The sequence below is a fragment of the Nesoenas mayeri genome, assembly GCF_963082525.1.
Source record: "Nesoenas mayeri genome assembly, chromosome: 2".
NCBI classification, from domain to species: Eukaryota; Metazoa; Chordata; class Aves; order Columbiformes; family Columbidae; genus Nesoenas; species Nesoenas mayeri.
In genome coordinates, this window is record NC_137543.1 from 73881203 (window position 1) to 73941840 (window position 60638).

The 60638-nt window shown below is 40.1% G+C and overlaps 1 protein-coding gene across 1 annotated transcript; it reads left to right on the top strand.

Moving 5' to 3' along the window:
* Positions 1-1392: 1392 nt before the first annotated feature.
* On the top strand, positions 1393-44399 carry LOC308037742 (aromatic-L-amino-acid decarboxylase-like; the record flags this gene model as incomplete). The annotated part of the gene is made up of 13 exons (XM_080339738.1): positions 1393-1855; positions 8548-8661; positions 9333-9452; positions 15704-15838; positions 19872-20015; positions 25498-25564; positions 27401-27495; positions 29008-29075; positions 32466-32542; positions 36550-36569; positions 37264-37362; positions 40039-40140; positions 44175-44399. The coding sequence occupies exons 1-13, from the start codon at positions 1655-1657 to the stop codon at positions 44397-44399; spliced, it is 1467 nt and encodes a 488-aa protein (XP_080195864.1). The 5' UTR covers positions 1393-1654.
* Positions 44400-60638: the final 16239 nt, after the last annotated feature.

A 60638-nucleotide genomic window follows, 5' to 3' on the forward strand; every position in this document is an offset into this window, starting at 1 on the left:
TGGATGAAGCTGAACTGAAAGTTCGTTAGAGGTTAACTAAAATCAGCAAATCTGCTTGCTTAAACACAGTCTTTCAAAGGGGAGAAGACACACAACGCTGCCCACCAGAACCCTCTGAGGCCCATAATGACTCTTGGTAATGTGTTTCTGGCAACTTAGCAACAACATCAGAGAAAGGCCCTAATTCCCCTTTCTGAAAGACATAGAGAGTGCCAAATAAACATCATGGTGAAATAGAGTAATATAAATCTGACAAAACAGCAACAAGAACAGCTTTTCTCTGGGAATCTAGAAGTCCCTCCTGTGTAGATCCCTGCTTTCCCAGTGGTTCCTAACCTACAGCAGCACCCTTCCTTCTTAAATAGCAGCTGCAGACACTCCACACAAATTCCAGATTCTCTATTTTGTTTGCAGCAGCAATGCCTCTAGGATGGTGTTTATCAATTATGTCTTTCTTTGGTCATGTGGCAGTACTAACTTAAATATGATGAAGCCTAGAAGGGTCTCTTTTTTTCTCGAGATGATGTCCTTAGTTAGAAATCCTTAGCACAAATAACTGATATCTAAGAAATTACTTTTTAATAACACAATATTCACACTCTGCTCAAAGCGAAGATCTGAAGGTGTGTGAACTAAGTATAGTAATTCTTTACACAAGCAGTAAGAATCCTTGTTTCACTTGTCAGTTTTCTTACTAGACCCCAGGAACAATATCACTCACTCGATCTGAGTGTATAAAAATTCTTGGATGCTTTTCAGTCACTGTGGCCTCAGCCTTGTATTCACTGAGCTCTCAAAATTCAAAGGCACATACATTAAAGAAGCTGGGAGGGCCAGGGTGGCAGGAGCAGGCACCCCAGCAATATGGATTTAAGTTTGCAAAGCACTTTTCAGGCAAAGTCCAGCTCATGTCAGCTGAGCTAAACATTGCTTGGGTGTGCTCAGTCTCTGCCGAGCTCAAAGGACACTTACAGCTCCAGTCCAGCATCTTGGAAATAGGGACAGCCCCAGACGAAGCTTCCTCACATCCTCCTGCAGAATTCGCTACAGATCAACTCTAAGTGGATTCTAATTTAAACCTCAGTAAGAAATAAGGTTTTATAAATGGTACAGCATGTGCATTTACAGAAAAAGAGTAAAGAAGCTAAATTTTGAGGCAAGAAGGGAGGCAAGAAGGAGATAAAATGACAGGGCAGCACAGTGGATCACTGTGATAGCTGTGGTTATTATAGCTTGCTATTCTTGATTCTAACAGAGACACACAGGTTGCTATTTCCTTAGACCTCTTCTTCGTAAGGCAGGAGCAGGCTGATTATGTGCCACATAACGGTGCCGCATCCTTGTGTCAAGCAGCAGCAGTAGGGATTAAACTTGTCATTTCTGAATCTTCATCAGCGCGCCTCTTCCGCTGAAAGATTCAGCCTTTCTGTATTAGTCTAATCTACATTAGGACCCAGACATCAAATATCTAACAGTGTGACTTAATTCTGTACCATGTCCAAGTAATTCTGAAGTGGAGCAGAATGCAAATACAACACTGTAGAATGCAAATGCAACACTGTATGGGCATTGGCCTTACATGCAGCACTTAAAGTGACCTTTTTTTTTTTCCCCCTTTTTTTTTTTCTTAGGGTTTTCCTATACTGGGATACCCATGGATGCTGCAGAGTTCCGCAAGAGCGGGAAGGAGATGGTGGACTATATTGCAGATTACCTGGAGAACATAGATAAAAGACAGGTCTTCCCAGATGTGGAACCAGGATATCTAAGGCCCCTCATTCCAGACTGTGCGCCCCAGGATCCTGAGAGCTTTGAGGATGTCTTTAAAGACATTGAGAAGATCATTATGCCAGGGGTAAGAAAAATATATCTGGAGTGCAATGTTCAACACTGCATTTAGGTGTTCAAAGACTTTAAGGAAAGTGTAGATTGAAGCCTGTGCAGCTGGACCTTATGAAAATAAGTGCCCACACTGACTAGCTTTGCAAAGGCAGGAGTCTGCTTTACATCCATAATTCAATATGATCTAACACTTTACAGAACTAATGTTTTCTGTTCTTGATAGAAATTATCAAATCATTCTTTTGCTTCATGCAAAGCTTGTTTTTGGAAATAATTCAATTTCTTCCCTTGAATTGTTTAATGCAAAGCTTCATAACTTTCAGTTTCATGTCGGGTTTTTTTTGTGACTTGCAAAGCACAGTAAATATTTTATAGAATGGGATTCGTATCAGTCTGATCTGCCTCATATGTTCCTTCAAGCTGATCTTTAAATGTTAAAATTCTCTTTGGAGACTTTTTATTGCAGAGCTGACTAGAAAGGATTCTTCCCAATACTTGTTCTGTTGACTTACTCTCCTAAATGTCAGCTTCTTCTAATACCTTTTAAGGCAGACAGCCACTACCAAAGATTAGTCCTTGGATAGACAGTGTTAGACAGAAAGTGTAAAACACAGTGTCTGGTATGTATCCATTTCTGAATCTTTCTTTGTTTTCCACTCATGATATACATTCTTTATTCTAAATATATGCTTGTATTCTAATGCCTGTAAACAGCTCGCAGAGGACTGGATTATTAGTAAATGTAATCTCTCCTTTGGAGAATTAAAACAATGTAGACTACATTAATGAATTATGTCTAACTCACGCAAACACTTGCATTGCTGCTCCCAAGTATGGTTGCCTTTCCTTTTTCATTGAATGAAAACACTGATCAATTTTTTTTTTTTTTGTGAAGTAGAACAGAAAACACTTTGTTTTGAACACTTGATAACATTCAATAAAATAATAACATATTAAAAAATAAGAAATGAATGATTTGCGTATAGAAAGTGAGACATTCAATTCCAGTTAAGTCATCAACATATGATGTTCTCTTTCAACTAAATTGGTTTTTCCTTGATATTTACCTGTTCTGCAAAAAATTTACTTTTACAAATTGATACAATCTGAAGAAGAAATGTTCTATCCAATCTTTTGCTCTTGTGAAATATTAGTGTTTGTGACACAAAGAGCAGAAGGACATAAATCCCTGTGTTGTTTCTGCTAAATACTGAAGACTCACATGAGCACACAACCAGAAGGTCATAGCTTAGTAGAGCTTGGATGGCATTTGTAGAGATTAATTCACCCCATGGCTCTGAGCAGAGGCAGTTACAGCAAGTTGCTCAGTACCTTGTTGAATTGGGTGTTGAATTTCTCCAAGGATGCAGTCTTCACAATCTCTCTGTTTTCCTGTTTCAAACTTTGACCACCTTCACAGTAAAAAAAAAAGCAAGCTTTTTCTTATGTTTAAGTGGGATTTTCTGTATTTCAATTTGTATACATTTCTTCTTTTCTTGTCACTGGATACCACTGAAAAGAATCTGGCTTCATCTTCATTACAGCTTCCCATTAGGTGTTTGTATACATTAAAAAGATACGCCAGGGTACTGATTCCTAGGGCATACGACTGGCCTCCAGCTGTTTGTTCTGTGTGTGTCATGCTGTAGCATACAGGTGCTTCAGAGAGGCACTCACTTGTGCTGATTTCCTGGGAAAGATATGAGAGCTTCCCTCTATAATGCTGTCCTCTCAGCACTTCCTTATTTATGTGCATACACCTGGGGTGGGTCTGCTTTAGCCCTATCTTGTTTTCAGGATCTTTCTAGTCCACATCACCCTTCACCTTTTGCTTACCAACTCAGTCTGCCTTCCTGTCTTGACTGTTGGTTTTCATTTCCTTTTCACATCATTCATAGTTTGAAGCTGTCCTTAACAGGTTAGTCAGCCTGTCTACAAATATTCTTTGTCCCAGTTGTTCAGGGGAACCTCTCTCTTCCTAGCAGTTGATCCTCAAAGAGGGTCCCACTGGTCTTAAAATCTAGATCCCTGTTGTCAACACCAGGATCAACACTTGGGTTGCTTGAGTGTTTCACAAGACACAGTGGGGCTCCCAGCCCATCTGCTACCAGGACACTGAACCTATTCTGTAGCTGCAGTTCTGAAAGTTGCAGGTGGAGCAGAAGCCTTCTTTCTAGTGCCATAGTTGCAAGGTTCGTCCTTCACTATCACAGGACTGCATTTTCCAACTGAATAAGAAGAGACTCTGATTGCCTCTCTTTTGGTATATTTCAGGGTTCAGGCTCTTGTTTCTGAGCTACCTTGTGTTAAGTCTCAGGGAAGATGTACTCAAACTCCTTGTTGTCTTCTCTGATACTACACTATCTGCTGATCTCCTTATGCTGCTCCTTTACATGGTGACACAGACCCTGAAGAGCTGCAAAGCCTCAAGAGCTTAGTCTGGGTTGAGACCTGTGATGTGCCCTGGGGAGTGTCACCATCACAGCAGAGACCACGTACACTAACCTTAGCAATGTTTCTGAACCTCTTCTGTGCATAGCGCTGCACAAACAGCTTTGTCTGTTGACCACCTATTTTAATTGTGCTTACTGAAACTGAAGTGTGAAAATGACGGTACTGCACAAACACATGGAGGCAAGGAGCATAGAAGAATGTAGCATAGAAGGACTTGTTCATGTTTGGTTGAGAGACCTTTAAAATGATTTATAGTTGGTTTTAGGTACTGTCATAGAGGCACCCCAGAGTCAGTTTTAGGCAGACAATGAGGTCCAAAACAGACTTTATTCTTGCCAAAAAAGTACAGCAAATAAGCTGACCAAAAAAGGGTTTATACAATTAGTTAGCGCTCCAGTAACATAAAATACAGGTTCATATATCAGTTGAGGAGATTATTGGGGTGCAGCAAAATAAGAATAATGGGGATCCACAGTGCGCATGCACGCACTCTCAAGAAACAAAGCCAAACCTCTCTGACTCCAGGATACTACACTCACCTGAATTAGGCAAGGACTTACACTTGCTTGTCTATCAAGGACTACACTTGCCTGTCCAGCAAGGATTACACTGGCTAGACAAGGACTTACACTTGCCTGAGTTTGGCAAGGAATTACACTTGCCTGATGTGGCAAGGACATAGATTATCACTCACCCAAACGAGGAGGTAAGGGACTTCCAGTCCCGAGAAGTTTCCTTAGACGGTGTCCCAGTCTAAGGGGAGGACTCTCGGCTTGGAAGACCCGCAGCTCCAAGAAGATCACACAAATGGAATCTTCGGCGGGAACCCCATTTTGTAGTCTGATCAGATCTGGCTGCGGGCATTCCAGAAGCTTTTTGGCTTCTCTGCACCCCCCTACTCTGATAACGACCCCGTCTAACCGACTCAGGGTCCCACAAAAGAGCCATTAACTGCCCCATTGAAGGAGAAAGGGATGTACAACTGCCACAGCAGTTCTCAGAGGGGGCAAGTGCAACTGCCATAGCAGTTCTTAGAGGGGGGAAGAGTGCAACTGCCACAGGGACTTTTGAAATTAGCTACAGGGACAACCATAAAATAGTTTGAGTTGCAAGGGATATTAAAGATTATCTAGTTCCAAACCCACTGCCATGGGCAGGGACACCTTTCACTAGACCAGGCTGCTCAAACTCCATCCATCCTGGCCTTGAACAATTCCAGGGATGGGGCATTCACAACTTTTCTTGGCAGCCTGTTCCAGTGCCTCACCACCCACATGGTGAAGAATTTCTTCCTTCTATCTGATATAAATCTACCCTCTTTCAGTTTAAAGCCATTGCCTCCGAGAATCATAGAATGTCCTGAGTTGGAAAGGACCTACAAGAATCATTGAGTTCAACTTCTGTCCCTGCAAAGCACAACCCCACAGTTCACACCATGTGTCTGAGGGTATGGTCCAGTCTTTTCTTGAACACTCTCGGGCTTGGGGCCGTGACACCTCCCTGGGGACACTGTTCCAGTGCTCCACCACTCTCCGGGGAAAGAACCTTTTCCTAATGTCCAACCTAAACCTCACCTGTCACGTCTTCCTGCCATTCCCCTGGGTTCTGTCATTGGTCACTAAAGAGAAGAGTTCTGTGCCTGACCCTCCTCCTCCCCTTGTGAGGAAGCTGTAGACTGTGATGAGGTCTCCTCTTAGTCTCATGTTCTCCAGGCTGAACAAACCAAGTGACTTTAGCAGCTCCTCATAGGGCTTCCTCACCAAACACTTCATCAACCTTGTTGCTCTCTTCTAGACACTCTGCAACAGCTTTATACCCTTTTTATCCTGTGGTGCCCAGAACTGCACACAGTGCTCCAGGTGAGGCCGCACCAGTGCAGAGCAGAGTGGGACAATCACCTCCCTCGCCCGGCTGGCAATGCTGTGCTTGATGCACCCCAGGACAGGGGTGGCTCTCTTGGCTGCCAGGGCACACTGTTGGTTCATGTTCAACTTGCCATTGACCAGAACCCCCAGACCCTTCTCTGTGGAGCTGCTTTCCAGCCTCTTGTCCCCCAGTCTGTATGTACAGTCAGGGTTGCCGTGTCCCATGTCATGTGTCCTATCGCTACACACCCTTGTAAAAGTCCCTCTCCAGCTTTCTTGTAGGCCCCCTTTGGGTACTGGAAGGCTGCTATAAGGCCTCAGCCTTCTCTTCTCCAGGCTGAACAATCCCAACTCTCTCAGCTTGTCTTCATATGAGAAGTGCTCCAGCCTCCTGATCATCTTCGTAGCCCTCCTCCGGTCTCGTTCCAACAGGTCCATGTCTTTCATATATTTGGGGCCCAAGAACAGGACTCCACTCCACAGCTGCTGAACTCTCATCACCACATTAGGAAGCCAAAATGGAAGGGATCTGCAAATAAAAATATCACCTTTCTCCATCAGACTTGCTTTGTTCTCTTGAAATAAATCTTCTCCTTTTTTAGAACCCCAAATGACCAAATTTAGTCATGACTACAAATAGCAGTACTGAAGATGCTAATTTTCCTCACATTGGATCCATTAATCTGTGACCTTTCAGCTGAAGTGCCTGTCCTTAGTGTGTGATAGACTCTTGCTTAGACTAAGCAAGACACAGAAAGACAGACATTCTTACCAGAAATCTGGGAAATAAAATGTTTCTGAGTAGCATTAGAGTGGTAATTACTGACCCCAAGACACTTGTGTACCACAGTTTGTCGGCAGAGGGTTGAAAAAACAAGCATTAATCATGTCATGTTATTTGCAATATTTGACTGTGTCTGTTCCAACATGGCAAAATAAATGAATATAAAAGAATTTTACAGCTGCTTCAAGCAAAGGGGAAGAGGAGGCAGGAGGAAGAACTGCAGCTGCACTTGCCCTAGGGCTTTTGGCTTTTTTGCTTTGTGTGAGTGGTGCAATGGGAATCTGCTGTGTTTCATCAAACAAATGGCTCCCAGGAAGTAGGCAGTTTAACTTGATTAACCCAAGATGAATGTCACAAGCCTTACAGATCACAGAGGATTAGGACTGGGGAGATGAGCAGTGGCAGGTCTGGCTCATTATGCACGTCAGTGAAAGTCTACACAATTTCTCTAAAACTTTGTTGCAGCAAAGAAAGAGATCCTGGCCAGTTACAAGAGCTACAGCTAAAAAGTTCACAGTGTCTTGTCTTCAGATACCTGATTTTAGTAGGTTTGAAGCTATTTACTGTTTAAATTGAAATCTTGAACATACTAGGTACAGGGCTAGCTTAGTGGAAAATTGTAGTGCATAGGAGCTGGTTTCATATGAGAAATCCAAAATATTGTAGATGGTATACAACAACAGAGAAAGTGATATCTGATCCATCATGTGTACAAGAGTTAAGACAGTTTCCCTTAAGCATGGAACATGTCATAGCATCATAGAATTATAGAATCATTGAATAGTTTTGGTTGGAAGGCGCCTTCGAAAGTCATTTAGTCCAACCTGCCTACAGTAAGCAGGGGAATCCTCCACTAGACCAGGTTTCTCAGAGCCCCGTCCAGCCTGGCCTTGAATATTTCCAGGGATGGGGCATCTACCACATCCCTGGGCAACCTGTTCCAGTGTTTCACCACTCTCATTGTAAAAAATGTCTTCCTCATGTCTAGCCTGAATCTCCCCTCCCTTAGTTTAAAACCATTACCCCTTGTCTTATCACATCAAGACCTGCTAAAAAGTCTGTCCCCATCTTTCTAATAGGCCCCTTTTACATACCAAAAGGCCACAATAAGGTGTTCCTGGAGTGCTGTCTTGTAGAGGCTGATTTGGCCAGACTCAGTGCCTGAATTTTAGCAAATAACTCCAGAGTGTGGCCAAGAGAGTTCCATGGACCTCAGCTGCACTGAAGACATCCTTGCTAAGTCAGTCTCATGACAGAGATGAAAGAACAAAACACCAGAGTCACTGAAAGCAGAGGTTCAAGAACAGTGCTGTGCACAGAAAGTCACGTTGCCACTGCACATGTAATTCTTGTCTTCTAGGCAGACAACTAGAGAACTCTGTTTTTGGCACTGTTGGGAGGTAGGGTGAAGAACTCTGACTAAAAGATAGATAAAAAATTGAGAATAAGCAAGGCAAGATTTTCTGAAAAATGACATCCTGTGTTACAGCCAGGGAGTATAGAACTGTTAACTGGTCCAAACCTCTAATCTCTTCTGATTTTGTAACAATTTGTTTCTGCTTCCTGCATTAGTTAAAAAAACCAATTTTTCCCTTAATACAGGTGACTCACTGGCACAGTCCCTACTTTTTTGCCTACTTCCCCTCAACCTCTTCCTTCCCAGCTCTTCTTGCAGATATGTTGTGTGGAGGAATAGGATGTGTGGGCTTCTCTTGGGTAAGTTTACTAGGGTATGTACTGCTATGTGGTAACGGTGCTTCACCATGCCAAGATTCTAAGCATGTCAGTAACATTCTTCAAATAAATTATTAATAGGTAACAGTGAAGTCACAGGACTATTTTTATAGGTAAAATTGCCTTGACTAATTAAGTGTTTTCATATAGACACCCTAAGGATTCCAGTATTAAAAGGTATCACCTCTTAGAAATTTTGCCTTTGAGAAATCACCAGCATTTAGAATTAGTGATAGCTGTGCAAACTTACTACTAATTCATTAAGCAGTATGACTTGTTGCCTGTCACCTGGTGTTTTAACTTCTCTTACCACCTGGATGAATAGAAAACTGCGTTTAAAACCCCATGTTCATATGAGATTGGCTCTTCTCAAAAGATCTTGGTACTTGATGTAAAAAAAAATACACAAGACGCAAATCCTAGCTTTGACATTTGATAGTCATGCTTCTATGTGAGGCCCAGTTCGATGGTTTTTTTAGTAACTATTAGAAACAACACGCACAAAATGGTCTTCAGGTCCCTAATGGAGCTGGTAAAAGTTAGTCAGCTAGTCTCTTCCTCTATAGTCAAAAGACAGAAAGTTCTTGCTCTTGTGGATCTTGTCTCTTCATGGTCTAGTGAGGTTACTCCCTCTGTTCTTTTTTTCAACACAGGCTGCAAGTCCAGCTTGCACAGAGCTGGAGACTGTCATGATGGATTGGCTAGGGAAGATGATTAATTTGCCTGAAGAATTTTTAACTGAGAAGGGTGGCCAAGATGGAGTCGTCATTCAGGTAAGGGGAGAAATGAAAAAAACAATACAGGATGAGTTCGTAGATTGGAGGATTCTGTAAACCCTTAATACCAAGACACTAATAGAGGAAAGGTGTTTTTTTCTGCCACATGGGTTCCTTTCAGATTTTCAGAAAGATTGATGCTCTGCGAGAGTGTTCATAGGTAGGTAGGATCATTGATGAAAGTAATGGTTTTCTTTTCAGAGCAGCTGAATTATGAAACACTCTGTGAAGAATTGTTAGTAGCCCAACTTAACAGCACAATTTGGGCTTAAAATTAAAATCTTAATGTTTAAAATGATGTAGGATGAAAACTTTCATTTGTTAAACAAATGAAGTGAGCTCATACCAACAATGTGCAGCAATGTTTCATGTCTGAAAAGAAATAAAAGCTTATTAACTAGAAATATATCTGAGGGTTTTGAGTACAGCATTCAGAATAGTGGTTACAAAGGCTTCCATGAAGCCACCTTAGACATGTTCAGTTGTTTACTTCAGTCAGTTTCTAAAACAGACTTCCTTTTCTTCAGAAAAAAAAAGTGTCAGAGATCAAGTAATGAATAAGAACATAGGAGAGAATCTTCTATTAGTAGAAGTAAGAGAATGTGATCGGGAGTCTATCAATCTTTGTCAAAGAAGTGGAAACTATTTTATGAAGTTTTTCTTCTATAACAAAATAAAATATTGGAATATTAAAATAAAATAAAGAGCTGTTTAAAATTAGGACCCAAACATTTCTATCAGTAGATAATGCAACTTTCAGACTATGGTGGAGAATCTGAAATAGAACATAGTGCCCAAACTTTGATGTTCAGTGCTTAATGAATGCCTACCATATCTGAACAGATTATCAGTAGGATAATGAATATATCATCAATGGAAAAGCTTGCATGCATAATGAAGCTATGTTTATCAACCATAGCTCCACTAGCACATGGTCTTTCTGCAGACTCTGGTCACAGCTTTTAATCTAACTACAATAGATATTTACTATGAAAAAGGCTGAATTTTAAGCAGTTGTTCTGTTCTCCTTTGGTAATCTCTGGAGTCTGGTCATAAGAGGCCAACACAAATAAGAGAGCGTGAGGCAAAGACAACATGAGCATGTGATAGTAACAGTCATTCTCTTGGTAAATACCAAGTAATTATAATGGTAAAACCGAGCCTATGAAAATTGGCTCTTAATTACATTTGAAAGCCTATGTCACTATGAAGCACATGTTGTTGTGTGCAGGATGACACTTGAAAATGGCAAAAGATGAAAGAAAATTTCAGTTCAGAGCGCTGGTGGACATGAACATCAGCTCTTGCTGCTATTTCTTCCACTTCTTGAGCCTGCTTGCCATGGCAACCTTTGTTTGCTTGCGGTAAAAGGAAAGGTATCATCATCCTTCACTTAACGTAGAATACAGCATTTAAGAGGAGAAAAAACAGCTTTTAAAAATAAGTGAGAAACCAACTTTCTTCTTGAAGCTTGTGTCTTGTTGTTCATTCTAGACAAGCTGCTGAAAAGTGTACCTCCTTCAAATATTAAACTGTTTTATTGTTCTACAAAGAAAATTATTTTAAGGATGAAACAAAATGAGACTCAGTCTATCTTGGGCCTGGCAAAAGCCATTGCTGATGCATCTTTCTTGTCAGATAGCCAAGCAGCCTTTAGGTTGTGTCCCAGCTCTGGATCAGGAGGCAACAGGCCCTTTCTTATTCATCTTTATGTCTGTGTGAGGAAATTCCTACAAGAACTGTCACATATATGAACTGTGCACCAGCCTGGGTGAACAGCCAGGATCCCAGGACATCTTGTGGCTCTCCTCAGAAGACTGAGGCTGTTCTAGGTCATTTTCCCACCCAGCCAGGCAGTCTCCAAAATAGAAGCTTAAATTTCCAGATCTCAAATTGATGCCTTAACCTTTGGTATTTCCTACAGCCATTTAATTTTCTCAATTTGCATGCATTGCTTCAATATGCATATTTCTTACATGTCCTGGAAATACTCTACCACTTTTACAGGGCCTTATCATTACAAGAAAAAAAAAAAAAAAAAAAAAGAATAACCCCATTTTCTCCATATATCTTTGAAAGATTTTATGTATCCTCTTAAAGATATATTGTAATAAAACTATTAATGAGTGTTGTTTCTCACATGTTAAATGCAAAGGTGATAGAGAAATCTTTCGTGTGAAAAAAACAGGTTTAAAAGGTTGTTTTGAGTGATTTGCCTGACACAAGATGGATTTAGATCTTGCACACAGGCTTTATTTTGCCCAACTTTATTATGAGGACATACAGCTTACCTGAAAACCTATATGAGCATCTCAATAAGTTCCAGTGGTTTGCACAAATGAAAAGTATTGTCAGCTGTTGAACTGCTGGAAAGGGGATTATTTCAGGCAACATTGTCTGAGAGTATATGGCCATTATACAGTTCTTCTGATTATGTAGAGTTCTTTAGAAGGTTATATACTGCTTGGAAAACAAAACAAAACAAAACAGGAAAAAAATCCCAGCTTCACAGAAGAGATGTTCTTTGCTGTAAAACATTCCTCACACTTGCTGGACACCCAGGACCTGAGTCATTATATTCTAGTCACTGGACTGTCAGGAAGCACAGGTAATTTTTTCACTGTTACTTAGATAATCTTGTGCTGAGCATGGTGGAAATTGTTTTACTAACATGAACATGATGAGAGAAGTTTCTTGTCAGGAAACTTACACTGTGTGAGATTCCTCTCACATTTTGTCAGATAAAGTTGCACATACAAGAAGGTACATTTAGAAGAACCATTTATCTCAGTCTAGAATATTAGCTCAAAATAGATGGAATTATTGCATTTTGGATATGCTTATCTCTCTGCACTGAATACCAAGAACCTTAAACAATTATGTAATCTCAGATATTTAACTTTTGAGATAGATACAGTGAGATGAATCAGATCTTGGAAGTTCTTTATGTGTAAGATGAATATTATTCTGTGCATATACTCTTGCATCATGAGTTTCGAGAACTACAGCCAGGCATGATTTCTCAATATTCTGATGAGTATTCTGAGTATCTGGCTACAGACCATATGCAGAATAAGATTAAAGTGGGAGACTACCAAATTATCTTTTCTGTAGTTAATGGACAGAATTTCCTTCACCCCTTGCCTCCACAAGAAAGCTCTACCTTACTCGACTCAAGAGGGATGTTTGTTTTGCTATATCATTCTATACCTCTACCATTTGCCTCAGTTGCCATAATGCTGTATGCAGCAGCAGTAGCTATAAAAAATGCACAAAACTGTCTCTAGCTTGTCTTTGTGCTCTGATGTAGACCCTGGGGTCTACAGTCCTCAAGTCCCACACCATGGGAAAGGCAGACAAAATACGTTTGTCACAGCAATGCATTTTTTTAAATGACTATCATTTTTCCTAATTACTTTGTTCATGACGCTGTTGAATTTCAGCTGCATTGAGTTCACTCACTGTTGAGACATCGACATGTGTGAGGTCAGCTTTGTCTCATATAAAAAGCTGGGGTCACTGCAGTATTAGGAGAAAATATGACTTCACTGGGATCATTCTCATGTATGAAATCTGTAGGATCAGGCCCACATGAGAGAGAAATAAGACTTGCCAAATATTTAAACGTTTGCTGTAATTAGTGAGTATATACAGGTTTTCAACAGAGGGAGGATAGCATTTTGGTATAGGAAAAGAAACATCACTCCAAATTGTCGAGACTAAGGGGAGACTTCATTGTGGTCTACAGCTTCCTCACAAGAGGAGGAGGAAGGGTAGGCACCCATCTCTTCTCTTTGGTGGCCAATAACAGTACCCAAGGGAATGGCAGGAGGAAGGGAGGTTTAGGTTGGACATTAGGAAAAGGTTCTTCTTTCCCCAGAGAGTGGTGGAGCACTGGAACAGGCTCCCCAGGGAGCTGCCACAGCCTCAAGCCTGACAGTGTTCAAGAAGAGACTGAACAACACCCTCAGACACATAGTGTGAACTGTGGGGTTGTCCTGTGCAGGGACAGGAGTTGGACTCAACAGTCCTTGTGGGTCCCTTCCAACTCAGCACATTCTATGAAATTTAGCTTGTTGATGCGGGCGATATTTCTGAGACATACTTATTAATATAAGCAACTGTTCATTGCAGTGTTATGTGCCTGGCAGAGGGAGATTCACATGACAGTTATTCAACTTTGAAAGTACCTAAAAAGTTGATCTTGTATATGAACACCCAAAACCATTGAAATTTATGAACACGTGTGTACAAATTGTTCCTTATAGTGTAAAAGAGCATCTTAGAGCATATTCCATCTGCCTTTTCTAGAGGAAAAACATAAAAAGAATTTGCAGGAACTTGTATTCTCTTGTGAAATTTACAGATCAATTGATACAAAAAATGTCTCTCTTTCTTGTCACAAAGTATCAAAGACACAATTGAAACTCATATTTTGTGAGTCAAAGTGCAATTTAGAAATAGTGTGTGACTATTCATTTCACCTGTGTGTTTTTGTTGAAGAAAACACACATAACTAAGACTCTGAAATACAGTTAGCCATATTTGATCATAGCTTTTTTGCCTTTCCAGTGTTTTGTTTTGTTTTTTTTTTCTCTTTTAGCCACAATAATTGACCTGCCCAGGGTAACTCTAAATATTAAATAAGTGTTATAATTTTGCATGTTACTTGACAGAAATGAGAGTTGACAGTCAGATTCTGATCGAAGTCAAATGTGAGGAAATCCCAAGTAACAGAAATCAACAGTTACTCTGCCATTGTTACAAAGTGATATATTGTTGGAGGAAGTTGAGCCCATGTTTCCTAGGAAAGATTTCTTTAGCCAAAACTTCATACACTCGGCTACTTAGGAAGAGAGAACACACAATCCAAAAGCCAGAACACAGAATACTTATATCTTCCCTCCCATCTATATGTAGAAGCTCAAGTACCTGCTGTGATTCTTTAATGGAATGTCCTATGCAGAGCTATATAGAGAATCCAAAAACCAGAAAGAAATTTTCTTACTCACCGATCCTACTCGTTACTCTCTGTTGTCGATATCTCTATGGCATTGCTCATTTGTGTTGCTTAGCGCACTGAGGTGGAGCTGGAACCACTGGAGTCCCCGATCAAACACCCTCGGTGTGTGCTGGAGTCCAGACAGTGTCCTGCTCCCCAGCAAACGTGTGAAGACGAACCAGGCAAGGCAGTCAGCATGTCCCTTCTGGGTTGCCAGAAAATGTCCCAAAAGCAGGGTTCTTTGCCTGGTGTGCAAGCAGCTAAATATACACAAAGAGTCGAGATATTGTTTTATTATGAGATTGCACAATGTTGTGTGCTAGGTGATAAAACCACAAAGCTAGCATACCTTCACAGAATTTACATTATTTATACTTCTGATTTTGGTTAGTACCGCCCCAGGTTTATATGGCTTTTTCCAGTACTGGTGAGTAATTTACATATGGTTACACAATCATTTTCTTCTAGTATGCATGCTCATGGGTTAGGGTCTTCACTTGGGCAGGGGTCTTTGCTCTTGTGGGTGCAAATTTTTGTATTATAGTGAGCTTATAGTGAGCAAAGGTCATCTAAATGACACTCTATCTGACAGCTTACAAGATATATGTTAAACAAACTCAACTAATTGTGCAGCTTCCAGGATGTTCAAACTGGAAGGACAGGAGCTCCTCATAAGGAGTTCTTCAAATCACTCTTATCTTTGTTAAAGGAGCAGACTGACCCAAAACTTGTCCACTGATTTACATATCCTTGGGTTAGTAATTGCTGACAGGATTTATGTATCTTTAGGTTAGCAGTTGCTGATAAGATTTATTCTTTCAATTGGTAATGCTTACAGAAATGAGAGCTGACAGTCAGATTCTGATGGAAGTTAACTGTGCGGAAATCCAGAGTAACAGAAATCAATAGTTACTCTGCCATGGTTACTGGTTAACAAATGATTAATTGCTGTCTTGAGAGCCTTTTCACACATGTTTTAGTCTGTGAGTTCAGGTTTCTGGCACTGACTGCAAAGCTGTTGCCTAAACTGAGCAAGCACAGAGATTAAAGAGAGCAGACAGAGGCATCAAGGAGACCAAGATCAAACATTCTTCCCTTGCTGTCACATGTATCCTTAAGAAACATGAGATTGCATGTTTTCTCCTATGTAGTTTCTGCTAACAACTTTGCAGGTTCATACAGAAGAAAATGTTGCCTTTCTTCTGGAATATCTTCCTTTTGAACCGTCCTTCAATTTGTCCTACAGGGAAGTGCAAGTGAGGCCACCTTGATTTCACTGCTTGCTGCAAGGACAAAAACCATCAGACGGGTGCAGTCGGAGAAGCCTGAGCTAACAGAAGCTGACATCATGGGCAGGCTGGTGGCCTATGCATCTGATCAGGTGAGTACCTCTTAAAACCATGGAGATATGGGGTCTATACTTAACCATTTCAGCCATCTCAACAGGCCGGTGAATTAAGTATAAACTCTTTGTGTTGGTAACTGATTGGTTTTGCTTGTTTAAATGTTACTATACATGATAAGTAGGCTGGAACCTCATCTGTGCTACCATAATACGAAGAACAAATATCCAGAGGTCAGTGTTATGGAAATATTGATTCTGTATAAAAAGAGCTAGTTTGAAGTAAATAAAGATACTTGAGTAAGGTTTTAAAATTCAATTGTGTTGAGTAAGTCTAGACCATCTTTTGTTACATCTAGGCTTATGTGTCTGTGTGTGCACACATTATTTTCCTCCCATATACACAGACAAACAAATAAACATACATTCTTCCTCTCTATGCATGCACACAGACAAATCTAGTGCATGAATATAAAGCCAATTGGTCACAGTACTTGAAGAAGTCCAAAACATCATTATTTTTTAAAGAAAACAACTCCTAAAAACTCCATGTTATCTATTAAGCTATCTTGTAAGAAAACAGAAAATATGGTCCTTGATTTCTGACTATGAGTAGTATTTAGCAGACTGAGTTAGGCTAAATTTTCAGCAGACCAGGACCATGAGAGGCTTTTACTGTTAATGAAAGCAAATTTTAGTTTTGTGAGATCTTTCTGACTGCCTAATCCTACTGAAGGGCCAAGCAGTGTTGCTTCTCTTGATAGCTGTGACATTTTCTTATTTAAATGTCAATGAGATAGAAGAAATTTCCTTAATCCTTGATGTTTAGCTTAAATAATATCTGATTCTGCATAATAAAACGGCCAAGTTTCAGGCTTACCTTGATTTAATACTAAACGTAAGTTAAAAAGCACTGGAGAACAAGTTGAAAGTGCACTTTTCCATTGCTGGTGCAAAGAGGGGCTACCCTTGCAGGGTAAGAAGAGTCGGAACAAGAAAATGTGAGGAAAGAGAACTGTTTTCAAAAAGCACAGAGGATATTTGTCCTTTTTGTTTTTTCTGGGACCTAAAGGTCTGTGTTGCTTCTCTTTTATATTCTTCTATTTATATTCTTTCTATTCTTCTTGTATTTCTATTCTTCTTTTTTTTTTTTTTTCCGTGTTTTTGTCCCATGTAAGTAGCTGACCTGAAATGAGGACTAACAGACCTTCCTATCCACTGAAGGTCAGACAATCTTATGTTTACAGGAGGATTTGCCTTAAGATATTGCTGACCTTTTGAAGCAGATTGTTGCAGAGCTCACCGGTCCTTCTGCATTAAGAACAGACCTGTGTGACTCATAAGCAGTAATCCACAAATGGAAGTAAGCTTAAGCCATTCTGCGGGACTGTTGCGGTTTAACCCACATTAGAAATCTAACCATGATATCTGCTCTCTCACTCACCACCCCCCATCCCAAATACATGAGAGAATCGAAAGGGAAGGGAGAAACTCATGGATTAACACAGTTTAATAAAATAACAAAATAACACTAATATATAACTACTACTACTACTTGTATATATAAAATCGAAAACAGAATATAAAATAAAAGATACTCAGTGCAATTCCTCAAGAACTCTGTCTGTGCTGGGTAGCCACTCCCAAGAGGAGAGCACCCTGGTTCTGAACAGCTGATCCTGGGGGAAGACAGAAAAAGACAAAAAGGCCCAGAGGCTTCTGCTGAACAGCAGGGTGGCAAAAGGCTGAGCTAAAGGAAAACTCCTGAATGGAACTCAGTCGCAATGGAGCAGAACCAGAACAGGTCTCTGTCTCCCTAGCCAGTATGAAGCATGACACTAATGACATGGAATATTCTTATTGATCAGTCTGGATGTCAGCCAAGCTCTGCCCTATCTATGCAGCTGCTTCCAATCTGTAGGCAGAGAGCTCAGAGACCTTGGTTCTCAGACAACAACTAAGGTAACAGTAAGCTCTTATATTCTCTTTGTTCCAACTCAAAGACACTGGAAAGTGTTCCAGGGTGTTACCTTGTTATTCTCAAACCGAATCCAAACAACAACCATGCTAGCTATGAAAAAGAAAAGTTTCTAACTGCATGAAGAAAATTAACTTGCTTTCAGTTAAACCAGTACAGGGAGAGAAAACCGTGCACTGACAGAGCACAAGACTGCAAGAATGCACTAGGAGGGAGGTAAAAAGTTGGCTGGTAATGAGACCAGAGCAGAAAACTGAACTTTAATCTCATGTATTTTGGGAGATCGTTTTAGCTTCTTGGCATTTTGGGAAAATCTTTATCCCATTGAAATGATTTTGCTGTGTGTTAATGAGCACAGAGCAGGACTGGCAACAAAGCTTTCCCCAATAACTATTTGGGCATTTGGGGACAACAGAAGAGGATCCCTGTTAGTTTTAGCACCTGGGTTATCCTGACTGAGGCTTCTCTTGCAAGGGACACTCAATATGAGCTGAGAGGAACATCCTCAGAGCTGAGAGGAACATCCAGTTACCCCTGACAGGAGACACCTGACTGTTTGGGACCAGGACAGAAGTCAGGGTAGCTTTTTGATATTCTCAAATTTTCTCAGGCCATTTCCTTTATCAGTCTTTTTTTGACATGTTTATTTGGCTACTTTAAGCAGCTACCCACTCATTTCAATGATTTCTGTTTGGTTCCTTTCTCTTCTTGAGGGTAATGGGAGATTCCTGAGTATTTTTATGAGCACCAGGAATTCTGTGCAGCATTGGGTCATGAAGATTTGTTCTAATGCGAAAGCATCTTGGCAGTTTTAACCTGAAGCATGTGAATGGCTGTAGTTACCAGAGAGCCTTAGTATGATTTTGCATTGTTTTCACTTCAAAAGCAGTTAGTTTCATTTCAGCTCTAGACTTCTATACTTTCTCAAGCTGTTGCCCAATTAGTTTGGCAAAGTACTTTCACAAAAGGCCCTGCTGAGATACAAGTTAGTAGTCAATCTGCCTTTAAAATATGCCATTCCAGGGATACGTGAAGTAGAAAGGAAGAAATTTTATCTTCATGTGGTCTTCTTCAACCTGTGTTTTGGCTTAATCTTTTCCGTGATTCTGTGCTAAGTTAGAATAGAATTAGTGCTCTTGGAGGCACTAGCACTCCATACAAGAGTAGGACAGAGATTATGAATGACAATAGTCATGATATGAAAACATGGGGAATTTTTCTCTTTCAAATTAATTATGATTAATTAAAGTGTAGGAGGTGTGGAAGGAAAAATAGCTCTTTTTTGTTTGGTTTTAGTCATGCTCTAAAGGAGATTATTTTGTGGCTATGCATACCTTTCACTGTTAATAGAGATCTTGAGTTATTATAGTGTTGTACTTCGGAATTTCATAATCATTTATTAGTGATATTTTGGTTTTTATTTACTGACACTTTATGTTATAAAAAGTATTATTAAGGACAGTTCAAGTAAGATGAGTTATAAATCAAATAACATATTGGAAATGATCCCTAATTGTCTACAAAAATGCATGAATGACTGAATCAAAATCTAAAAAAAAGGGTAACGTAAAAAAATATCTCAATGTATAATATACCATGATGTATATTTTTTTAGGGTTCAGCAATGCTGTACGCCATAAAAATATGCTAGGGAGCAAATTAATACTTGTTAGGCAAGCTGGTTGTCTGCATTGCTTTTGACTGATTTGGAGCCAAATCCTGAAGCTCTTAATCAATGCTGACTAAGTGTGAACATGTTAATTAAAGCTTTCACTAAGGGTAATTGAGCTCTTGCCTGAATGACGCCATGGCAATGGTTTCAAGAATACTTCAGGATTTCTGTTATTCTATTAGTGCATTTGTGTGAGTGTGTGTGTGTATGTATGCATATATATGTGTATATACTTGTATCTGTCTATCTGTCTATCTATATGAAAGAGGGAGGTGTACGTATCTGTTACGTATCGACAGCAGACCCAGGATCTCAAGTACTTGCTTCATTTGAAAGAAATTATGTTGTCTTTTCAAATACAAATTAACTTCTTATTTTTTAATAAAATGTATTTGTCTTAAAACCTGCAAATTTCTTTGTAGGCTCATTCATCAGTGGAAAAGGCTGCATTAATTGGTGGTGTGAAGATTAAAAAAGTTTCTTCAGATGATAAATTCAGTGTTTGTGATTCATCCCTAAAGAAAGTTTTGGATGAAGACAAAGCTTCAGGTCTTATCCCTTTCTTTGTGAGTACTGGATTTTAATTTATCAGTGGATTTATTGCTTCTGATAAGCTATTTTTGACATGAGTAGATGATCTCATCCCTAACACAAGGATCGATAGGCAGCTTAGCTGGAATGCTAGGACAGGTTCCATGAGTGTTCTTCACACACCTTTCTGTGAAGTATAAGCCACTGATTTGAGTAGCTGGTTGCACTTCTCAGCAAAAATGATTTTTAAAATTACTTAAAGTTATATTAAACAGCCGAATAAATGCATGCAAATTTTGTAGTTGTATGTAATCCTGCAATGCTATAATCTCTTATCACTTGAATTTGAAACTGCCTCTTTTACAAATATTTACTTATTCATCACATCTACTCCTCCTGTCAGTTTAAAATACCATCTTATTTTTCCACTGCTGCAACTTAAAGCCATTTCCTCTTGCTTGTTCCTTGGGAGAAGAAACCAACATTCTCCATGCTGCAATCTCCTTTCAGGTGGTTGTAGAGAGGTTGTAAGGTCTTCCCCACAGTCTCCTGTTCTTCAAGTTAAAATCCTCAGTTCCCTCAACTGCTCCCCTTAAGACTTGTGCTCCAGATGCCTCACCAGCGTTGTTGGTCTCCTTTGGACACACTTCAGCACTTTAATGCCTGTCTTTTAGTGAGGGATACAAAACTGAACACAGTATTTGAGGTGGGGCCTCAGTAATGTTGAGTACAGGGGGCCAATAACTTCCCGGGTCCTGCTGACCTCACACTTTCTGATACAAGTCTGTTGGCCTTTTTGGCCACCTGGGCACACTGCTGGCTCATATTCAGCTGGCTGTTGACCATCATCACCATATCCTTTTCTGCTGGGCAGCTTTCCAGCCACTCTTCTGCAAGCCTGTAGCATTGCATGGAGTTGTTGTGACACAAATGCAGGACCCACTACTTGGCCTTGTTAAACCTCATACAACTGGCCTCAGCTCAATGATCCAGCTGGTCCAGATTCCTTTCTACACTCGAGCAGGTCAACACTTCTACCCAATTTGGTGTAATCTGCAAACTTACTAAGGGTATACTCAATCCCCTCATCCAGATCATTGATAAACATATTAAACAGAACTGGCCCCAATACTGAATACTGGGAAACACCACTTGTGACTGGCTGTCAACTGGATTTGACTCCATTCACCACAATTCTTTGAGCCCTGCCATCCAGACAGTTTTTTACTCAGTGAAGAGTATGCCTGTCCAAGGCATGAGGCAGCCAGTTTTCTCCAGGAGAATGCTGTGGGAAACAGTGTCAAAGGCTTTACTGAAGTCTAGGTAGACAACATCCACAGCTTTTCCCTCCTCCACTAAGCAGGTCACCTTGTCATTGAAGGAGATCAGGTTGTTTCACGCAGGACCTGCCTTTAATAAACTTATGCTGACTGGGCCTGATGATTGTCTTGTATGAGCTGCATGATGTCACTCAGGATGATCTGGTCCATGACCTTCCCCAGCACTGAGGTCAGACCGATAGGCCTGTAAGTCCTCAGATCCTCCTTCTGGATCTTCTTTTAGATGGGCGTCACATTTGCCAAATTCCAGTCAACCATGACCTCCCTGGTTGGCCAGGACTGCTGATAAATAATTGCAAGTGTCTTGGTGAGCACATCTGCCAGCTCCCTCAGAACCCATGGGTGAATCCCATCAGGCCCCATAGACTTGTGTGTGTCTAAATGGTGTAGCAGGTCATTAACCATTACTCCTTGGATTATTTGGGCTTCATTTTGCTCCCCAACCCTGTCTTCCAGCTCAGGAGGCTGGTTACCTGAGCAAAACTCGTCTTACTATTAAAGACTGAAGCAAAGAAGACATTTAGGACCTCAGCCTTTCTCTCATCCTCTGTCACTATATTTTCTCCCACATCCACTAAAGGATGGAGACTGTCCTCAGCCCTCCTTTTGTTATTCATGTTTTCATAGAAACATTTTTTGTTCCCTTTGACAGCAGTAGCCAAATTAAGCTCTTGTTGGGCTTTAGTCCTTCTAATTTTCTCCCTGCATAACCTCACAACATCCTTGTAGTCCTCCTGAGTTGTGTGTTCCTCCTTCCAAAGGTCATATATTTTCCTGAGTTCAGTGAGGCTGATCTTCTTCGCCACCACAGCTCATCTTTTGGCACATATGGACAGCCTACTCCTGCATCTCAAAGATTTCCTTCTTGAAGAGCTACCACCCTTCCTGGACTCCTTTGCCTTTCAGGGCTGCCTCCCAAGGGACTCTGCCAATGAGCCTCTTAAACACATCAAAGTCTGCCCTTTGGAAGTCCAAAGTTCTGCTATCTGCCTTCCTGACTTCTCCAAGAAAACTCAGTCATTTCATGATCGATATGCCCAAGGTGGCCTCCAACCAACATATTACCCACGAGTTCCTCTGTTCACAAAAAACAGGTCTAGTGGGGCACCTTCCCTAGTTGGCTCACTGACCAGTTGTGTCCAGAAGTTGTCTTCCATACTCTCCAGGAGCCTCCTAGACTGTTTCATCTCTGCTGTGTTGTATTTCCAGTAGACATCTAGTAAGTTGAAGTCCTCCATGAGAACTAGGACTAATGATCATGAGACTTCTCCCAGGTGCCTGCAGAATATTTCAACAGGCTCTTCATTCTGTTGGGTGATCTGTAACAGACTCCCACCAGGATGTCTGCTTTATTGGCCTTCCCTCTGATGATACCATAAAAACTTGACCCTTTTGTCACCATTATTAAGCTCTAGACAGTCAAAGCACCTCCCTAACCTACAGGGCTACCCCACTTCTTCTCCTTCTTCGCCTGTCCCTTCTGAAGAGTTTAGAGCCATCCACTGCAGCACTCCAGTTGTGTGAGTCATCTCAACATGTTTCTGCGATGGCAACTATATCATAGTTTTTCTGCTGCACAGTGGCTTCCAGCTCCTCTTGTTTGTTGCCCATGGTGTGTCGGCATTGGTATAGATGCACTTCAGCCACCTTTTTTGCAGTCAGAAGCCTTGATTCCTTTATGACCTTTCTTAGGCACTTCTGTGGTTTCTAACACATCTATAATCCTTGTGTCTTTGTTATTATGCCACACAGCTCTCCATCATCTACCTCCACTGAGATAGCAGACCAAAGGACCTTGCTAGCACCCCATCCTTCAAACTTTGGCATGACATCCCCCAGTTCATCTCTGCTGTACCTGGACTTCTCCCCTTCCCCCTTCATATCTAATTTAAAGCTCCTTTAACGAGCCTCGCTAACTCCCATCCAATGATCCTTTTCCCGCTTTGAGACAGGTGCACTTCATTTGTCACCAGCAGGCCTGGTGTCATGTAGACTGACCCACAACCGAAAACCACAAAATTCTGCCTGTGACACCAGTCTTGCAGCCAGGTATTTATCTAGACCTTAATCTACTGATCTGTTGATCTATTGATCTTTATATAGACCATGATCTACATAGATCTATGAAGGGGTATAGTATTGTACCAATACTATGCTTTTACTTGTCTCTACTGAAGAAAAAAATAGAAGAAAAAACCCCTGTTTTAGAAATCAAGAATTTAGAATTGGGATTTTTTAAGAGTCTAAAATATGTCACAATTTTTTCAGAAAAGTCATGTCTGATGGACATTTATTCTTTTCTTTCACGTGGTAACATTTTGAAAAGGGCTAATGTGACTTGTATTTCTATTAACTATTTTCAGAAGAAGTAGCAGATTAAGCTTGCTTGTAGCCATGGATAAATGCCAAATAGGACAAAGAAGCTTAAGTTTTGACAAGCTCTTTTAAAAATGTAATCTCATCTCATCAATTGCTTTCCAATATAATAAGACTATGACTGAGAAACAAAACATCTCTGAGGCTGCCTAAATGAACTTTTTTCTCTGCACTGCACCTATTGAAGTGAACATGTTTCTCAAGGCTTGTTTTATTTCTCTGTTACCCGATACAAGCTCATAATATGCTAGATAAGATTCTACTTGTTTATCTTATTGTTAATTTTAAAGTACAATATATCACTATATCACATTTCCGTGCACTAAATACATATTTAATGTGGTTTTCTTCACCTTTGGTCCAATAACAAAAAAATGCAACTTGCCTCACATAAGTATTTGTTCCTTATCAGTTTTTCCATGTGTAGCAAGAAGAAATAAAAAATTCTGTTTTATGCATTCAGTGACACCTTTACAAAGGATGATTTAACTGGTTTTTTTTCTTCCTCTGTTTGCTTAGCTGTGCCTAACAGGCTTTCAAAGACAGGAGAGGCTCAGTCTGAGTGAATATGGCCTGTGCCAGGTCTTCCATTTATTTGTATACACAAAACATGTCCGCTTAGATTAAACTAGATCTTATTATCTGTATGGTGGGCCTCAGCTCAAAAGGTGTGCTAATTCTCTGTCATGCTGAGCAACAGTCCACATACTGTATTGGGGCTCCTTTTTCTGGCTTGTAGATTCCAAAAGCCTTTCCTTTTCTTCTGTTCTTGAGTACTTTGATGCTATTTTATTTTGTTCTGGTGACAGGGATATGCGCATTGCCAAGGAAACGCCTTAGGCCACTTTATTCCTTGTCTCCCTATATTCACTGATCCTTCACTAAGGGGAGCAATTCAGCATCAAAGCAGAAAGTTTAACAGGAGAAATTCTGCCAGAGGAGACAGCAGAGATATCATTCCTAATGAAGAGACCATGATTGCATCCAAACTGATGCAATTTCCCTTATCAGAAAACAAAAAATACCAAACCAAAATAAAAACCCACCACCAACAAAAAACAATGCCACATACTGTAGATGATTAAAGGTGTTGAGGCACTAAATTTTCCTCTGTTTATTGAGGAGCAGTTTCTAAGTGTGGCTGATATGCAGCCCTTCATCTGGCCACCAGCTGAGGGGGAGCTGTAACGCATATAGTGAAGTCAGGTTCATTTAATTAATACTAACTGGTGGTTAAGCACAAGCGTAAATGCTGCTCTCAGTTGGGCCCTATTTTCCTAGCTTGAAACAGGCTTCTATTGGATGGATGTTGACCTGGATTCTCAATTGTGGAGACCACTAAGCTGAGCACTGCTAAATTCAGAGGTAGGCTTTGCTGCATTCCAGCCTAGTTCACTTGAATGTATATAAGTGGCCTATGAGCTTTATGCTGTCTTTCATAAACCAACACTGATATGCTGCAGCTGGCATAGATATAGTACAATATACTTCAGCAATCCTATCCATTATAAAGCTGCTATAACATGATCACCTTGCAGGTTGAACACATAGAAAATATGTAAGAGATAGCATGAATATAATAATGTGACTATATTACATTACCTATTGGTCACTTTCATATTAACATTCAAATATATGCATCTGTCTTGTGGGAGCTTTGAAAAAGAAAATAGATTCTCAAAAGTTCCATTGAAGGATGGGTATTGGCTAAAATAACTTTATTTTCCCTATGAAATCTGTTATCTCTGTAACACTTTTTTTTTTTTTTTCCCTTTTTTTTTGGTCTCTTTGGTCTCTGCAGTTCTGTGCAACACTTGGAACCACACCTTGCTGCTCCTTTGACAAACTGTTTGACCTGGGTCCTATTTGTAATTCTTTACCGCTACTTTCTTAAAGTGCAGATACCAGTTTAAGCCGTGTTGAGCCATTTCCAAGTCATTGTGCAATGTCAGTGTCCAAAATCAATAAGGCTGCTTATAGATGAGACCTTCAATTACAGTTCTCTTTCTAACATTAGGCCAAGAAGCAAGCTTGTGAAACAGTAGAGAGCACAAAAAAACCTCAAGGGTTTTTGTTTTGTTTTGGTTTTGTTTTTTTTTTGGGGGGGGGGTCTGTTGGAAAGTTATCAGTTAGAACATATTGATTTGTAACATTTATCTTCAAGCCCATCTCCCTGACAGTACATTTAAGGCAGTGGTGAAGATCAGGAAAAAGCTGAACTCCAATGTTCCTCTGCACCAAGTGTTTCCTTTCTGTCTGGATCTAATGGCCATTAAAAGCAGGGAAATATGCTCCAAAAACCTGTGTGTAATCTCCTTAATCCTTCCTCTCCCTTCCCCAATTTCCTTCCTTGTGCAAGAAAACAGGACGGGTACGAGGGTGTTTGGTACAGTGGTCGAGCCCTGGACTCTTCATAATGTTTCTGTTCTATCTGTTGTGCCAGCTTTGATCTGCAGCAAGGCCTGGTCAAAAGAGCTCACTTGCTAGCTGGTAACAATGAAACGGAACTGCACCGTGTCTAGTCAAGTGTATGTTTAGAACAGGAAATTTATAGCTACAAGCAATTGGAAGCAGCCTCACAAGAACAGAGAACGATTTGATATTCTGTTAATTTATTCAGGTGGGGCTTAAAACATCAGGGGTTTGTGAGGTGGTGACTTGCTCTGGGAGATTTCCTGCCCTTCAGCATAAACTCCAGAGTCTCAGCTTCTCTCAGTCCTCCTTTCTAAAAAGTTTTCCAGTAGTCTGCTTAGCAGCTAGAGGTTATTCTGCTGTTCAGGTTATCCCTGTAGACCTGACCTATTAAAATACTGATACCAATACTTTTAGGAACAGCAACCAATCCTGTGTGTTTCACCACTTGCTCTCAATGATTTCCTACTAGTGAAGCAGAAACCAGCAGAAGATTTACAGACTACTCAAATCACAAGTCTCATGGTAGCTTTTTGGTGTGCAGGTGTATTTTCATCTTAATATACATGAGCAGTACTCCCATAAAATAAAGGCAGTATCTCAAACCAAGTATATCTAAAGATAAATAATTAGTTGAACTTGAAACATGTTTTCAAATAAACCTATGTCCTGGATCTTATGAATAATATTTTAGTAACTTTTTCCAGACAGTTATGCATAAAGAAAATGTAGTCCACAAGAATGCCAATTCCGGTATGAACATGGTGCCTAATTGCAGATCTGAATAGATATATCTCTGTATGTGAAAATAACCATCAGAATTATTTCGTGACCAATGTAAAAATCTTATGTGGGCTTCAATCATCAACTCAGAGACCAAAATTGTTACTGTGTGCATTAATACAGGTGACATATAGCAGAGTGTGAATACTAAAGTAGAGAGAATATATGGGAAGCTCATATGCTAAAATATTTCTGCAGAAACCATTCAGTGACTAATTAAAACTAGTGCTTTCCTAACCTTCCAAAGCTTGCTCTTGCATACGTGTCTCAGTCCTTAGTTTGCTGCAGATAGTTCAAAAGCATGTGCATGCACATCTATCAACATGTAAAACATACTGTTTAGAAACCCATATGGTAGAAACATTTAATCCCTTAATATAATTTTAAATTGGGAAAATAATAACATCAAAGAAAAACCTATCATGTAATTGGTTTCATGCAAATTAAAAGGGTTTTTTAATCAGCTGTTCAGTTTATTTCCCCTTTAATTACCTTTTTTTTTTTTTAAGGCAATAAGGAAAGTATTTGGATGCATATTGATGCAGCCTATGCTGGGAGTGCATTCATCTGCCCTGAATTCAGGCATCTTTTGAATGGAGTAGAGGTGAATGAAGTGTTTCTTCTACAGTAGCCTGCCTCTATATTCTACTATATCACTAATGTAATATATTTTTTACTTTTTTTTTTTTTCCTGGGAATATACAAGTTACCACAGAATGTAAAAGTTGTAATTCAGAATATCAAGTAGTCATGAATCAACAAAGTGTCTTACAAAATAGAAAGAGGAGTTTTTTTCTCAGATATCAAAAAAGGCATGTTTATAACTCCCTAATTCTACATTACATGGGAAAAGAAAAAAAAAAAAAGGAAAGACGAACAAGCTAATGAGCTCATTATGTCTGATATTTTGCTTTCATCCTGGAAATCATATAGGATACAGCCAGTAGCTATATCTCAAACAGACAGGGTTTAATAACCAAGAGAGCTAAATTAAATATTCCCCCAACAGCACTCCTGCTCCTCTTCCCCGCTCGCTGAGCTACTTGGCATTCAGTTGCTCAGATAAGAATGCTTCAATTTCCTGCTGCTCCCTCAGACAGTCAGATAAGTCCATGTCTTCCATGTCAGTGGAGGAAATATTGCTGTTTGGTAAAGCCAGAAGTTCAAACACAGCACTGATATGCAGTGGCTAATGAAGAAAGGGAGGGAAAACCCCCTCACAAATGAAGCATTTCTTTCTGACCCATTTTTTATCAGCAAATGAAGCTGCTTGTAATTTCCTGTGGGGGAATATTTTTAAAAACATTGTTATTGGTTCCTGAAGGAGATGAAACAGCATCCCTTGTCTGGGCCAGCATTTGTCACAAGTGTAAATAATTAATAATCATGAGTAGGTTTCCTACCTTACATAGTACAGTGAGATAGATAGACAGGCAGACAGATAATCTCACATCAAGTGTAATGGGCCTGTTACATGATTTGTATAAACATCTATTGTGAATGCTTATTCTATGTTGGTTTTTCTTTTGACTTAGGTGAAAAAATGACTTCTACTCAAGGAAAACACCCTGTCAGGAAAGTGTAAAAAAAAAAAAAAAAAAAAAGTAATTTCCTGGTCAGTTGTAGTTTTATGAATGAATGCAATATGCAGATTCTGAACTAAAGATATGATTTGTCTCTAAGCACGAGTTTTGTTTTGTGTGTATGTGCTTCATATTCCTGAAATTGAAAGCTTAGTGAGTTGTTTTTGGAAACTGGGATATGAACCACAGGTGATGATCCTGAGTATGCAGACTTCTTTTTAGTTTACACCCAGATATGTACTTTACCATAACATATGAATCTAAAAAATATAACTGTTACCTAATTCTCAATATGTTGATAATACCGATAGCCTAGCTGCACATCTAACCTGAATTCCAGCACCCAAATAAATGAAGATTTAATAACAGTAATTATTAAGCAAGGTGATGTCAGCATGAATATTATCTTTAAAGCCCCAATTCGGGAATTCATTTGTAGGTAAGGTGTACTCAGACAATTTGAGAAACTTGTATTGTTAGCTCATGGATTCTTTTCTCTTTCATAATTCTGTTTTTTATTTATTCATTCTCAGTTTGCAGAATCATTTATGTTTAATCCTCACAAATGGCTCCTAGTGAATTTTGACTGCTCTGCTATGTGGTAAGTATGACAGTAGAAGAAAACTTTACAAGAGACAAAAATCCCATGTTAAATTATTCTGCCTTCCTAGCAGTTGACATTTATTTACATTTCTCGATTGAAATGAGGAGTTCTGGATAGCTTTAACTCTTGTAATTTATGTACAAAATTCACTCTTTCATTTAATCCATGTTTCAAAAAAATAGAGGTTAAAAATAGGCCTGAGCTCTGCCTTATGTTCCAGAGAGGGGGAAATCCTGAAAAGTCTGCAGATTCATACTTGCTCCATTTGGGACATAAATAAAAAAACTTAAATCAAGGATGTTAATGCAGTGAAGAGCATGCTAGCCAGAGCCTTCTCTTCTTTTCCATAAGATTTCTTCTTGTTTGAACCTTGATTCAAAAGCCTTTCTAAAAGTGCTTGGGATTTGGCTGATGAAAAGCATGTTTTTGAAAAGGACTGTTTATGCAATTTTGTACTGAATTTCAATTTCCCCAGATTACAGTAGAGATGACCTTTTGATATAAAAAGACACCAAAGAGGATACTAGTAAACATAATTTGAAGCAAACTATCATAGCTGTAATAATAACAGTAACAACAACATCCCATAATAGATGATACGATTGTGTCCCAAACTGGAATCTCTAGAACCCAGTGTCTACCAGTGTCATAACTAATGATATTATTAGCAAAACAGCTATTCAGGAAATGCAGACTATTTATCAAAATAAAAGAAAACATTAATTTCAGTTATAATAGAACAAAACTTGCAAAAATGAAAAAAGAAGGAAAAACTGAGTGTTAAGGCTCTAAAACATTATACAGAAATAGGTCAGCTTATTTAAAAGAAGAAGAAATGTGGAACAGTGATGTCTCAGTTGCCTTTGGTTAACCTTCAACCTTTTAAAAATCCTCAGCAAAGCTGGCTCTTGCACAAATATGTATATTATTTAGATAATAAATTACATGTTTGAATTTAAGAATTTTCCCAATGTACTCCTTAGAGTAAGTGGCTTACATTTGGATCCTGATTCATCAGTAGTGGCAGTGATTAACCCAAGACTCCAGTTGATAGGTACCTCCTAACTAGCCGTTTGTACATGGAAACAGGGAGAAAATAATTGGTAGTTTCTCACTTATTTTTCTTAGCACTCCAAGACATAGTTAACAAAGTAGCTACTCAGAAATGAGAAAATACACCATCATTCTTTTTAATACTTGTAGGACAGCTAGGGCCCAGAGTCTAGTCCCTACCAGCTTAATTTCTTGGTAAGTCTGCTTTCCACTGAAACCTGTGGAACTGTGTTAAAAGTGGTTTACCTGGCTTTCCAGAAAAACAAGATATAGACAATCACACCATCTGGAAAGACTTGGGAAGGCATTTTTTGTTTCTCTCTCTCTCTCTTTTTTTTTTTTTTTTTTAGTTTTAATAAGCCATTGCAGAAATGCTGATTTTCACATGTAGGATGATTCCATTACAATGAATCTCTAGAGACCTTGCATCATGTCTCCTCACTCAAAGCAAAACTTCACAACTGTAGCCATTCAGGCTCCATTTCAGCAAGGCATTATTCACTTAATAAAGAATGAAGCATACACTTAAACTCTTTTACTTGAAGCCAAATCCATTGTCCAACTATGTCTAAGATCCATGTCCGAAATTCACCTCTATTATCAACTGTAATGCTGCCTAAAAAGGTGCAATGGAACAATAAATGATTAGGGAACCTGATGAGAAAAAGTAACTGTGAAGGATACTTAGTCCTCTTCGGATCCATGAGAAGTATTAACCATGGTATTGACACAAGACAGGAAGAGCTCAGTAGACAGTGAACTCCATTTCAGAATCACATGAAGCTGAGACCCATTGATGGACAGGCTTCTAAATCACTCAGGCTCCTCAATGCCTTCTCCAATAAACATTTCCATTTCTTTTCTGCCAGCTAATTAAGATGACGTAGCCATTAGAACTGTAATGTAATTATTTAACTACTTAGTGCAAGATGTAGCACTGATATGGTTGGGGATTTGGAGGCAATTACATTATAAAGCTTTTGTAACATATTCTCAGGCTTCTCAATGTATGGAAAAGAGCAGTCAACTTCCTATAAAAAAGCATTTTAAGATTACCGCTCTGTGAGGGTTATATTTTCCGTATTCAAATGCTAGGGTCCTTTGGAGACTGTGCCTTGACACTACCAGTCAGTTTTGCCTGACTTGTTTAACTGGTGCTCTGGAATATTATGAAAAAGGAGAAAGTGTCTTCTTTCAGAGAGAGTGAAAATAATCATCTACTTCTGTTACTCTTTTTGAGATTTAAGTGTTAAGTTTTGTTTGGGAAGGTTAGTTGTATATGGAATAAACTACTGAAACGTGAAAATACCAAAGTAGATGAATGTATCAGATAAATGACAGTAGAACAAATTAGGGTTTGTTCACAACATCTACCATAATGAAATCTGTTTTCAGATAATAGTTTCTTCCTTCTGTCCACCAGATATTTCCAACACACAAATACATTATTAATTGTTTTTATTGAGAGTATTTGGAATGATTTTACCTGTCTCTCCCTTCCTGATTTCTGTTTTTTTCTTTTTCTGCTTCTGTAAACATCATAATTTGTAGAGGTAAGTCAATCTTTCATGTGGTATCAGAGAACTGTTTTGGTTGGAAAGGACTTTAAAGATGATAAAATCTAAGTGAATCATTAAACCAGCAAAATCTTGCTATCACCCACTGGCAAAATGTAGTTTATTCCTTCTAAAAGGCTTTTGATATTCAGTCCAGTTATACCACCCAGAAGCTGGCAATAGGAAGGACACTTCAGTTTCACCTTGTGCTGTAGTATGTCAGTCAGTACTCATGTATTGGACCCAACCAAGGGCATGGTGGTACAAGAGGGGAGCCCAAGTCTGCACTGGGTGGCTTGTCCCTACCAGTGGCTGCCGCTGCCACCATAGCACAGACAGGCCGTGTTCAGCACCCCTAAAGACTCAGGACATCTGCACTCTGTGTCTACGAAGCCGCGGCTCTTCCAACACAGCTTTGTACTGCAGTAATTTCAAGGCAACTTCTGTTGACTGCAAACATGAACATTGCTTCAGCTAGTCGCACATTCTGGTGTGAGTGTCTATCACCATAAAAAGATCCTCTGTGTCTGTATCTTGTCTGTTTTTAAATATGCAGTCATGCAGCCTATTCCTGCTGAGCCTTGCACTTGACTACTTGTAAGTACAGTAATGACATGGCTGTGAAAAGGACTGAAAATGGCACAGGCTGTGCTCAGGAAATATGCCAGTTTAAACACATTCAATTTACCTTCACTTCTTGTGGAAATTTAATCCCTTAAATTTTAATTCTTAAATTTATCAATTTTATTCCTTCCCCCCTCCCCCGTTTCTTACACAGGGTGAAAAAAAGATCTGATATAACAAGTGTCTTTAAATTGGAACCTCTCTACCTGCAGCATCAACATCAGGACTCCGGTAATTTTGTAATTAAATGAGATTGTTACTATTTTGTTTGCACATTGATATTTAATGGGGAAAAAGAATTTAAGATCAAAACTGAAATTCTTAAAACTACCTAAATTGTTTAGGAATTTACTTCCATTTCCAAGTGCCCCAGGGAGTAAAGCTTATTGAAGTGCAAACACATATCTAGCAAGATTTTAGTTAGTATAAAAAAGGAATTGATGGAAAGCCATTTTATAAAGTATCATATGAACACTTTTGTATTGTGGTTTCCCCAGCTCCGGATTTACCACTGACTCTTCTTAGAAGTGTTGAGAAAATTTTTAATCATCTTTTGATAGTCATATAAACATATTGGCTGCTGTGCATGGAGTCCCTTCACCTGCCTTTGCCAACATCTCTTGCTTCAGAATGGTTTCAGGATCTGGTTTGGTTTTAGAGTTTCTGAGGTCTGTGACCTTTTTTCTTATCTATGCATGTGAGCTCTGATTCAACTTTTCAAATATCCCTGTCAAGACCAAACATTCCCTGAAGCCACACAGCAAAGGTGAGCAGTGTTTGATACCTGTGCTCTGGTTTGAATTATAGCAATCTGGGATGTTATCCTGTTGCTGCCATGATCTTACATTGATTGCAGAGGGAGCTATGTTCAGACTGCCTACCCAGTACAAAATGCTCACGAAAGCTCCTCACAAAATGCTGGCAAAGAACCAACAAATCTTAGGCCCTGCACAAAGCTCCTTAATGGATTAGTGTCACTCCATGCACATACCTGGCAACTGCAGAGCGGCATTTGCCATCCTAAAGATGGTTTTTACACATTTGGTTAATAACTGATCTACTGTGGAGAAGGTCACAGCAGCGCAGTGTCAGCATGTGGTGCAAGTTCCATCGTAACTTTCTCTAGAGGGTGAATCACAAGTGGATGCTCTTACGCTTTAGTCTTCTATCTTTCCTGGAATTGCTGGTGCTGATCTGTGTTCAGAAGTGTATCCTGAGTACTTTTCTGTCTACTATGGCTATGACCTTATTAACATTTAAATTAATACAATCCAGAATTCCACCATTTGCTAAAATGCTCTGGGAAAAATACATTCCTGCTTCTTAATTCTGAACTAGCAGATATTTTGCTTTTTATTCCTTTACTGCGTTTCCAAGAAATGCAAATATAGAGCCGTACAATAAACAGGACAATGTAGTAACTCTGGAGCTGACGTTCACCCTCCAAAGGACTAGAATTGCTAAAGAAAATATATGTACACTGCTTTTTTGTTTTATACAATGAAAAATACGAGTGATGGAAAATGTACTTAAGTCACTAGCTTTTACTTAACATGAAAAATATTCAGGAGAAAAACTTCAACCTTAAGTGAAAATATGTTCATGTGACTACTGACAGAGCTGATCTAAGAATCATAGAATCACAGAATCATAGAATTGTTTTGATTGGAAAAGACCTTTAAGATCATCAAGTCCAACTGGTAACCTAGGATTTTCAGGTCCACCTCTAACCCATGTTCCTAAGAACCTCATCTACATGTCTTATAAACACCTCCAGGGATGTTGGCTCAACCATTTCCCTGGGCAGCCTGTTCCAGTGCCTGATAACCCTTTCTGTGAAGAACATTTTCCTAATATCCAATCTACATATCTCCTTATACAACTTGAGGTCATTTCCTCTGGTCCTATCACTTGCTTCTTGGAAGAAGAGACCAACACCCTCCATACTACAACCCTCTTTCCGGGGGTTGTAGAGAGCAGTAAGGTCTCTCCTCAGCCTCCTTTTCTCCAGGATAAACAACCCCAGGTCCCTCACCTGCTCCTCATAAGATGTGCACTTCATCAGTTTCGTTGCCCTTCTTTGGATGCACTACAGCACCTCAATATCTTTCTTGCAGTGAGGGGCCCAAAACTGAACACAGGATTCGAGGTGTGGCCTTATCAGTGCTGAGTTCAGGGGCACAATCCCTTCTGTAATCCTGCTGGCCACGCTATTTCTGATGCAAGCCAGGATGCTGTTAGCCTTCTTGGCCTCCTTAGGTCTTCCCAAGGTTAAGCAACACCAGAAGAAAATCAAACCTTTCTTAAAACTAGGTGCTTTCAGTGAGGCCACCTAATTGACCTGCAATCTTTATCTCCCCGGTTGGATAACAAGTTGTTCAGCCTTTGTCTTGCCTTCAGAAGCTGTGAAAGTATTTTATACGGTCTGATCATAATGATTCCCAATAGATCAGCTGAGTACCAGCAGTTTAGTGATGCTAAATTTTTCTGCAATCTGTTCCCATTTGATATCTATTTTCCAAAGAGCTAGACTACACATTTCAAATGCAAATGTCTCTAGTTAAACTGTTAAATCAAACACACACTTATGCTTTCCCTCATAACTTTCTCTAGAGGGTGAATCACAAGTGGATGCTCTTACCCTTTAGTCTCCTATTTTTCCTGGAACTGCTGGTGCTGATCTGTGTTCAGAAGTGTATCCTGAGTACTTTTCAGTCTGTTATGGCTATGACGTCATTGACATATATATTAATACCATCCAGAATTCCACCATTCACTAAAAAGCCCTGTGAAAAGAGGATTCTCATGCCTTGGTCCTGAACTAACTGAAATTTTGCATTTTCTTCCTTTTCTATATTTCCAAGAAACACAAATATAAAACAGTGCAATACACATGGCAATGTAGTAACTCTGGAGCTGAGGTTCACCCTTCAAAGACTAGAATTGTTAACTCTGATTTTCTGCCTTTTTAATGAAAAATATAAGTCATGGAAAATATACTTATCACTATCTATTATCCATATATCTATATTCCAAAGAGCTAGACTACACTTTGCAAATGCAAATGCTTCTAGTTAAACTGTTAAATCAAATACACACTTATGCTTTCAATAAAATTAGCTAAATCTGCAAAGGTGCTAGGCTGTTACAATCCCTATTGATCCCTGGGTCATTTATGTGACATCAGCACTCCTGGAAACATGAATTGTCTCATGCAGGGTCTTATTTTCTGAGTAGGTCTCAGGTCTGAGAATTCCCATCATGGTTTACAAGGCAAATGAAGCAGCATTTTTGAATTTGCTCTTCTCTCACTCAAGAATTTAAGTGAGCAGAAAAATATCTCTATCTGTGAGCAATTACTCTTAATAACCATCTGGCAATTATGTGTGCCTCCAAGGGGAAAGTCTTTATTTTGTCATTAATTATAATTTTATGTGATTTGCACATCACACCAGGAAGATTCTACTAGCTTGCCTGGCAACTCAGGATCCAGGTCAGATTCTAGTGGCGGTGCTGGAAGAATGCAGCTTTACACTCTGTTGTGAACGCCACATACGCTCCCACAATGCAATTCCTCCCAGCTAGATACAGATGTGAGACTAAGGCCTGTAATCAAGGACTCATCATTGACTGCATTCTGCTCCACAGCTTTTGAAAGGTGTTGTTGTGGATCATTAGACACAGCCCCTTACAGGAATGTAGGTTTATTTGTCTATCACCAGTTGCTTTACTCTCTTTGCTACTAGTCCTGCAGCCACCAAATAAAAATGGCTGCTACGATGCAGAAGAATACGACTGTTATAAAATTAACTTGTTACTGAGCTGAAACAACCAGGTTCATTTCCTAAAGTACACAAATGGGAACAAATGGAATAACTGCAATTTAATCTACCACTTCTTCTCCTTACAAGAGGAAAACACAATTTTTACTCCATTGTCTACACAGGATCTGAAGTACAACAGAAAGGAAAACTGTGTTTCTTCTTGTGAAAACTGTTTAACTTGTTACTGGTATATTCTGACCAGCTAAGGAATGAAGCTCACTTACAAGCACCTCTATTTATTGTGCTGCGAGATATCCTACTAGGTGTTTAGTGCTCCTGTTGACACTGATGATGCTGAACTTGGTAGCAAACATAAAGGACAGCAAAGATATAGCTTTTTAATAGCATTAGAATGATTGTAAGTTTTGGCTGTTGTGATGAAGCAATATGAACATTTTTCTCTTTAACTTCTAGGCCTTGTAACAGATTATCGGGTAAGTACAGCATCAATGTAGTAACTCATACTATTACTTGTATGCACTGATATGTCTAGGACTTTTATTTTCTCTTACTATAATAGACCTCAAAACTTGATGTTTATTTCCAGGAAGGATGCAGCTTTCTAAATTTGTAGAATTCTGCAAGCTGAAACTGTGAATTCTATCTTTTTGAAAGGAATTGTTTAAAAGCAGAAATCATCTTGCATGTGTAACGTCTCAAGGTTTAAGGAGTAGAAGGAAATGTCCTAAAGATTTTTTTCCGTAACAGAGTGAAAAATACATTTTTTTAAAATGCATTTGTGTTTTAACATTTAACCAATAAAATCACTGTTGTTTTGAAATGGAAAATGGGCCAGTCATTGTAGATGTGAGCACCACAACTGTAAGCAACCTGAGCTTCAAGGAGAATTCAGGATGAACAAAGAAAATTTGATTTGCCTTGTAACCCTACCATTCTGACACCAACCTCCTTTTCTAATTTTCATTTGAAAAAAAAAAATATGAAGCAGTCACACAGGGAATTAACCAGGACTGGACATTTCTATTACCAATTGACCCACCTCCAGCAACTGCCTGTACGATGTGGCAATGTGAAGCATCTCAAATCATTGCAGAATGTACAATTTCTGCAGCATCACTGTAGTGGTGATTTCTAACGTGGGTGCCCTCCCTTCTCCTTGCCTTGCAGCACTGGCAAATCCCCCTGGGCAGGCGGTTCCACTCCCTGAAGCTCTGGTTTGTGCTGAGGATGTACGGGGTCAGGGGACTGCAGGAGCACATCCGCAAGGTGACTGCGATTTGCTTTCTTGGGTAACCCGCGGTGGGAGGGCAAGGGAAAACGAACTTTTTATCACTGTACTAGGCCACCATTACAGTTTCTAGTGGGTTTCTCTCTCACATCAGATTTCTGGAGACTACAATTATTTTAATATGATGCCAAGTTTTTAAGTAGCACTAAATCTCTCACTGGGAAAAGAGAAGGTTGGAAACCCCATATTAACACATGGTCTTTTATCAGGCTGATTTGCACAGGTCAGTACTTATATTCAACAAGTTCCCTCTTTCCCTGTCTCCAAGACATTTCCCCGACTATCCAGCCCAAAAGTGCTTGCTGTGCTATAATCAGAAAATCTAGGAAGATTTGTCCAGTGCTACAGACCGCTAGTCAGGCTTCTTTTGCACAAGTAGGTGTTACTTACAGAGTGATTTGAGATTTTCAACAGTGATGAGCTTCTAACAATATAGTGGGGAAAAAACACTGCATATCCTTAAGAAGCCACACTATTTGCTGTGTGATTGGCAAGCTTCTACATGGAAGACTAAAGACATCTGCGATAATCTCTTCATGAACTGTCACAAGAAAACTATTTGTCGCTTTCTTTTTTCTTTTTTTTTTTTCTCTCTCTCTTTTATTAGTATGTTTTAAGAAAAAGATGTTTGTTATGTTTGCAGCCTTAAGGTTTGCATCAAAATGACTAGACATAACCTTGCATTTACTTTTTCTCAGAAAGGCATTTAGGAACTAAAATATTCCTGGGAGACGAGAATGTGTGACTTGGATTTAGATGCAGTAACTTCTTTTGTTTTCCAAACCTTCAAGTTATGCACTCCTTTCCCACATACCACATAATTTTTACTTACCTATGGCAAAGTATAGTCTTTAAAGCAGTGGTAAAGGGAAGGACAGTCATCTCTGAAGGATGTGGGGAATGAAAAATACAGATTTTGGAGGTAAGTCCCACAACCACAGAGGAGATGTCAAAAGATGACAAAACCAACAACAACAGTCTTCTGGACTGATTACAAATGAAAGTCAGTATAAACGTGACATCCCAATGGGTTATTTGTAAATGGCCCATTCGCAAACTGCTTGACTGTGTGTCATGCCTTTGTTGGTTTAAGTGCCCTCCAAGAGCTCAGAAATAATTTGAGAAATTTAGCAGTTAATATTTTTGTATGTGATCCCCACAAGTATTCAAACTCAGACAAATCCTCCATAGGACCAGCAGAAATCAGTGTACTGCATTCTTCTTTCTTCACTGAGGATAATGAATTCCATTACAAATTAACAGCAGAGACTGAGAAACTGGAAATGTACAGAATAGCAATGCCAGAGAAAGTGATTCAACTGGGGAGTGGAACAGTCCAAGTGACTCTTGAGAAGACTCTTTTGTCAGTGTGTAGTGGGATGTGAGCTAAGTTGGGCAGAGAGGTGAAATCTATAGGAAGAAACATATGAAGTGATCAAGGCTAGGCAGGTATGCTGATTTGCATACACACATTAATGTACCCTGATGCTTCAGAGAATGTCCCCTCAATCAGAACTTATTTTAGTTTTTAAAGGCTTCGATTTGTGTTTTACTGACTATTCTCTATTTTTCATAGCTTTTATTTCTTTCAAATCCCTGAAAAAGCCTTCAGTTCAAAGAGTGAGACATAGACAAATAAATACCAGAGGTTTTGTTTGTTTGTTTGTTTGTTTTTTGTTGGTTTGTTTGTGGTTTTTTGTGTGTGTGTTTTTTTTTTTTTTTTTTTTACAAACTACAAGCAGTAAACCAAATCTCTTGTTGTTGTTGTTTTATTTAGTATTTATCCATGGAAATTAAATTCAGTTGCTGATTGCATTCAGAAGAACAGTTGTGAGATTCTCATCTTCTTGAACATGACTTTTTTTCATGGTTTTGTTTTCCAGAAGCTAGTACATGCAGTGTGAAATGTTGTGGAGCTGTATAAAAGACACAAGTTTGGTTAAGGCTATAGAACATGAGGAAGGAGGAGACAGTAAAAGATGATTATGACACATGAATATTTCACGTATTTTTTCCATATGCTTCAAAATAATTGCTCTGTCTTGGTGTCCAATGTCACTTTCCATTCCCCAGTAATTTTTAAACAGGTTGGCTGAGGTTCACTGTCCTCTTTCCTGATTATACTGCCGCCACTTTGCAACGGAACCTGAGCACCCAGGTCAGAGGAGTGAGCACATTCCATCCTTCTTCACATTTACTCTCCAATTAAGTGAACTGTTTTAAAAAGCATACCTTTCCAGCTTATTTTGTACTGGAATCATGATAATTTTCTCTATATACCTCTGTGCACCTCCCCCTTTGCCCACAAGAAGTTTTAGACTCTTCAGCCATTCTCAACCAAAACTGAGAGAGGTAGAAGGCCTAAAGAAGAGTTATAATAATTATTTACTATTAATCTGGTATCATGACAGTTATAAAACCATGCTGAAATGATTCATGAAGAAACAGACTAGTATGGCTAATATAGTAATGGATCAATATGAACTCTGAAAGTAATAAATAGGGCGTAAGTTAACATAAACAGATGGCAACGTGAAAATTACCACATAGCAGACAAGGGAACTGAGAAAGATTAGAAATGAAAACAATTTAGGACATCTTTTCTACCGATGAATCAAATCTATACAACAGAGATACTATCTTTCTCTTCTCAGCACATCAGGCTGTCACATCAGTTTGAAGATTTAGTCCTTCAGGATGAAAGATTTGAGATCTGTGCTGAGGTTATCTTGGGACTAGTCTGTTTTCGGCTAAAGGTAAGGCAGCTGAGACCTCCTATGTCTTAGTCATGTTTTATAGAAACAGAATAACCTGGAATAGAACATAGTCTTTGTAGTTAATATATTTAATTAATTTTTAAGGAAAGTAGTGGGAGTTCATGTAAATTAAAGCAGATTAAGGAAAGAAGCTTAAGAATTTTGTTAAAAATTAATCATATGCTTAAGGACAAACAAATGGTCTTAGTCTACACATTCATACACAATTACTCTTATATGTTTGATAGACTTAATGAAATGTATTATTTTAATATATTAATATTTTTCTAGACATTTGTATGTGATGTGTGTGTGTGTATTGGATGTTTCTTGTCAACTTAATTTTATGTGTGTATATTTAATGTATAATTACATGTATTTTTATATATATAATGACTACCATGGATGAAGGCTAGAATAGTAAATTTTTTAAAGTTTTCTTTCAAGAATACATTTTCATTTATAAAATCCTACGGTCAGACTGGACAAATTGGAGCACAATCTGAGTAAGAACTGGTTGCACAGGAAGGCACATTTCCAGCTGCCCTTGGCCCTGGTCTCCCTTTTTTGCTGAATATGATCCTTCAGCCCCTCTTGGCCTTTCATTCCCCAAAATCTCTGTAAGTGCCAAACTCCTTGACACAGAGACCTCCCCCAACAGGAACCAGAGAACCCGCTCCACACTCAGGGCATAAGAGCTACAGGAGCTGGGAGGGTTCACCTGTTGCATCAGACATTACAAGGGGATCAATGTGTTGTTTTGGGTAAAGAACTCATTTAACAGAAGAGCCTCTGTGAAGGGCTGGATTGTAACACTGAATCTGAACACCAAGCAATAATAATAATAATAATAATAATAACAACACTGGTTCACATGATACCTAAATCAGCTTATAGCTTTTCTGAAGGCTCACAAGTGCATCTTGGCTCCTTCTGGGTAGCGTGGTACCACTGCTTCTCACAAATTCTTTTCTCAGTCACTCAGTTGCCCCAGTTACCTGAGTTTGATGCAATTGGCTGAAGGAGTTAACGAATCTTTAGCAATAAGGTAATGGTGAATTTCTCTGGAAAATGGAAATAAATTTGCTTGAATTTATGTTGTTTAAAATAAAATAAAAATAAATGGTCTGTTGCAGGGGATCAAGTTGATTACAGAACGGGGAGATTTTCCTGTAAGTGGGAACATGAATGGAATTTCTTTCCTAACAAGAACTTTTTAAAGATTTTGAGGAATAGGTTCTCTGGCTTTTATTGCTCAAAACAAAATGTTAGTTGTCGCCTGCCCTCTCACATGGAACAAGCAAACATTAGTTTTGCAGATCCAGAGACAGCTGTTAGTCAGTGCTCTACATTTACTTTAAAGGAACAGCCTTGGTGAAATATAGCATGGAAAAACAGGAATTGTCACTTTTGATCAGACCAGTGGTTGATCTATGTCTGTTCTCCTGTCGCTGGTGATCCGTCGAAAAAAATCAGGTCTACAGGGAAAGACAATTTTTTAAAAGAGAATGCAATTGTTGGACACCTAGCTAAGAAACTTTTGAACAAGTTGTAGAATAACCAATATTGAAACAGCAGTGTTTTAATCACTTGTCTTCTCTGTCCAACAAAAAGAAAACAAAACTAACAAGCTTTTAAACGAAGAACATTTTATAGTTATTTTTTACAGCTTTATTTGCTTTTTAAAATCACTCTTTAATAAATCTTCCTGTGATTTATGTAATTCATATTAAAATGCATTTTAGAAATAGGATACTTGTAACATTTATGTAAATACAGGACTGAGGGACAGGGGACTTGAACTGTAAGGCTGCACAGTTGTAAAAGTATGAAGTATTTTTCCTTCCTTTGTTCTTGAGAAATCATTTTTCATTTATTTTGCTCATATCATAACTATTTCATCAAATGTATCATGCAAAATGGTTAGTTTTGGCCTCCTTGTCATGTCTTCAGATGAATACAAGTCAAGCTAGTCATTTATTCAGGGAGTGAGAATACTGTCTTGTTGGAGCTGACAGACTCAATCAGAGCTGGCTGCTGCTTCTCAGAGCTCTGGGAGAGGATTAGTCACTTCTAACTTCAGTTTGATGTGACACTCTTGTCACAGCAGCCCCTACGTGCAGCTGTGAGAGTAGAACAGAAGACAGATATATAAATCTTTCTCAACTCTCCCATTCACTCAAGCCAAAGTCATTAACTTAACGTCATATAACCCCTTGTATTGCCTGAAAGTTAGTGCTGTGCCTTTCATATTGAAGGCAAGGATCATCATTTGAATGATGGATTGCCTTTGATAAGAAAGTAGTATATCATTGTCACCAGAGTGACCCATGATGGCTGTGGACTTGCAAAACACCAAAGATGATCTTTTTCTTAGTTAGGAGCATTCAAATTGCATAAATATTTCCTTGAAGACTAAGGCTAAGCCATGGGTTTCAGGGTCTTGTCCAAATTCTCTGACAACTTGTGCTAAGTAGGATCAAGGTTCAGCTCGAACACTAATACAGTCAAAAACCATGAGAATAATACATTTATCTTCAATGTCAATGGGAAACTGTGTCTACCTTATGCTTTGTTTTTACATAGAAAAAGCTAAGCACAATTGTGCAGATGTGATAGAATACGTTTCCTGATATGGATATTTTCAAGAAGACCTACACTGCTACAATAACAAAGCTGCTGCTGAACAGACAGATTTGTCCAGTTATGTCTATTTTACTGCAGTCAGCATTCAGTAAGTGAACACTGTGGTAAAAGTGCAGATGCTCCTAGTACCTCTTGCAATTCTGTGTTACCAGCAGTGTAATAGAAAGAGCAAAGGTTGTATAATAGCTGAGATACTTGTCCAAAGAATAAAAATATAGAACTCAAGATCAACGTGATATGTCCAAAGCTATTATGGCAAACTACCCAGAGAAGCTGAAGCCATCACTCACTCTTCTGGGTAACAAAGACTGAAAAAGGCATGCAGCTAGCACTATATTCTGTGTTGCTAGGTGAGAAAAAATCCCAAGGTTTTTGGGATCCCTTCTTTCATTGTTTTCATTGAAAGCAATTTACTTCCGTTTTTGAAAATCTGATGACATCGCTTGTTATTTTCTCAAATAGTGATGAACTCAAACTAGGAAAAATATTGATTCAACATGAGCTGAACCTGCAAAAGGTGCAGTCCTGTTTCTTTTGGGGGTTGATACTAAATGCTTACAGCTGCTCCAAGGGAAATCCTCACATTCACTATTTGAGCACAGAGAGAATGAAGGACACAAGAAGGAGATAAAATTCAATACTGCATGAGTGTAAAGTCCCTCTGACCTTCTGTGAGTTATTTAACATTTATATCTTTGTTTCCTGGAATGCAGAAGGCTCTTTAGTTCCAGAGGGAGGGTCAGTGTACCATGTTTCTAAAACCCCCTGAAAAACTCACTCTGTAGGATTCTGTAGTGAACATTTCCTACAGAGGTGAATGTTTTTTAGGGTAAGGTGAATAGTTTTTTAGGTTTTCTACTGGTAGTATCAAGCTTACTCGTATGAGGGATACATTACCTTTATTATTTCTTTACTAAGGGTAAGATTTCCATCTTCATATTCAAAAGACCCTCTCACAGGAGCCATGCTCAAGGGAAGACTGGAGGGTTTGTCTTACAAATCTTGGTATAGTTCTTTGCAAACTTTCCTCCCATGTTAGTTTTAGTTAATCTAAGGAATGTTTAATGAAATGGATGTGACAATGAATGTTTCTACATGAAGCTACACAGCTCACATCCTTAGGTCACAAAAAAGCAGTTGGCTATCACAATTGCCCCAGAGTGAACACTGCTTCTAAACTCCAGTTAATCCATGAGTCTCTTTGTGGCTGAAAAATTTTCTCTTGCAGCATCATCTTTTCACAATCCTTTGATGACAAAGCACTGTGAGATGCAAAAGTGGTTGCATGTTACTAGAGGTACTTGGGCTTGGCTGCTTGGTGCGATTTATATATTCGAAACTTGCTTCTGGAATTTATCACCGTATCCATTGAATTACAATGATTTCAGGGCTCAAATGAACTAAATAAGGAGCTTCTTACAAGCATAAATGAGGCCAAGAAGATTCATCTGGTCCCGTGCCACCTGCGAGAGAAGTTTGTGCTACGTTTTGCTATTTGTTCCCGCGCCGTGGAATCCACCCATGTCAAGTTTGCCTGGCAGCACATCTCACAGCTGGCAACTGATCTTCTGAAAGCATGGGAGCAAAACCACCACCAGCAGCACCAGCAGTGAAGTAGCAGTGGGGAGGAGGAAATCAACTGGCTTTCTCTGTGTTACCAAGCTTTATTTTAGGGGCAGGTGGGAAAGTGAAATTATGTAGGAAAAAAATACAAAACCTGTTCTTATATAGCCCAGCTGCAGTCGCAAACCCCTTGCCAGCAAGTTGTGTTGTAGCCTTACTCATTCCTTCTCTGTGCTTCACTCTTTCTCTTGTCTGTTTCCAGGATGCACATAATCATGGGGGCTGGAGCTGTCTTCTTACCACTTTGTAATCAAGAGCATTTATTGAACCAGGCAATGGAAATTGAAGGGTTAGTGCTCTCTCAACTAACCTGTAGCACAGCCACTCCTCTCTTCACAGATGGAACTGCTGTAACCAATTAATTTAACATTACTGTGACTTCAGAAAGAATCCAAGTTGGAGGAAGTTCAGTAACTGGGTGCTAACACTGTTCAGGTCCTACCCAAACAGGCACACACAGATGTTCTCATTATTTGGGGCACTATCAAGTCACGACACACTTGCTGCAGTCATTTAATATGTGAAGTTAGGACTTCAAGACTTCCTTCGTGACATATTCATATTGAGGGGAGAAAGCACTAAATGAACTCTAGCTGGCCTTATGGCATGTTCTCTACTTTCTTCTAAAGGATTTGCTTTTAAAACAGCCATTTTGTCACATCTTGGCAAATAGTTGGGTTTCACTTTGATGGTTCCTAATGAGGCCTCTTAAAAGCTCCTTCTTAAAAGTTCTGTTAAAAGCCATGTCCTACCTGGTATTCCATATATTAGCCAAGTTATTATAAGCATTGACTACTTGAAAAAAGCCTGAAACCTAAGTTCTGTGAAACAGAGTTGTGACTTCTTTTCAGGCTACTATTCTGCTTAATTCATTGTGTAATAAATCTTTTTCAAAAGATATTAAGAACTGTGATTGAAAAAAAGTTACTATTTGTTTCTCAAATTAGCTAACAAACAAGATAACAAATTACAATAAAACCAGAAATTAAGAGAACCCCAAAATATACTGTGGTGGCCCTATCAGTGGTTTTCTTCCATTAAGAGTGAAGCATGGTATATGAAAACATTGAAAAACAATTAACCTTCAGAGGAAGTCAAATAATGTGTACTTGACACAAACCATTGATATGTCATCGTGTCAAAGGCAGGTGTAGTAATGCAAGTCAAGTGAAATGCAAATCAGGAACAGTATCTGACTTTAATAAGTACTTCTGCTATTTTGAAAACATAATTTCCCAACAGTTATTTCTCTGTGAAGAAGAACAAAATAGGTACTCCAAGAAAAAATAATCTGCAGGAACCATTTCTACATTTGCATTTATTTTCCTTTTCCCCTTTTAGGGGTCATATTAACTTCTACAGCATCTTGAACAACTTGCACAATTATTCAACTTTCTTTCTCCCTCTCTTGTAAGTATACTATCTACATTTGGAAAGTTGCATGTAGACCATGAAATATGGATCCAAATGGTGGATTTGGCACATAGTCTGCTCCTACCCACTGTCTCTCCAAAAGGGATTAAGGCAGCTGACTATGGACCAGGTGCATTTTTCTGGTGATTCCTAATCACCTGACTTCTGCAGTGCAAACTGGGGAAGAATTAGTATTAGTGTGTATCCAATTGGTACATAAGAGATGTGCACAAACCCATACACTTCTGAAAAACAGACCAAGCTCTGCATTTCCAGCAGGTCAAGCTATGTGACTAGCGGAGATGGTGGCATTCCACCCTCTGTAAGGCTAGCCAGGGGCTATGTTACCCACCCAGACGGAAAAGCTGATTACTGTTGATTTAAGGAATTGATCTCACACGTAACAGATGAGGCAAGACAAATTAATCTGGCTGTTGTGATTTAGCCCCTACTCCTCTTACACCCAGCTGGCAACTAGAACCACATGCTACTTGCTCACTCCTCCCCTGCATCTGGTGGGATGAGGAAGAGAATCAGGAAACAAAAGGCAAAAATCATGGGTTAAGAACAGTTTAACAGAATAACAAAAGGGAAAGAAAAACCCCAACAATAACAATAATAATAATAATAATGAAAGCATATACAAAGTGAGGGATACACAATGCAATCTCTAACCATGTGGCAACACTGATGTGAAGCCCATTTCTGAGAAGTTACTCCGCTGAGCAGGGATCACAAACTCCAGATCACTGTTTGCACCAAAACCTCCCCCGTCCCAGACAGCAGCATGTACTCAAAGCACAATAGCACCGATCTGCACAGTTCAGAGAGAGCTGAGACCTCCCCAGACTGATTCACTCCCCCTTGCCATACCCCTTGCCAGCCCTCAGTTTTAAATTGAGCACCACCTTATACCATATAGAATATCCCTGTGGCTAGTTTTGGGTCAGCTGTCCTGGCTGCGTCATCCCCCCAACTACCTGTGGAAATTAATCCTATCTCAGTCAACCTACCACATTCCATCCCTTATTCTATACCACTTATGTCATGCTCAGGTCTTACACTTACCAATACATTATAGTTAATTAGTACCACTTTTCCTATACACATATATGTATATGTATGCACACACATATACACACAAATATTATCCCCTAGTGTTAATTAGCTACATGACCTATGCTAAATTTGAATCTCAGTTTCTGAAAGTTTCACCACTCTTTGCTCCATGTGTAGTATTTAACAGTCCATTATACCACTTGGAGGCTGGTGCATGTAGGGGATGTCATATACCCACTCAATGCCATGCTCTTTCGCCCAGGTGTCTATGAGGTTGTTTCAGAAATGAGTCCTGTAGTCTGACTGATTATTTCTGGGGTGCCATGTTGCCATAGGACTTGCTTTTCAAGGCCCAGGATAATGTTCCGCGTAGTGGCATGGGGCACAGCCTTCACCATTGCCTTCACCATTGTAAGCACATAGTGCTTGCTGTGGTAGGTTTGTGGGAGTGTAATATAGTCCATCTGCCAGGCCTCCCCATATTTGTACTTTAGCCATTGCCCTCCATACCATACAGGCTTTAAAAGTTTGGCTTGTTTGATTGTAGCACATGTTTCACCTGTGCAAGAATGTCCATTTTCAAGTCTACCTCTCAATTGTGAGCCTATCCATATGTTGCATTCCCGCCTTGTTGACCTGAGGCATCATGGACCCACAGAGCTAGAAATAGTTAATCTTTATGTTGACAGTCCAAATCTGTTCCAGCTCCTTCAATCTTAGCAGCCCGATCTGCCTGGTGCTTGTTTTAATGTTCTTCAGTGGACCAGCTTTCAGGCACATGGGTATCTATGTGGTACACTTTTGCAGACAGGTTCTCTAGACAGGCAGCAATATCTTGCCATAATTCAGCAGTCCAGATGGGTTTACCTCTGTGCTGCCAGTTGCTTTGCTTCTCTTGCTGTAGCCACCCCCACAGGGCATTTGCTACCATCCGTGAGTCAGTGTAAAGATAAAGCACTGGCCATTTTTCTCATTTCCAGCAATGTCTAAAGCCAGCTGGATGCCTTTCACCTCTGCAAACTGATTCTATTCATGTTATCCTTCAGTGGCTTCTGCGACTCGTTGGGTGCAACTCTGCACAGCAACTTCCCACTTCCCGATGCTTTCCCGTAATACAACAGGACCCATCAGTGAACAGGGCATTTCCCTGTTTATAATACAGTGGGGCTTCTTCGGGATTTGTCACCTTCTTTTCTGGTGCTATTCTGTTAATTAGCTTTGCCCTCTGATCAGTTTGTGATCACTTCTAAGAGCCCTGGTTGATTGATGTTTCCCATTCAAGCCTGTTGTGTGATCAGTGCAACCCACTTACTCCATGTAGCATCAGTTGCATGATGTGTAGAGGGGACCTTCCCTTTGAACATCTGAGCCCAGCACTGGCAGTCGAGGTGTCAGGAGGAGCTGTGCTTTGGTACCAACCACTTCTTAAGCATCTTGAACCCCTTCATATGCTGCCAATCTCTTTTTCAGTAGAAGTATGGCTTTGGATCCTCTGTATCACTGACTCCAAAACCCAAGGGCCTGACCTCAAGTCTCCCCTGGCGTTTTCTGCCAGTGGCTCCAGGAGGGGACATCCTCCCCAGCTGCAGCGTAGAGCACATCTTCGACATCCTGTCCTGCCTAGACTGACCCAAGGACTACTGAATGGACTACGTCCCATTTCATTTGTTAAAAGGCTTGCTGTTGTTCAGGGCCCCACTTGAAATCATTCTTCTTCTGGGTTACTTGAAAGAGAAGGCTCGCAATCTGATTGTAGCTTAGAATGTGTATTCTCCAAAAACCCACAAAGCCCAAGAAAACTTGCGTTTCCTTTTTATAAGTTTGTGGAGACATAGCTGCTATTTTATTGGTCACACCCATTGGGATCTGATGACATCCACCCTGTCATTTTACTCCTAAAAATTAGATGTCTTGTATACCTCCTTTGAGCCTACTTAGTTTTGTAGCAAAACCAGCTTTCAGAAGAATTTGGATTATTCTCTCACCTTTCTCAAAAACTTCTGCTGTGTCACCCCACACAATGATGTCATCATTGTATTGCAGATGTTATGGAGCTTTGCCCTGTACCAGTGCAGTCTGTATCAGTCCATAGCAGATAGTAGGGCTGTGTTTCCACCCCTAGGGCATTCAATTCCAGGTGTACTGGATAACTCCAAGTGAAAGCAAACTGTGGCCAGTACTATGCTGCCAAACAAATTGATAAAAAAGCATCAGCAATGTCAGTTGTGGCATGTGGTTGAGCTGCCTTTGACTCCAATTGCAGCTTTAGTGTGTCTGGCATAGCAGCACTTAGCGGTAGTGTGACTTCGTTCAGGCCACAACAGTCTACTGTTAGTCTTCACTCTCCATTGGACATCTGCACTGGCCATATGGGACTGGTAAAGGGTGAGCAAGTCTTACTGATCACTCCTTTGCTCTCCATTTGATGAATCAACTTATGGATGGGAATCAAAGAGCCTTGGTTAGTGTGATATTGTCACTGATGCACTGTCATGGCAGCAATTGGTACCTGCTGTTCTTCAGTCCTCAGCAATCCTAAAACAGAACGGTCCTCTGAGAGACCCGACAAGGTAGGGAGCTGTTTAATGTCCTCTGTTTCCATGGCTGCTATGCCAAAAGCCCACTGGTACCATTTTGGGTCCTTAAAATACTCTCTCCTGAGGCAGTCTATGCCAAGGATGCACAGAGCATCTGGGCCAATCACAATGGGATGCTTTCACCAGTCCTTTCCAGTCAAACTCACTTCAGCTTCTAATACAGTCAACTGTTGGGATCCTTCAGTCACTCCAGAAATACTGATAGGCTCTGCCCCTTCATGGTTTGGTGGAATTAGCATACATTGTGCACCGGTGTCCACTAGAGCCTTGTACTCTTGTGGGTCTGATATGTCAGGCCATTGAACCCACACAGTTCAATAAACCTAGATGTCCATCTTCTCCCCCTGGCTGGAGGCGGGCCCCCTCTAGTTCTGGTCATAGTATTCATTACTTGCTTTTTGCAAAAATAAATCAGAAGCCCCTTTAAGAGGATCAGATGCAAGGTCAGCTCTTCTGTTCTTTCTGAAGAACTGCCCACTGGAAACTGGAACAGTGTTTTTCCTGGCAGAATCCTCTCTTGTGTTTTTTTTTTTTTCCCCTTGCAACACATGTACCCATGCCTCTAGGGCTGAGGTAGGTTTTCCATCCCACATCCTCTTGTCTTCTCCATGGTCACACAGAAAAAATCACAGGGTGCCCCATTTTGTATACCTTTTATATTCTCTCAATCTTGATTCATCCACCATTTGTTCTTCACCTTCTTTCCAGGACATTACTGCCAATGAGCTGGCATATGACAATGATGCACTCTGTAGAAACTTCTGCCACATGGGTTGTGTACATTGAACTTCATCTGGATCTGTGGGTAAATCCTCGTTATTTGGATCATGATGAATCACCTCCAGCGTGCTAATTCCCTCAGGTACTGGATACCTCTCTCCACGGTGGTCCACTTTACTGGGTGACAGGTAATATCTTCCTTGAAGGGATACTTTTCCTTCACACCTGGCAGAAGTTGCCTCCCGAGACTGAGACCTTTTGTCTTTTTCCCAATCACGTTTTCAATGCCCTCTTCCCTGGACAGGGATCCCAGCTGCTTGGCTTCCCTGCCCTCTACTTCCAAGCTACTGGCCCCATTGTCCTGGCATTTGAGCAGCCAGGCAACAATGTCCTCACCAGGATGGCAGATCAAATATTTTCACATATCTCGCATCTCACTCAGGGACAGGGATGAGGTGATTATCTCTCATTCTGCCTTCTCCTCTCGTTCTTGTGATGACACTAGTTCATCAAACATCCCTCGCCAAGTGCACTATATTTTTTTTTTGCATGTTTCTTTTTGTGTATACATGCAACTGGTTGGTTCTCTGATTCATCTGCAGTGCCTGTCATGTGCGTTTGAGTAGCTGCCTTGTTTGGCACGATGTTGGAAGTATCCACAGTGCCTGTCTGTCTGTTATCCCTCTATTTCCCATGAGGGTGCTGTGTGGTGTTGAGCAGTGTTTGATAGACAATGGACAGGGCCCAGCACGATGCACCATGTTGTGTGTCTTTGGAATAGCCAGGGCATTTTCATTTTAAATATTCTGTCACTGCATCAGGGTCCAGTAGTTGTTCGTGAGTGAAACTCCAGACCACTGGAGGAGAGAAATTCTCTAGACACCTGACCATATTCTCCCATATGCTATGCCACCCATGAACATCCTGCCTCAAGAGAAATCTCCGGAAAATCTTTTTGTATTCTGTGATTTGCAACACATTCAGGAGACACAGCAATAAGAGTATGCTAGATTGAATATCCCTAGGGTGTTTGAAATTCTCAAAAACGGTTGTACCTATCCTGAAGGAGAAAGCAGAGGTGAAAGAGTGGGGCAAAGATCCTTCTCTCCTCTATCTCGCCCCTAAATTAGGTGTGATTACTAATAAATTCCAAGAGGTGGTGTCTGAGGTACAGAAATGAAAACAGTGTTGCATATAAATACCAGCCTAGCCACATGGCAAACTGATATTACACAGGACAGCAGTAAGGTAACCGTAATCCTTCTGCCCAAGGTGGTAAGCAGCACTGTGGGGAATACATAAGGCATGTAAGAATTTACATAACACAGCCATGTGGACAAACAAAGCAACATCATGACAACTAACACAGTAAATATGTATTTTAACACACTCTGGTTGGATCTTTGGTTATCCCAACCCCTTGTGCCCCATGTTGGGATGACAAAAAGGACTGTTGTGGTTTATCCCCAGGTCCCCCCACCCCCAACCAGCAACTAAAAGCACATGCCCCTTGCTCACCTCTCCTCTGCCCCTGCTTGGATGGGGAGAAGAATCAAGAAACAAAGGGCAAATTTCATGGGTTGGCATAAGAACAGTTTAACAAAATAGCAAAAAGGAAAGGAAAAATTCCAATAGCAATAATAATAATGAAAGCATAAACAAAGCAAGGGGTACACAATGCAATCTCTCACCATGTGGCAACACTGATGTGCAGCTTTTTTCTGGGAAGACATTCCCCTGAGCAGCAGTCACGAACTCCAGACCACAGCTCATGCCAAAACCCCTAGCCCATCCTGAGTAGCAGCTCATGCTCAAAACACAATAGCACCAAGAAGAAAGAGTGCCCTGGACCACCACAATTTCCCCAGTAACAAGAGTTCCTCCCCCTAAGCCACGCCCCAGTTTTAAACTAAGCATGGCCTTATAGAATATCCTTTTGACAAGTTTTGGGTCAGGTGTCCTGGCTGTATTGTGCCCACAGGTTCCCGTGGAAATTAACCCTTTCTTGGCCAACTCAGCACACTGGTAAAAACAAGGAATATTCAAGCAGCTGAGTGAGCCTTTCCGCAAGACACTACTCTCAGCTACAGTATCAGAAATGTTGATAGTAACATTCACTTTAACAGAACCAGTATGAAATCAAGCTATTCTGCTGCAGCACAATGCTGTAGGTTGGCAGACTGAAGAGAGCTGAAAATGCTGGCAGTTGTTCCCTTTATTTGTTACTAGTTTTTCTAAAGCAACATTATTCTGCTCTCATGACTTGGGAAACAATGTTCATCCATTGGTCCACACTGATACAATTTTACAGCTTTTACATGATGAAAACACTACAATCTAGGAGCCACAGAAGAATTACACTTTCTCTATGAGACAGACCAGTATTTTAGATGTGAAATATATAAGCAGGTCTGTCCAGGAAAAAAAATAAGGCAGATTCTGATCAAAGGTATCCTAGGGTAAATGCAGGGTAATTCCACTGAAAGGAAATGGAGTTGCTTTGGGCTTATGAGAATATAATTGAAATTAAGATCAGACTAATAAGTATTAGAAAAGAAATGCATAAGTTAAGGCAACACTAGACTGAACATAAGAGGATTTTGGTGGAAATCCTCTCCATGGAAACCAGAGCAGAGGAGGATGGTGCTGCCTGTGTGAGCCTCAAACTGCTGCAGAACAGGGACGCGGGCAGTATGCACACCCAGACCCAGGAGAGGTGAAATGTTCCCAACAGCCCAGAATTAGACACAGGTCCCTCTAGACATTTGTGGGAAAATGTTGCCAAAACAGACATTTAATTAAACATTTTTCAGCCTATGAGTATCAGGTTTAGAAGGGACTATTGTCCAGACACCAGAACTCCTTTTGGTGAAGAATTTAGGACAAGGGTTGATTTAAAATGTTATGAATGCAGTAAAAATTACTTTATTTTTTTTTTTGAAGAGTGCCATAAGTAAATCTTCTAATAAACAGCAGTGACAAGACCCATGGAATTGCATTTCCGCATGGCCAGCCCAGTACAGAAATCTGAAGTTCACCGTTCTAGTTTTTATGAAATTCTGGATGATTTCAATATGTAATTAGTGATGGTCACCTTCGTATTTAGTCTCTCATACTCTCTTTTCCCCACATGATAATTCATTCATAGAGTCGTATTGTTAGGTCCTTGTGTGTAAAAGCTAATACAGTCTGTGCCGATTAATATAGTTTAATGTTAAAAATAATTATAGAATCACAGTATTGTACTTTAGTAGAGTGCCCATATCTCAAGGGAGACAATGCAGATACTAGAGATGGAAGGAAAAAAGTAACTTTTCCATAGCATACATATTTTTTTAAATTAGTAGAGTGCTAGTACAATACTTGTATTCTTAGTAATAACGACAGATTATTAAAAGATTTTACTATTGATGGTGAAATATTGAAAATATATGGATTTATGAAAGTATTGCTAATATATTATACTCTGAACTGCATGATAATTATTTAGCAGCTAATTTTCTCTTGCCTTTACATACAAGATTCTGCTCCTGGTTGTTGGTTTCTGTTGTTACAGTTGTCTTAAAACAGCAGTCTAAACCTTGAGACGTGTAAACTTGAATTGCTGAAATACAGGAGCAAATAAGAGATAAGACTGAGAACTCTGAAGACCAGGGTGGCAGGGGCAGATTTAATAACAACGACAACAACAACAATAATATCTACAAAGCATATGTAGAGTCTGTATGACCTAAATGGAAAAATAATCAGACATTTAGTGTATTTTTATTATAATTTGTGAGCTGTTGAGTTCCTTTAAAATCTGTATCCAAAGTCTATTAAACACACATGACAGTTTTAATTGGCAGCATTAATAAATGGAAAAAAAATATGACTATTTTCTGTCTTTGCTATTAACCAAGCTTTTCCCATTTTATTCATGCAGATGCACTCTAAGGGGACCAGCTTTACCATTCGAGGCATGTCAGTGTCCTTCTTTTCACCTTCAGTGATTTTTTCTCAATGTGCTCTTCGAAGAAATTACTCTGTAAATGAGAGTTCTTGTGGGAAGATTCCTCCTCAGCAACATGATTCTGAAAAATGCCTGGCCATAACAGTGGTCAAAGTCCGCTGTGACAGAGTATGTGAATTTGGTTATGCCTTAAATGATTTGTTTTGCAACTTCTACCAGGCAGGAAGAGAGAAGCACTGCGGAGGCAGAACGGAATCCTTTCCTTGATGCCCACTCCTTCTTTGCAAAATGTAGGAACCGATCTTGAAATTAAGGCACCAACCACGTTTGTACAAAAGCAGGGTTGTACAGCGGTCACATTTGGCAGGGGGAATCATGAACCACTAGAGATCCCTAGAGGACCAACTGACTCACATCTGGGACCACTGACTCATTTCTGGGACCATTGACTCACTTCTGGAACAACCTAAGACTACAACTGCTGAAGCATCCTTAATTAGCCGAGAAGCAAGAGGAGGAAGAAGATGAGCCACTGTCTTCTGTTTTGAATGCAGATGAAGGTATTTAAAACACTCGGGAGACAGAGCATATGCCCGCCACCTGAAGACAACAGAGAGTGTCACTGGATCCTTGGGATGGTGATATCTTCACTTTTATCTCCTCTCTTCTTATCTATCTCTCTGTTTCTAACTTCATTCTCAGTACATAAAGGTTTCTTTTTGCTTACAAGTTATGTTGTTGAAATCTTGTTAGGTTTTAGGATATAGTTACTAGTTTTGCCAAGTCACTATCTGCTGTAATTTTGCTGAGTTTTAAGTAAATTCATTATTTGATTGAACCTCTCGAGTTATTGTCATGACTCCAGATAACCGCACAAAGTATTAAACCAACGTTAACCTTGCCCTCACCCCACTGAGTGCAGCAGGACACCCACCCTTGGGTAAAGTTCTGCACAGTCCTGCAGCTGGATCTACCATTGGAACCGGCTGCCCAGCTCCAGCTTTGGTTTGCAGCTCTGGTGCCCTCGGACAGGACAAGGCAGGGTCCCATTTCGTCAGCCCTGCCCGGTTGCAGCCGGTGTCCCTGAGGGGACCTTGAGCTGCAGGAGCATTCACTCCCTGCCCCTGTCCCACCCCAGGGAAATCAGGTGAGCACGACCCTTTGGAAACCCCACAGCAGTGTACGAGCTATAAATGTTTGCCCGATTGGGTCTTAGATGACACCTTGCATAGCAGCACAGACAGTTTAATATGCTGTCTGCACTAATGGTATAACAAGCTTGACGTCTAACAAAAACCTGACAGTAACTGTAAGAAATGTTTCTCATAAGAAATCAAAAGTTCGCCCACACAGAAATGACTATGTTAATACCAGAGGTTTAACTGCAGTGTAGTGTGCTAATTTGCATCTAGGTTGGTGCTCTAATTTGAACGTGTATTAGTGTGATCCAGCCAGGGACTCCACGATCAGATTTAGCTCAGAGACATCCCCCTGGGCCACCATCTTTTTCCCTGTGAGGCATCATTTTACTCATCTCATCTCTCTGTCACAGAGTCCAGCTGCTGCTGCTGAGACCTTGAGCAGAGCTGTTCTCCCAAGAAGGCCCGCTGAGCAGCTGTTGTTCCCAAGGATCATAGAATCACAGAATCACAGACTGTTAGGGATTGGAAGGGACCTCAAAAGATCATCTAGTCCAATCCCCCCACCAGAGCAGGAACACCTAGGTGAGGTTACACAGGAAGGTGTCCAGGTGGGTTTTGAATGTCTCCAGACAAGGAGACTCCATAACTTTCCTGGGCAGCCTGTTCCAGTGTTCTGTAACCCTCACTGTGAAGAAGTTTCCTCTCATATTTAAGTGGAACCTCTTGTGTTCCAATTTGAACCCATTACCCCTTGTCCTACAGTTGGTTGTCACCGAGAACAGCCTGGCTCCATCTTCCTGACACTCATCCTTTACATATTTGTAAACACTAATGAGGTCACCCCTCAGTCTCCTCCAACCTAAAGAGGCCCAGCTCCCTCAGCCTTTCCTCACAAGGGAGATGCTCCACTCCCTTAATCATCTTCATGGGGTCATAGAATGTGCTCAAGGGCCTGGTGTCTTCAGCAACTCTGGAGAATTCTTTCTCTGGAGAAATCAGTCCAGTGGTTTTTCAGTCACGAAAACTGCCTACAGTGCCAAACACAAACAGGCACGGCTTATGCTGCCCAGACAACTTGGTCAAACATTAGCCAAGGGATCACCCAGAAAGTTAACTAATTACCCAGCATGTAGGAGTTCTGTCTTCTGGGACTTCTGTCAAGTGCATCAGGAGAAGGTCCCTGCACCACTGGGGTAAGAGCAATGCCAAGTGTTCAATCCTCTTACCATACTGCTGATGATTTCTATTTCTGGGGCAACATGAGGAGAGCAATAAATGTCATCTGCTACCAAGCAAAACTCAAATGAATTGAGATTCTTGAATTAATTGGACTCAGCTCCTATTAATTACCTGTTGTGTATCTACATTCCAATGCATTTTCAGGATCTTCTGGCTGGGAGACTGCTCATAGCTGCTCATTTACTCTGCTAGAAATATTCCTGAGACTGATAACCTGTTTCAAGAAAAATGCACTGTATTGGGATTTTCACCTCTTTTCCTGTCCCCAGTGTGATATTACAACCTAAGACATAAAATAGCATTAATCTTTAAAAATCCAGTCTTTGTTACATAGGACCTTATAGAGATGTCTGGCTGGTTTTCACAGCTCCCCCAAAAAACTTTTTAAAAATTGAAGTCCACTCAACAAACCAAAAATAATCCTTAATAAAATACCAGTAATGAGGCATTAATGCTGTATGATTTTAAGTGACCAAACAAGGCAACATAACTTTGACTACACTTGGGCTTTCCTTAAGAAACTGGGTGGCCTTGTTTGGGAAAAGATCTCCATCTGGTGGCAGGCTATAAAAAAGATCAAATCAACACTACAGGTGTATTACTTCCCCTTGAAAATTTAGAAATTCAGTGCATTTGTTGTTGATAATTTTTTCTCCATAAATTTCTAAACCTTATATATGATAGATTGAGCAAGGAATTTTTTAGTCTTGCTATGTCTGTCCTAAATATATGTCTAGCAAAAGCACTTGAGCTCATCTGGCTGAATTATTTCAGACTAATCACAGAACCTGAGAAAAACTAGCTGTTACCTCCAGTCATGCCCGGGTGGAGAAATTGCAGTTGTTCTCCTTTCTCCCAGAACCCAGAGTGAGGAAGCACTGTTTCATCTCCCTGTCAGCCAAAAAGCACATTCAGTATCACCTCATCTAGGTGTTCCTGCTCCAGCAGGGGGATTGGACTAGATGATCTTCTGAGGTCCCTTCCAGTCCCTAACATTCTGTGATTATGTGATCTTGTCAGCATCTCTGCAGCTGTCATTCACTTTCTTCTTCCTTCAGCTTCTGAAAGAGAACAATATGGCCTTTTGTTTGCTGCTGCAACTTTCTTCACAAGAAAACAATCTAATATTCCTCTAGAACAGGTAACGTGCCTTGGCAATATGAATATAAGACATATCTTACCTTCTCTGAATCTTATAACTCTCAGAAGATATATTCTGAAGACAGAAATTATTAAATTATTGTAACCCTAGTGCACAGTTAATTGTAAAATGATATTCCAAGTGCAGTTATAGACAAATATCAAGGCCACATCAAAGAACATTTCATAGAATCTTAGGATTATTTAGGTTGGAAAAGACCTTCAAGATCATCCAGTCTGATCGTTAAGCTAGCACTATCACTAAAACACATCACTAAGAACCTAATTTACATATCTTTTAAACACTACCAGGGATGGTGACTCCACCACTTCCCTGGGCAGCCTGTTCCAATGCCTGACGACCCCTTCTGTGAAGAATTTTTTCCTAATATCCAATTTAAACCTCCCCTGGTGCAACTTGAGGCCATTTCTTCTTGTCCTATCACTTGCTACTTGGGAGAAGACACCAACACCCTCCATGCTACAACCTCCTTTCAGGTAGCTGTAGACAGCGATAAGGTCTCCCCTCAGCCTCCTTTTCTCCAGGCTAAACAGCCCCAGCTCCCTCAGCTGCTCCTCATCAGCCTTGTGCTCCAGACCCTTCACCAGCTTTGTTAGTCTTCTTTGTATGCACTCCAGCACCTCAATATCTTTCTTGTAGCTAGGGGCCTAAAACTGAACATAGTAATTGAGGTGCAGCCTCACCAGTGCTGAGTACAAGGGGATGATCACTTCCCTAGTCCTGATGGCCACACTATTTCTGATATAACACACTTGGGTCTGTTCTGCAGCAGTGTCACTATTTTCATTGGTGACTTAAGTGATGGAGGAGAGAGGCTCCATTGCATAACTCTGCTGTTGAAACAAAGATGGGAAAACACAGCAACTTCAGAACAATGTTGCTGAAGATGGCCTACAAACTGAAAAGAGAAAACAAGCGCCATGTCCCAATGAAAAGCTCACCTGTCTTCCACCCTGGCACCCATATTCAGTCCTTCTACTTTGCTTGAGTTTCATCCCTTATCACCGATGAGCACTGCCTGGTTTGGGGTCCCACAACACAGGATAGATGTGAACTCACAGGAGTGATCACAAGCCTAACCAACAGGATGTTATTAGAAAGAGTAGAAGAGTGGCATTTATTTAGTCTAGGTAGTTTTGTAATGCCAAATGACAACAGAACTCAACTTTTTAAAGTACCTGCTGCAAAGGGGATGATTGTTACCCTGTGTCTGTAAACAATACAGACAGGATGAGACACAAAGCATTTGCATTATATCAACAGAGATGAGGCTTTTGGGAAGAATTTTGCCTATCTTCGATCTTGCTGAAGAAGAATGCAGGCAAGAAAGCCATTTTACTAATGGTTAACATGAAATATTTACCAGATTGTGTTTGCATAGCAGCATATACTGTGTATAAGAAGTTCTGAGTGTGATCATATCATCACTTATATGGGTATCAACATTCAATGGTGAAAATGGCTTAAGTCCAAAAAGAGACTGTGGATGTGTGCTTCCCTCATCTTCCCACCTCCCTTGACCCTGTCTTTTCCCATAACTCTGATCAAGTGATAACCACCTGTGGTGATTGTGGTGAGTGCCTCTGGTTTGATGGCTGCATCCATGTCAAGGCTCAAGGTGGATTTGGGGGATACAGATAAAAGCACAACAGCCAGTAGGCTAATTCGTCATAATGTACCTACCTGGCCACAGCACTGGTCCATGTCAGACTCAAGCCATATGTTGAAGAAACTGACATCTGTGGTCAGCATGGAAATATGACTATGAGTCAATCATCTTGCTTAATAGTGGACAGTCCAGAGCCCTTTAAGCTTTCCTGCACTGCAGCAGGCTGCACACCAGGATCTCCCCTTGGGTAGGGACACTTCTCAAAGTTGCTCCTTGAGGCTGAGAGAATCCTTATCTTATCAGTCAGTGAATTCCGAGCGAGTGCACTGAAACTTTGTAATCTTAACCAGGTGACGTAAGGGATGGATTGCACATGTATAATCCTTTAGACATAAACAGTTGACCGTGTCTGAGGCTAAGTCTGGATCCAGCTGCACCTGGCCTCCTCTCCGAGAAAGAGTTTAAAAAGAAAGCGGGTCCTTTCTGAACTTCATGACTTAATGGGAGGGTCTCCCTGACAGTCTTGTCTGACTCTGTCCCCTGCCACTGAATGTTGTTAAACTACTGTCGTATTTACTGTCAAACTTTGTTATCAATAAACACATTGCTGCTTCTCTCTTGCAAGTGAAGTTCATCACTCCATCTATAACAAGCTCTGATTTGGTTTGATTGCACCATTATCATGGGCCAGATGTCTGCATTTAGTTAAAGAAGATTGTCTCGGAAAATGGAAATAAGAATAAGCAGTTGCCTTTGAGGATTTCAAAAACTGCTGTGCTGATGAGTAGGTTTGGACAGTATTTCAAAGCTCCATGTAATTGTCTGAGAAGAAAAAAGGCTGGGAGCTGGTTAAATTGACAGCAGTAAAATAGTCTCCTTCCCAGCAGTCGTTTCAGACAACAGTGGGTTCGCCTCAGAGAGCTGAGATGCTGCGGGACACATCCTGAAATTATGGAAGCAGACTGGCACTAACCTTCAGTTATGGAAACTTTGATTCTTCATCATGAAGTGGGGGTTCATGAAACTTACAGTTCTGAAACCCAGAAAAAACAAATGCCTTCATTCTATTTCTATCAGGGCCTGAGTACCTTGTTGCTGCAAACTGCCAGAGCTGCAGAATATTTCAAAGCAGGCACTGATGTTTATGTTATTGGACCCAGCTGAGAAAGTGATTTATTTCATAGCATGCTCAGCTTCTCCTGAGCTTTAATTCAGAGTGGTGTGACCTTTTCCTGGCCAGCTCTTGACTAGTAGTGCACTTGCCTTTACTCTGCAGTAAACTTACAGTGTTGTTGGTTTTCTACTGAATGTGGAACATCAGACTCCTAGGCCTGTG